This window comes from Salmo salar, chromosome ssa12, assembly GCF_905237065.1.
Source record: "Salmo salar chromosome ssa12, Ssal_v3.1, whole genome shotgun sequence".
Classification (NCBI taxonomy): domain Eukaryota; kingdom Metazoa; phylum Chordata; class Actinopteri; order Salmoniformes; family Salmonidae; genus Salmo; species Salmo salar.
In genome coordinates, this window is record NC_059453.1 from 87,145,629 (window position 1) to 87,217,717 (window position 72,089).

Below are 72,089 nucleotides of genomic sequence, written 5' to 3' on the forward strand. Positions count from 1 at the left end.
GTGTATTTAGTTTCAACAATGCTGCTCGTCGGTGATAGTTGGCTAGGTTAGGAAAAATGGCGTCGCGGGGGACGGAAATAGCTGGCTAGCTAACCTCGATGGCTGGCTAGCTAACAATTATCAATTAACAATTATCAAGCTATGACAAAGACAACTAGGTAGCTCGCTAGGTAACACTGCACTAGTCAAATCGTTCCGTTGTGAAGTATTAGTAACTACAGCGCTGCTAGTCGGTAACGGATGGCTATCTGGCAGTGGGTTAATGATGACTAGGTGTGTTGAGTAAGTCTGGCGCCGCGTCGCGGCTGGCTAGCACACCTCGATAATACTCAAACTCAAACTACACAATTATCTTAGATACAGAGACAGCACAGACAACTATGTAGCTGGCTAACTAACACTAACACCACACTAATCAAGTCGTTGCGTTGTAATGTAATAGTTTCTGCGGTGCTGTTAGTCGGTAGAAGTTGGCTAGCTAACAGTGATGACTAGCTAGCTAGCAGCTAGCAGTGTTGACTACGTTAGGAGGACGAAGATAGCTAGCCTCGATAATTACTCAGTTACTCTAAACTACACAATTATCTTTGATACAAAGACGGCTATGTAGCTAGCTAAGGGATCATATTTAAGTTGTTAGTTTTCCCACTAGGTTTTGTGGGATATTATTTTGAGTAAATGTATGTTGCACCTCTTCATCACGGTTTGTTGTTTTGTTCATTAGTTTATTTGTATGTCTTGCATAGTTTCACAGTTATAATAAAATGTGGAACGATACACACGCTGCGCTTTGGTCCCATTCTTCAGACAGACGTGACAATAAGTGTGTATTTGCCTTGTCTAGCTCATTGCCTTGTTTATGAAAACTTGACAATATAAAGATATTCCCAAAAGAACAATCGCAGATAAATCAAGCAAGCAAACAGGTATGCATTTCAGCACAATCTTTATATCCACAAAATTAATATTACATACTGTAAAATGTCTCATATCAGCCTAAAGTGCTGTAAACACAAAATAAATATGATTACATATGAACTGCATATGCTTATTTGTACTGACAATTAAGTTAGATTCACATTATTATATATTGTTTTATCTTAACACATGGTTGAAAAGTCCTACCTTACAACAAGTGCTGTATACATTAAAATATTGCTTTACATTGCAGTACCCTTCCATGGCCTAGGTCAGGGATGCTCAACTACTATTTGGGAAGGTCTGGCCACAAACATTTCCTAGGTGGCTGGATGGATATTGTAATTTATTGGGATAGTAACAAACCACCTCACAACACATGGGATCCTAAACTGTTCACACCCCTCTTGTTGGTTTAGAGAACATTTAACAGTTTTAAAGCTCATTTCCTGCAATTCTACACATTTTGCCATGTCTTATGTGTGTTCATATGATACTTTAATGACTCCACAAAATCAATGGAGCCCCCTGGGTGTCGAGGCACTTCGGCAAGTAATCTTGCTATGATAACTATAAGATTTAGATAGCTGGTTAGCCTAACATACATGAGCTAACTAGTTGATCAACTGGATCAACCTGCATTATTACACACTTGGGGTTCCTTCTCTTAGTAATGAATTTCGTTACGATAAAACTAGAATGGAAAGGTGAGAGGAAAAATCATTCTCTTGGAGCACTCCAGTTGACAGAGTGCATTTAGCATGGTGGCAGCATCACATTTTAGTGACCTTCTCCACATCCTTCTCCACAATGTTAAACTGAGGGTCTTGGAATCCAGCGTTGTTTGATCCCTTCTTCAGCTTTGACCCAGCCTTTTCATTTATCTCTGGTTCTGATGCCTGCAGAAGACACACAAAGACCACACAGGGAGCCAGTTAACACAGACACATAACATTTAATACAGCTGTAGGCCTACGGTATGAGAGAGAGAGAGAGAGAGAGAGAGAGAGAGTCATGCTCAACATGAGCTCCTGATATATTCATATTTTTTTGTTTTTAGAATGAGATAAACACTCTAATCGAAAAATAATTCCAGACAAGAAGTGATGAACAACAAGTCTATTCATTCAGAATAGAAAAAAAGTAACTTTGCGTCTCAAGTTAAGAAGTTTTGACTCTAGCTAGCTAGCTACACAACAAAGACCTAGCCAGCAGGCTAGCAAGCTAGCCAGAAGAAACGAGCTAGAACAAACCTAGCAAGGGGTGTTAATACAACTACATCAAACAACCAAACTGAGTGAGTAAACCAAAAAGGAGCACGGACTAACTTTAAACATATCTTCTGTTTTTTGGTGTTAAGATTTGTCACTCTTTTTGCTGGTTTTTGAACTAAATTAGCGCTAGCTAGCAACAGCAGCAGACAAACACACCGGTTGCTATGGCAACGGGGCAGCAGAACAGAGCAGCAGCTGTAGTAGCAGAGCCCACAGGCATCATGTCCCCACTCCCCTTCAGCGCTGAATCCATTCCCTACCCTCCAGAGGCCAAAAATGACACAATGAGGAAAACTTTTAAACAGACACTACGAAAGGGGAGGCCAGAACCCCTTTTTGCAGACCTCTACAAAAACGGTGATGTGACATTTTTACATTTTAGTCATTTAGCAGACACTCTTATCCAGAGCGACTTACAGTAGTGAATCCATACATTTCATACATTATTATTATTATTTTTTGTACTGGCCCCCCGTGGAAATCAAACCCACAACCCTGGCGTTGCACACACCATGCTGGCGTTGCAAACACCATGCTCAACCAACTGAGCCACAGGGAAGACTAATTAACAAAATTTGCGTTACATTCAGGTAGTCCCTTCATCCCTGTTTCCAATTTTTCTTTTTTACCCCTTTTCCTCCCCAATTGGTAGGTAAAATCTTGTCCCATGTGAGTAATCTCATCTTCCTCACTGACCAGCCAAATGCATGGCGCTCAACAGTGTGCTGTCACTGCCCATCCATAAAGAAAGAGGGAATCTGTAATGGGTGGAAGCTGAAAATCAAAGAGACAGACGACCCTGACAGCACCATGATAACAATCAACCTCTACAAGACTGGGACTGTCATGGTGCAAGGTAAGATTAGGCTGTTTGAAACAGACTTTCAGACCATTAAGGAGAGAGCGGAGAGAGAGAAGGACAACATCAGTGACATGCCCTTCCACAAGACAAACTCCACCAGCACCACCCTCATCCCTACTATCCCCATCCAAAAAGGCACATCCAGCACCTCTCTTCCCACCATAGTGGAGGACACGCCCCAGGAGGAGAGCAACCCCCTCAGTGCAGAGCAGGCTCAGGCCCTCCTCACCACCATGGCTGCCATGAGGGATGAGTTCACCAAACTGGAGGGGGAGGTGGTCCTGCTCAGGGAGAGCGTGAGCAAACAGCAACCAGACATCCTCACCTTAGAGGAGCTCCTAACCAAGGTGCGGACAGAGCAGGACAGCAGCCTTGCAACACAGCTGAAAGAGGTTCAGCAAGAGAGAGACGGACTCAAGAGAGAGCTGGCTGATCTAACAAAGGAGGTGAGAGAGCACCAAAAAGACAGGCAGAGCAGTAATAGCGATCTGACCTCACTAAGAGAGGAGCTGCAGGAGAAAAAGAGAACAGAGGACAGGCTGCAGGAGAGAAAGAGAACAGAGGACAGGCTGCAGGAGAGAAAGAGAACAGAGGACAGGCTGCAGGAGAGAAAGAGAACAGAGGACAGGCTGCAGGAGAAAAAGAGAACAGAGGACAGGCTGCAGGAGAAAAAGAGAACAGAGGACAGGCTGCAGGAGAAAAAGAGAACAGAGGACAGGCTGCAGGAGAAAAAGAGAACAGAGGACAGGCTGCAGGAGAGAAAGAGAACAGAGGACAGGCTGCAGGAGAGAAAGAGAACAGAGGACAGGCTGCAGGAGAGAAAGAGAACAGAGGACAGGCTGCAGGAGAGAAAGAGAACAGAGGACAGGCTGCAGGAGAGAAAGAGAACAGAGGACAGGCTGCAGGAGAGAAAGAGAACAGAGGACAGGCTGCAGGAGCAGCTAGATCACCACTCTATGACCTGCCTTCACACAGCAGAGGAGCCCAGCTCAACCAGCCAGGCTTCCCCAGCCCTGCCTGCTGCACCCCTCCTCCCCAGCCCACAGAACAGCCTTCCACTGACAGCGGCACCGGCACAGACCAGCCACACCCCAGCTCCAACACCCACCAACCACTTTTTAGCCTTAAAACCTCTTACATCTAGACGTTCCGCTAGCGGAACACCTGCTCCAATATCCAATGATAGGCGTGGCGCGAATTACAAATTCCTCAAAAATACAAAAACTTCAATTTTTCAAACATATGACTATTTTACAGCATTTTAAAGACAAGACTCTCCTTTATCTAACCACACTGTCCGATTTCAAAAAGGCTTTACAGCGAAAGCAAAACATTAGATTATGTCAGCAGAGTACCCAGCCAGAAATAATCAGACACCCATTTTTCAAGCTAGCATATAATGTCACAAAAACCAAAACCACAGCTAAATGCAGCACTAACCTTTGATGATCTTCATCAGATGACACACCTAGGACATTATGTTATACAATACATGCATGTTTTGTTCAATCAAGTTCATATTTATATCAAAAAACAGCTTTTTACTTAGCATGTGACAGAGGACTAGCATTCGACCGAACACTGCCGGTGAATTTACTAAATTACTCACGATAAACGTTCACAAAAAGCATAACAATTATTTTAAGAATTATAGATACAGAACTCCTCTATGCACTCGATATGTCCGATTTTAAAATAGCTTTTCGGTGAAAGCACATTTTGCAATATTCTCAGTAGATAGCCCGGCATCACAGGGCTAGCTATTTAGACACCCAGCAAATTTAGCACTCACCAAAGTCAGATTTATTATAAGAAAAATGTTATTACCTTTGCTGTCTTCGTCAGAATGCACTCCCAGGACTTCTACTTCAATAACAAATGTTGGTTTGGTTCAAAATAATCCATAGTTATATCCAAATTAGCATGTGACGTTCAGAACTAGCATACCCACCGAACACTTCCTGTGAATTTACTAAATTACTCACGATAAACGTTCACAAAAAACATAACAATTATTTTAAGAATTATAGATACAGAACTCCTTTGTGCAATCGAGGTGTCCGATTTTAAAATAGTTTTTCGGTGAAAGCACATTTTGCAATATTCTGAGTAGATAGCCCAGCCATCACGGCTAGCTATTTAGGCACCCACCAAGTTTAGCCCTGACCAAACTCCGATTTACTATTAGAAAAGTTTGATTACCTTTGGTGTTCTTCGTCAGAATGCACTCCCAGGACTGCTACTTCAATAACAAATGTTGGTTTGGTTCAAAATAATCCATTGTTATATCCAAATAGCGGCGTTTTGTTCGTGCGTTCAAGACACTATCCGAAGTGTAAATAAGGGTCACGAGCATGGCGCATTTCGTGACAAAAGATTTCTAAATATTCCATTACCGTACTTCGAAGCATGTCAACCGCTGTTTAAAATCAATTTTTATGCCATTTTTCTCATAAAAAAAGCGATAATATTCCGACCAGGAATCTGTGTTTAGGTAAAAAGACGAAAGAAAATAAAGCATGGGGTCGACTCGGGCACGAGCCTGAGTCTCACAGTACTGTGACCAGCCACTATCCAAACGCGCTACTTCTTTTCAGCCAGAGCCTGCAAAGCCACGATTCAGCTTTTTGCCGCCTTCTGAGAGCCCATGGGAGCCGTAGGAAGTGTCACGTAACAGCAGAGATCCCCTGTATTGGATAGAGATAATCGAGAAGGGCAAGAAATTGTCAGACAGGGCACTTCCTGCATGGAATCTTCTCAGGTTTTGGCCTGCCAAATTAGTTCTGTTATACTCACAGACACCATTCAAGCAGTTTTAGAAACTTTGGAGTGTTTTCTATCCAAAGCTAATAATTATATGCATATTCTAGTTTCTGGGCAGGAGTAATAATCAGATTAAATCGGGTACGCTTTTTATCCGGCCGTGAAAATACTGCCCCCTAGCCATAACAGGTTAACATTCTCCATCAGCAACGAAGGTGTAAATTTGGCCATTTGAAACATAAACTTTATATTAGACAAATTAGCCTCCTTAGCTTATCTAAAGAAGCATAAGAGCAAACCAGAAGTAACAGAAAATGAAAAATGGTTTGATAATGATTGCAAAAATCTAAGAAAGTAATTGAGAAATATATCTAATCAAAAACACAGAGAACCAGACAACAAAAATATACACCTTCAATATGGGGAAACACTGAAGCAATACAAACACACCCTAAGAACAAAAAAGGAAAAGCACATTAGAAAACAGCTGGATCTAATTGAGGAATCCATAGAATAATAATTGGAATAAATTAAACAAACCTCATCAGGAGGAATTGGCTATGCAAAATGGGGATATGTGGAGAAATCACTTTGCAAATCTCTACAGCAATATAACAAAGAGCCCAGAACAAAAAGATATACAGGAAAAATTACAAATCCATGAATCAGCAGTCAATGACTATCAGAATCCTGTGGATACCCCAATTACAGAAGAAGAATTATTGGAAAAATGACGCATTCTCCAACCCAAAAAGGCCTGTGGTGCTGATGGTATTTTAAATGAAATGATCAAATATACAGACCACAAATTCAAATTGGCTATACTCAAACTCTTCAGCATTATCCTCACTGCAGGTATTTTCCCCAATATTTGGAACCAGGGATTGATCACACCAATCTATAAAAATGGAGACAAATTTGACCCAAATAATTACAGAGGAATTTGCGTTAACAGCAACTTGGGGAAAATTCTCTGCAGTATTATAAATAGCAGACTACACCATTTCCTTGACGAACACAACGTACTGAGCAGAAGCCAGATTGGATTTCAAAAAAAATTATCGTACAACAGACCACATTTACACCCTCCACACTCTAATTGACAAACAAGTAAACCAAAACAAAGGCAAAATCTACTCGTGTTTTGTAGATTTCAAGAAAGCATCTGATACAATTTGCCACGAAGGTCTTTTTTATAAACTAATAGAAAGTGGTATTGGAGGGAAAACATATGATGTTATTAAATCAATGTACGGTTAAAATGCGGTTAAAATTGGCAACAAGCAAACATACTTCTTCTCTCAGGGACGGGGAGTGAAACAGGGCTGCCCAATAAGTCCAACACTATTTAACATCTACATTAATGAATTGGCATAAACATTAGAAGAATCGGAAGCACCTGGTATCAGCCTACACAACACTGAAATCAAGTGTCTGCTGTACGCAGATGACCTGGTGCTGCTGTCTCCCACTAAAGAGGGATTACAGCAGCACCTAGATCGTCTTCACAGGTTCTGTCAGACCTGGGCTCTGACCGTTAACCTAAAAAAAACAAATATAATGATATTCCAAAAAATGTCCTGAAATCAGGATGACAAATATAAATTCTATTTGGACACAGTTCTATTAGAACACACCAAAAATGACACATATCTAGGACTAAATATCAGCAACACAGGTAGCTTTCACATGGCTGTGAATGAGCTGAGAGACAAAGCAAGAGCCTTCTATGCCATTAAAAGGAACATTAAAATCGAAATTCCAATTAGAATCTGGCTCAAAATTTTCCAATCGGTTATAGAACCAATTGCTTTATATGGCAGTGAAATATGGGGTCCACTCTCTAATAATGAATTCACCAAATGGGACCAACATCCAATTGAAATACTGCATGCAGAGTTTTGCAAGACTGTATTGCAAGTGCAAATAAAAACTCAAAATAACGCATGTAGAGCAGAATTGGGCCAATACCCCCTCCTCATTCGAATAGAAAAAATAGGCATAAAATTTTACAACCAACTAAAAACAAGTGACCCCAAAACATTCCATCACACAGCTCTACAATGTCAAGAGATGAAACCAGAGAAGAGTCCCCTCAGCCAGCTGGTTCTGAGGCTCAGTTCACAAACCCAAACCAACCCCATAGAGCCTCAGGACAGCACTCGGAAAATCTGGCCCAACCAAATCATCACAAAACAAAGATAAAAATATATCACCTATTGGAAAGACACCACAAAAAAATCTAAGTAAACAATGCTATTTGGCTCTAAACAGACAGTACTTGGTGGCAGACTATCTGACCACTGTGACTGATAGAAAACTGAGGAAAACACTGACTAGGTACAGACTCAGTGAGCACAGTCTGGCTATAGAGACTGGACGTCACAGACAAACCTGGCTGCCCAGAGAGGACAGGCTGTGCTCACTCTGCTCCAGGGGAGAGGTAAAGACAGAGCTGCATTTCCTATTACACTGTGACAAATACTCTTACCTAAGACAATATTTCTTTCCCAAAATTAAAATTCAATACAAAGAATTGGAAACTATAAAAGATGAAGAAAAAATCTAATATTTATTGGGTGAAAAGCCAAAATGTGCACTTTTGGCAGCCAAATATGTGTCCTCCTGCCACAACCTGAGGGACTGTCGATAATGTCGATAATATTTCCCATCTTGTTTTGTTTTGTCTTTCATACCATGTCATGCGTCTTCTCAGTCATGTTGACACTGGTCTACTACCATCGCTTTAATGTATTGTTGTTCTGATTAATATTGTTGTTGTAGTTGTTGTTAATGGTAATCCCATGTCCACTACTTCTATTATTATTGCTGTTGGTCCCACCATTTATTTATATATAAATATATATATTTTATATAATATATATTTTTTTCTATATGTATACTTTGACAATGTAAGTAATAATGAACTTACCATGTCAATAAAGTCAATTGAATTGAATTGAATTGAGAGAGAGAGAGAGAGAGAGGTGGGGTGAGGTGAGGTGGGTGGAGAAGCTTTACCTCTGAGTCTTTGCCACAGCCAGCGCAGAATAGATCACTTCTCCTTACAAAGAGATCTGAGCTTAGCTTCTCCTGCTTGCAGCCACCTGGACAGACAACACAGGGAGACGCCACGCTTAACTAACTGCATAAAATATCAATTTGAACCAGCCAAAGTCATTATGCCTAGTGCCAGGAATTTTTCCTTTAACAGACCTGACCAGGAACAACTAGCCCCAGAGTTAAGAGCTTAGTGGTTAAGAGCTTTGGGCCAGTAACCAAAAGGTTGCTGGTTTGAATCCCGAGCTGACTAGGTGAAAAATCTGCCTGTGCCCTTGAGCAAGGCACTTAACCCTTATAGCTCCTGTAAGTGGCTCTGGATAAGAGTGTTTGCTAAATGGCGTAAATGTCAAATGTAAAGTTTGTCCTGGTCAGGTCATGCAGTCAAAAATAATTTATATCATGCACTATGCTGTTAGGGTTGGAGGTAGCCTCACCTGTGATAGCGCTTACCACCAAGCCCACGATCACAGTCACCAAAGTGCCCAGAAGACAGAAGTACAAGTAGGACAGGGAGTACCATGAGTCTGCCAGAGCCGGACGGTCACTGTAACAAGATGAAGAGTCATACCTGAGCCTCCACTAACACAGTAGCCTTGTCAAATCAAATCAAATCTTATTTGTCACATACACGCTTAGCAGATGTTATTGTGGGTGTAGCAAAATGTTTGTGTTTCTAGCTCCAACAGTGCAGTAATATCTAACAATACACACAACCTAAAAGTATAAGAATGGCAGGACGATATTAGGACGAGCAATGTCAGAATGGCATAGACTAAAATACAGCAGAATAGAATACAGTATGAGATGAGATGAGATGAGTAAAGCAAAAATATGTAAACATTATTAGAGTGACTAGTGTTCCATTATTAAAGTGGCCAGTGATTTCAAGTCTATGTATATTGGACAGCAGCGTCTAAGGTGCAGGGTTACGTAACCGGGTGGAAGACACCTAGTGATGGCTATTTAACAGTCTGATGGCTTTGAGTTAGAAGCTGTTTTTCAGTCTCCCGGTCCCAGCTTTGATGCACCTGTACTGACCTCGCCTTCTGGATGAGAGCGGGGTTAACAGGCAGTGGCTTGGGTGGTTGTTGTCCTTGATTATCTTTTTGGCCTTCCTGTGACATCGGGTGCTGTAGGTGTACTGGAGGACAGGTAGTTTGCCCACGGTGATGCGTTGGGAAGTTGCCATACCAGGCGGTGATACAGCCGAACAGGATGCTCTCAATTGTGAATCTATAAAAGTTTGTGAGTATTTTAGGTGTCAAGCCAAATGTCTTCAGCCTCCTGAGGATGAAGAGGCACTGTTGCGCCTTCTTCACCACACTGTCTGTGTGGGTGGACCATTTCAGTTCGTCAGTGGTGTACGCCGAGGGACTTGAAGCTTTTCACCTGCTCCACTGCTTCCCGTTGATTTGGATAGGGGCGTGGCTCCCTCTGCTTTTTCCTGAAGTCCACGATCAGCTCCTTTGTTTTGTCGACATTGAGTGAGAGGTTATTTTCCTGGTGATCAGGCCTACTACTGTTGTGTCGTCTGCAAACTTGATGATTGAGTTGGAGGGGTGCGTGGCCACGCAGTCATGGGTGAACAGGGAATACAGGAGGAGGCTGAGCATGCACCCGTGTGGGGCCCCTGTGTTGAGCATCAGTGAAGAGGTGTTGTTTCCTACCTTCACCACCTGGGGGCGGCCCATCAGGAAGTCCAGGACCCAGTTGCAGAGTGTGGGGTTCAGACCCAGGGCCCCAAGCTTAATGATGAGCTTGGAGGGTATTATGGTGTTGAATGCTGAGATATAGTCAATGAACAGCATTCTTTCATAGGTATTTCTCTTGTCCAGATGGAATAGGGCAGTGTGCAGTGCGATGGCGATTGCATCATCTGTGGATCTATTGGGGTGATAAGTAAATTGAAGTGGGTCTACGGTGTCAGGTAAGGTAGAGGTGATATGATCCTTAACTTGCCCCTCAAAGAACTTCATGATGAGAAAAGTGAGTGCTACGGGGAGATAGTCATTTAGTTCAGTTACCTTTGCTTTTTTGGGAACAGGAACAATGGTGGACATCTTGAAGCAAGTGGGGACAGCAGACTGGGATAGGGAGAGATTGAATATGTCCTCAAACACTCAAGCCAGCTGGTCTAGGCCGGCAGCCTTGTGAGGGCTAACACGCATAAATCTCTTACTCACTTCGGCCACAGAGAAGGAGAGCCCACAGTCCTTGATAGCGGTCCACGTCGGTGGCACTGTGTTATCCTCAAAGCGGGCGAAGAAGGTGTTTAGCTTGTTCGGAAGCAAGACATCGGTGTCCGTGATGTGGCTGGTTTTCCCTTTGTAGTCTGTGGTTGTCTGTAGACCCTGCCACATCCGTCTCGTGTCTGAGCCATTGAATTGCGACTCCACTTTGACTCTATACTGATGTTTTGACTGTTTAATTGCCTTACAAAGGGAATAACTACACAGTTTGTATTCTGCCATATTCCCAATCACCTTGCCATGGTTAAATGCGGTGGTTCGCGCTTTCAGTTTTGCTGCCATCTATGCACGGTTTCTGGTCAATGTAGGTTGTAATAGTCACAGTGGGTACAACATCTCCTATACACTTCCTGATAAACTCAGTCACCATATCAGTATATTCGTCAATGTTATTCTCTGAGGCTACCCGGAACATATCCCAGTCCGGATGATCAAAGCAATCTTCAAACGTGGATTCCGATATGTCAGACCAGCATTGAATAATCCTTAGCACCGTTACTTCCTATTTGAGTTTCTGCTAATAGGAAGGGAGGAGAAAATGGAGTCATTATCAGATTTGCAGAAGGGAGGGCAGGGGAGGGCCTTGTAGGCATCCCGGAAGCTGGAGTAGCAGTGGTCGAGTGTTTTAGCAGCACGAGTACTACAGTCAATGTGTTGATAGAACTTCGGTAGTGTTTTCCTCAAATTTGCTTTGTTAAAATCCCAAGCTACAATAAATGCGGCCTCAGGTTATGTGGTTTCCGGTTTGCGTAAAGTCCAGTGAAGTTCTTTGAGGGCCGTCGTGGTGTCAGCTTGAGGGGGAATATACACGGCTGTGACTATAACCGAAGAGAATTCTCTTGGGAGGTAATACGGTCGGCATTTGATTGTGAGGTATTCCAGCCTTCCCTGTAGCTCAGTTGGTAGAGCATGGTGTTTGCAACACCAGGGTTGTGGGTTCGATTCCCACGGGGGGCCAGCAAAGAAAAAAAAAAAAAAAAAAAAAAAATGTATGAGTTGTATGAAATGTATGCATTCACTACTGTAAGTCGCTCTGGATAAGAGCGTCTGCTAAATGACTAAAATGTAAATGTAGGTTGGGTGAACAAAAGGACTTGAGTTGCTGTATGTTATCACAATCACACCATTAGTGGTTACTCATGAAACATACACCCTTGCCTTTCTTCTTCCCGGAGAGTTCTTTAATCCTGTTGATGCGATATACTGAGAACACAGCTAGCTGAGAACCCTGAGCTCGTCTAATTTATTGTCCAGAGACTGAACATTAGAGAGTAATATACACGGATGCGGTGGATGGTGTGCGGCCCTCCTGAGTTGGCCTAGAAGTCCACTCCGAATACCTCTTCTCGTCGGCTGTGTTTTGGATCAGCCTCTGGAATCAATTAATTTGCCCTGGGGGGTACGAACAAAGAATCCAATTTGGGAAAGTCGTATTCCCGGTCGTAATGCTGGTGAGTTACCGCCACTCTGATATTCAAAAGTTCTTTCAGGTGTATGTAATAATACAAAACATTTCCTTGGATAATAATGTAAGAAATAACACAAAAAAATAAATACTACAAAGTTGCTTAGTAGCTAGAAGCAGAACTGCCCTATCTGTCGGCGCCATCTTGTGAAACCAGACTGAGCGCTGCATTGACGTTTTCATTCAGTGAAACAGAATGTGAGCTCGCAAGATCAGGCTGGTTCAACAAGGCTGCTAACCCATAGTTAGCTATAAGCACCATAAGACTCTGGAATAAAATTGTGCACTATATGTGGAATAGGGTGGCTTTGAAGACAGTGATTATAAAGTGACCTCGAGTAACTCACTCAGGCAGAGGAGTCAGTGTTACTGCACTAGTCCATGGGGCAAGGGTGGTGTAGTTCAGGTCCTGTGTGCGGTTACAGCCTGCCACACTGATTGGCAGGGGGTTGGTTTTATCAGCTAAGGGTGGGTATATCTGAGCTCCAATCCCCACCCACAGGGTAATAACAAGGCCCACAATCAGCCCTGTGAGTCCCCCCTGCAATGCACAAGGAAGCCGTCTCAGTGTCACCCATAAAGATACATTACATTTCTATGTCCTATTGTCTAACGTTGTTTTGTATTCAACAACCAAAATCTTTGTATGTCAGAACATTTATAGGGTTACTGGTTAGTAATATATCTTTGAGTAAATTAGTAAATCATTCTTTAAGTATGAATAATGAAAGTGATATGAATAAGATGTGGGATACCTACTGTTGAGTTTGCTGTGCACCAGAACATGCCTAAGAGGTAAAGCCCAAGTAGAGGGCCACTGATCATTCCAAATATGGACAGGGCTGCCTGAAAAGAGACAACGTTAGAGACAAAGTAGAGGTGACAACTACCAGACAGCAGGTGGCGTTACGGAGTCACTTCTGATTATAGTTTTCCTACCTGCAGAATGCTCCCCATCAGTGAAGCTATTGCAGCCATCCCAATGCACAAAAATCCGAAGAAAACACCTGGAATAGGTGCAAAGGTAATTAAATATTCCATACACATTTCATGATTATAAATATATTTCAATGCAAAGTATTTTTCCATGCAAATAATTTTTCCATGCAAAGTATTGACATATAATGTACATACCTCAGCAAATGTCAAACTGACCTTTATTTGTGAGACATTACTATTTGAATGAACCCAGATATAATTGTGTCTTATACACAGTGTTTTGTGTGAAACTCACTGAGGCCCATGTTCATCCAGGTCACCTGTTTATCTGTCAGGTTTTTGTACACTGGCCTGATGAAGTCCTCCACAGTGACAGCCACCAGTGCATTGATGCTGGAGGACACAGTACTGAAACAGACGCAATGATGAGGCAAAGAGAAAGAGGAGGAATTGTCCTTTGTCTGCAGGGAACTCATGGTTAAACACATTCATTGGTAGTGTCATGACGTTGCCCTCTTTGAGTATAGCGAGCACAGTTGACCCCCTCCCCCTCTACCATCCCCCTACTTCTGCACCATCTCCCTCTGTCTCCTACACCCAGGCTGCTGTGGTCAGAAGGCGGTCGTAAATTCCAAAGGGAATGTCCTGCCTCACAGGCCACAATTTTGAGACAGGGTGGTTTCATGGAGAGACAAAGGAATTCTTCCAACTCACAGGACGGGAGAACCGAACGACATTTATGTTCTGAAGAAGGTATAAAAGATCGGTGAAGAATCCAGCTACGAACTGGTCCGCTTGGTACAATTTTATGGAACTCATGAGAGACAAGATTGCCATATTACCATAATAATGTTTATATAATAGCCTCAGCTACGAGACTTACATCTAAATGGCTGTATACAATTAATGAATAAGGATAAACCTATTTGGAATATGTTGAGATGCTATGTACTGATGTTAATGTGAGAGAATTGTATTTCTGTTCAAAGCTTAACTAAGTCACCGGCACGCTGCCAGGGACACAGACAGGACAAGGCGTCATGTGACAGCCTTTTCTACGTTCAGTATATGAACCCCCACCCAGAATTTCTTTCTTCAGACCAGCTTACCTCGAGAAGAGAGAGCCAAGGTTTGACCATGCATTCCTCTACTGAACTTTAACCATACCACGTGGTTAAACTTTTAGACTATTGATCCCGACAGAATAATTACAAGTCTTTGATATTAATTACTAGTCTGCAGCTAGAAATTCGGTATCATTGAACGCGAAGACCGACGAAACATCCATTCTACAACGACATTAATGAATGTCGCTTTGAAAGAACCATTCTAACCGAGAGAGAGAGAGAGAGAGAGAGGACGAAACTCTCCAACAAAGATCACAATGACGCACTGAGCGTAAATATATATATTGATTGCAATTGTTTCCGAATGAGTGAGCGTTCATGTGCAAAGGATTAGCATATAAATTGTTAATATTTATCAACTCTGTTGTGCCTCCTCAGCTGCCCTTTATCACCCTTTGTTTAACCTGTTTAGGATAGGGGGCAGTATTTTCACGGCCGGATAAAAAACGTACCCGATTTAATCTGGTTATTACTCCTGCCCAGAAACTAGAATATGCATATAATTGTTTGATATGGATAGAAAACACCCTAAAGTTTCTAAAACTGTTTGAATGGTGTCTGTGAGTATAACAGAACTCATATGGCAGGCCAAAACCTGAGAAGATTCTAAACAGGAAGTGCCCTCTCTGACCATTTCTTGGCCTTCTATACCCTCTTTATCGAAAACAGAGGATCTCTGCTGTAACGTGACATTTTATAAGACTCCCATAGGCTCTCAGAAGGCGCCAGAACGTTGAATGATGACTCTGCAGTCCCTGGCTGAAAAACAGTAGCGCATTTGGATAGTGGTCGATCTGAGAACAATGAAACGGGTGCGCGCGTGCACGTGAAGAGTCCATTTTATATTTTCAGTCTTTGAACGAAAACAACGTCGCCCGGTCGGAATATTATCGCTATTTTACGAGAAAAATCGCATAAAAATGTATTTTAAACAGCGTTTGACATGCTTCGAAGTACGGTAATGGAATATTTAGAATTTTTTTGTTACGATATGCGCCGGCGTGTCACCCTTCGGATAGTGTCTTGAATGCAAGAACAAACGCAGCTATTTGGATATAACTATGGATTATTTGGAACCAAACCAACATTTGTTGTTGAAGTAGAAGTCCTGGGAGTGCATTCTGACGAAGAACAGCAAAGGTAATCCAATTTTTCTTATAGTAAATCTGAGTTTGGTGAGTGCCAAACTTGGTGGGTATCAAAATAGCTAGCCATGATGGCCGGGCTATCTACTCAGAATATTGCAAAATGTGCTTTCACCGAAAAGCTATTGTGGTTAGATAAAGGAGAGTCTTGTCTTTAAAATGGTGTAAAATAGTCATATGTTTGAAAAATTGAAGTTTTGGGATTTTGGAGGAATTTGTAATTCGCGCCACGCCCTATCATTGGATATTGGAGCGGTGTTCCGCTAGCGGAACATCTAGATGTAAGAGGTTTTAACCTGTTAGGGCTAGGGGGCAGTATTGACACGGCCGGATAAAAAACGTACCCGATTTAATCTGGTTACTACTCCTGCCCAGTAACTAGAATATGCATATAATTATTGGCTTTGGATAGAAAACACCCTAAAGTTTCTAAAACTGTTTGAATGGTGTCTGTGAGTATAACAGAACTCAAATGGCAGGCCAAAACCTGAGAAGATTCCATGCAGGAAGTGGCCTGTCTGACAAGTTGTGTTTCATCTTGGCTCTTTTTATTGAAGACTGAGGATCTTTGCTCTAACGTGACACTTCCTACGGCTCCCATAGGCTCTCAGAGCCCGGGAAAAAGCTGAACGATATCGAGGCAGCCTCTGGCTGAAACACATTATCGCTTTTGGCAAGTGGCCGATCAGAGTACTATGGGCTTAGGCGCGTGCCCGAGTCGACCGAATGCTTTATTTTCTTTCGTCTGTTTACCTAAACGCAGATTCCCGGTCGGAATATTATCGCTTTTTTATGAGAAAAATTGCATAAAAATTGATTTTAAACAGCAGTTGACATGCTTCGAAGTACGGTAATGGAATATTTAGATTTTTTTTGTCACGAATTGCTCCATGCTCGTCACCCTTATTTACCCTTTCGGATAGTGTCTTGAACGCGCAAACAAAACGCCGCTGTTTGGATATAACTATGGATTATTTTGAACCAAACCAACATTTGTTATTGAAGTAGAAGTCCTGGGAGTGCATTCTGACGAAGACAGCAAAGGTAATAACATTTTTCTTATAGTAAATCTGACTTTGGTGAGTGCTAAATTTGCTGGGTGTCTAAATAGCTAGCCCTGTGATGCCGGGCTATCTACTGAGAATATTGCAAAATGTGCTTTCACCGAAAAGCTATTTTAAAATCGGACATATCGAGTGCATAGAGGAGTTCTGTATCTATAATTCTTAAAATAATTGTTATGCTTTTTGTGAACGTTTATCGTGAGTAATTTAGTAAATTCACCGGCAGTGTTCGGTCGGAATGCTAGTCACATGCTAGTCACATGCTAATGTAAAAAGCTGTTTTTTGATATAAATATGAACTTGATTGAACAAAACATGCATGTATTGTATAACATAATGTCCTAGGGTTGTCATCTGATGAAGATCATCAAAGGTTAGTGCTGCATTTAGCTGTGGTTTGGGTTTATGTGACATTATATGCTAGCTTGAAAAATGGGTGTCTGATTATTTCTGGCTGGGTACTCTGCTGACATAATCTAATGTTTTGCTTTTGTTGTAAAGCCTTTTTGAAATCGGACAGTGTGGTTAGATTAATGAGAGTCTTGTCTTTAAAATGGTGTAAAATAGTCATATGTTTGAAAAATTGAAGTTTTTGCATTTTTTAGGTTTTTGAATAACGCGCCACGGGATTACACTGGCTGTTACGTAGGTGGGACGATTTGGTGCCACCTACCCTAGAGAGGTTAACAAGCCGCCATGCCAGCTTAGCCCACTAGGGCACATTCCTCTACCATTGCTTTGTAACGATACCTACTGTTTTGTATGCTTTCTGTGAATTACTTAGTTTAGTAAATAAATGATTTTAAGACAATTGATGTATTGATGACTTAGTGAAGACTGGGTTCGTGCAGATAACAACAATTCACGACGTTTGGAATGAGACTGGACGCGAGGTAATAACACATCATTAAAACAAGAAGATAATAGATCAGATCTTATAATATAAAATATAATGTTATAATATCTGACAGTTATATTAGGAAAATTATAACTGTGTAATCTGAATATTTTCCTTGGTGCCATGACCTCCTAGTTAATTACAGTTACACGATTAATCAGTTAATCGCGTAATAATAATTACAGAGAGTTATTTGATAAACATGTCTTCAAGTTAATGATGCCCAAAGACACGACTGTAGGTTAGTTGTAAAAGTAGTGGAAGATTGCATGCATTTGTTAGTGTATACCAGCCATACGCAATAAGCGGACCGCGGTCTGGTTCCGGATCCAGAACGGGGAGGGGTTGCGAGGTAGGGGTTTGTTACTATGCTGATAAGTGACTATATCTATCCCGATCTTTTCCACCTGGAAGATTTGTGTCAGCGGACCTTCTCTATTTGAGTTCCGCTGGAGAATACTCACCTCAGTGTACCACTGTATGCTGCCGCAACAAACAACCCAGGGACTCCAGGATAGGCTGCCAGGATGTCCATTACCAGGTATGGAAGCAGCTTGTTTACACACACACACACACACACACAACACACACTATTAATCCCACACACAGTCCTGTCCAATTCACACATACATATTAATACACACTTGTACATGTGTGAAATAGGACAAATATAAGCACCCACCCACTAACATTCAATAACACTGCCATCGTGCAGCACTGTCCATGCCTGTGTAAGAGCCATAGCTGTCTTACATTTACTGACCTGATCAAGTGCCCCTACATCACCATTAGTGAGTGGATCACAGTTCTTGTAAATGGAGTACATGGTGAGGCCGGAGAACACTGCTAAGCTCACAGTCACCCAGAGACCAATCATATTCACATACAGTGACCTGAGGATTTTAAAGAAAGCCGACATGGAACAAACACTCATATTGCTATTCTTCAATCACAGCTTTTCCTGTATGTTATGACTGTGGAAGGTAGGAGTGCCACTCACAGTTTGGCTTGAGTTAGGGTTTTGCAGGAGATGTAACGCTGCACCTGGGACTGGTTGATGGAGTAGATGGACGCCCACATCACACTGCCACCAACCACGATTGTCCAGAACGTGTGACGCTTCAAAGGGTCTGGATCAAAACTGCATTAGAAGGTATTAAAGTGAAAATGCTCAGCTAACTATGAGGAGTCATACTGTGGTGGTAATTAATCCCTGCATGACGTGTGGACATTTTACTTACTCAAAAAGGTTGAGCCTGCCTCCTTGGTAGCAGTCATCCCAGATCTTCCCCAGACCTCCCTGGATGACAGCCCCCCTGGCGATGACGGCCACGAAGCCTGCTAACATGATCACCATCTGGAACACGTCTGTCCATATGACCGCCTTCAGACCTCCCTGAGAACCACAATGCAACATGGAGTCAGGGGAAGGAAGGTATGCTGCAACCTCATGTGCACCAAAGAGGTTTGTTCATGTGTAGGTTAAAGTGTGTTCCCTGACCCTGTGACCTGACCAGGAAAAAACTGGACCCTTTTCCCATAACTGGGGCTGAGAATTTTCCCTGCATGAACATGTCATGGGGTCAGGAAAAACTCCTGGCCCTGGGCAAAGATTTCTTTCTGTAATGAGTCCGAAGAGAAGGATATACTGCTTTTTCGAGACAAGGCCCAAGTCCCTGTCATCCGCGTGAAGAAAATACAGAGAAAATGGGGGGAGGAGGGCGGGGTGCCTTGTAAGAATTAGCCGACGAGTAGGTAAACCACCACTACCACCACTACCCTATTATTGGCCAATGTGTAATCATTGGAAAACAAACTGTACGATCTACGATTAAGACTGTCTTACCAACGGGACAATAAACACTGTAATATCTTTTGTTTCACAGAGACATGGTTAAACGATGAAACGGATAATATAGAGCTGGCTGGCTTCTCCCTTTGTCACATCTGCTCCTGCTCCTCCCCTCCGGCTTATGACGTCACCAGAGTACTAACCACCGGTCCTGGGATTCATCATTACGCACAGCTGGCATTCATTATTACGCGCACCTATGAATCATTACACCCTGCATCAGCAGGACAGAGCATATGTCTGGTAAGACGAGGGGCGGGGGTGTGTGTCTATTTGTCAATAACTGCTGTTGTGCAATTTCTAATATTAAAGAATTCTCGAGGTATTGCTCGACTGAGGTAGAGTACCTCATGATAAGCTGTAAACCACACGATCTACCAAGAGAGTTCTCATCTATATTATTCGTAGCCATCTATTTACTACCACAAACCGATGCTGGCACTAAGACCACGAGCCGTATAAGGCCATAAGCAAACAAGAAAATGCTCATCCAGAAGTGGCGCTCCTAGTGGCCGGGGACTTTAATGCATGCAAACTAAAATCCGTTTTACCTCATTTCTACCAGCATGTCACATGTGATAGCATAGACTGGAATATGTTCCAGGATTCATCCAATGACATTGAGGAGTATACCACCTCAGCTTCATCAATAAGTGCATCGACAACGTCGACCCCACAGTGACCGTACGTACATATCCCAACCAGAAGCCATGGATTACAGACAACATTCGCACAGAGCTAAAGGCTAGAGCTGCCACTTTCAAGCTAGAGCTGCCACTTGCCACTAATCCGGACGCTTATAAGAAATCCTGCTATGCCCTCACATGAAACATGAAACAGGCAAAGTGTCAATACAGGACTAAGATTGAATCCTACTACACCGGCTCTGATGCTCGTCGGATGTGGCAAGGCTTGCAAACTATTACGGACTACAAAGGGAAACCCAGATGTGAGCTGCCCAGTGATACGAGCCTACCAGACGAGATAAATGCTGTATGCTCGCTTCGAGGCATGCAACACTGAAGCATGTAAGAGAGCACCAGCTGTTCCGGACGACTGTGTGATAACGCTCTCCGTAGCCAATGTGAGAAAGATCTTTAAACAGGTCAACATTCACAAAGCCATGGGGCCAGACGGATTACCAGGACGTGTACTCAAAGCATGCACGGACCAACTGGCAAGTGTATTCACTGACACTTTCAACCTCTCCCTGACCGAGTCTGTAACATCTACATGTTTCAAACAGACCATCATACTCCCTGTTCCCAAGATAGCAAAGGTAACCTGCCTAAATGATTACCGCCCCGTAGCACTCACGTTGGTAGCCATGAAGTGCTTTGAAAGGCTGGTCATGGCTCACATCAACACCCTAGACCCACTCCAAACAGATCCACAGATGACGCAATCTCAATCGCACTCCACACTGCCCTTCCCCACCTGGACAAAATGACCACCTATGTGAGAATACTGTTCCTTGACTACAGCTCAGCGTTCAACACCATCGTACCCTCAAAGCTCATCACTAAGCTAAGGACCCTGTTACTAAACACCTCCCTCTGCAACTGGATCCTGGGCTTCCTAACGGGCCACCCCCAGGTGGTAAGGGTAGACAACAGCACATCTGCCACACTGATCCTCAACACTGGGGCCCCTCGGGGGTGCATGGATAGTCCCCCCCTGTACTCCCTGATCACCTACAACTGTGTGGCCAAGCGCGACTCCAACACCATCATTAAGTTTGTTGACGACACAACAGTGGTAGGCCTGATCAACGACAATGATGAGACAGCCTATTGGGAGGAGGTCAAAGACCTGGCATTGTGGTGCCAGGAAAACAACCTCTCCCTCAATGTGAGCAAGACAAAGGAGCTGGTCGTGGACTTTAGGAAAAGGAGGGCCGAACAGGCCCGGATTAACATCAACGGGGCTGTAGTGGAATGGGTCGAGAGTTTCAAGTTCCTTGGTGTCCACATCAACAACAAACTTTCATGGTCCAAAGACAGGCACGGCGACACCTTTTCCCCCTCAGCAGACTGAAACGATTTGGCATGGTTCCCCATATCCTCAAAAAGTTCTACAGCTGCACCATCGAGAGCATCCTGACCGGTTGCATCACTGCCTAGTATGGCCAAGTTTCCTGACGTCCGGGACCTATATACTAGGCGGTGTCAGAGGAAGGCCCAAAACATTGTCAAGACTCCAGTCACCCAAGTCATAGACTGTTTTCTCTGCTACTGCATGGCAAGCGGTACCAGAGCGCCACGTCTAGGACCAAAGGCTCCTTAATAACAGCTTCTACCCCCAAGCCATAAGACTGCTGAACAATTAATCAAATAGCCACCTGGACTATTTACATTGACCCCTCCCTTTGTTTTTACACTGCTGCTATTCGCTGTTTATTATCTAGGCATAGTCACTTTACAAATTACCTCGACTAACCTGTACCCCCGCGCATTGACTCGGTACCCCCTGTATATAGCCTCGTTATTATTATGTTATTTTATTTTGTTACTTTTGGATTTTATTAAATTTTTTTACATTAGTTTATTTAGTAAATATTTTCTTAACTCTATTTCTTGAACTGCCTTATTGGCTAAGGGCTTGTAAGTAAGCATTTCAGGGCTTCTAAGTAAGCATAAGGTTGTATTCGGCGCATGTGACAATACAATTTGATTTGATTTAATGTCTACTTGTTAAATGTTGGTAATTTCTTATTGTAAATGTGATTGTTTGTAATATATTTTAAGCTCTGTGTTGGACCCGAGAAAGATTAGCTGACGTTATGGTGTCAGCTAATTGGGATCCTAATAAATATTCAATTTTAAAATGTGTATTGTCATAGCGTGAAGGAGTTGATTGCTGATTGGTGAGTGAGATCAGATGAGCCACTGACCAGAGTGCAGTAGATGATGCACACCACCCCAGTGGCCACCAGCACTCCCCAGAGGTTCAGCCCTGTGACTGAAACACACACAAGTATAGACCCATTTACACAGCTTTTCCAAATAATACTCTACAACTGTTTCCATGAGCTGAAACAAATAGATAAACGCAACATGTCAAGTGTTGGTCACATCTTTCATGAGCTGAAATAAAAGCTCCCAAAAATGTTCAATATGCACGAAAAGCTCTCCACAAATTTGTTTACATCCCTGTTAGTGAGCATTTCTTCTTTGCCAAGATAATACATCCACCTGACAGGTGTAGCATATCAAGAAGCTGATTAAACAGCGTGATCATTACATAGGTGTACCTTGTGCTGGGGACAATAAAAGGCCACTCTAAGTGCAGTTTTGTCACACAACACAATGCCACAGATGAGGGAGTGTGCAATTGGTATGGTGGCTGCAGGAATGTCCACCAGAGCTGTTGCCAGATAATTTAATGTTAATTTCTCTACCATAAGCCGCCTTCAACATCATTTTAGAGAATTTGGCTCTACATCTAACCGGCCTCACAACCACAGACCACGTGTGTTGCGTTGTATGGGCGAGCGGTTCACTATTGTCAACATCGTGAACAGTGTGCCCCATGGTGGTGATGGGGTTATGGTATGGGCAGTCATAAGCTACGGACAGTGAACACAATTGCATTTTATCGATGGGAGGCCCATTCTTTTTAAGGTATCTGTGACCAACAGATGCATATCAGTATTCTCAGTCATGTCAAATCCATAGATTAAGGCCTAATGAATTTATTTCAATTGACTGTTTTCCTTATGAACTGTAACTCAGTAAAATCTTTGAAATTGTTGCATGTTCCGTTTATATTTTTGTTCAGTATAGATACATATGAATTCTCTGTGATATTATCACTTAGCGTAACGACATCTGCATATCCTCTTTCGTGCTGCATCAATTGATAAGCAATTAGACAATACCTTTACTGGCAGATCACAGACCAATTTAATTAGCTAAAGATTTATCATCAGTTTGGTCCAGAGATTGACCTTCTGTCATCACTCAGATAATAATATTATTTTGATTCATTTAAGGGACATTACAGAGATACTTTGCATATGACTTACTTTGATTGAGAGCAAGAGCTGGGGCGTAGATGACCATACCAGTGTACAGGGCCTGAAACCAAATCAAAAATTAGTTGGTGATGTAAACATATGCTTGATGCACATTCATAAAGAGGAATGTTTACCTTAGATGCCCAGATGGCTTCCTGAAATCAGGCAGTGGAAAAAAGGACAAGGACAGATTTTGCAATTTTTTGTAGTTATTGCATTATTGAGATTGTTGTTTCCACCATATCCTTTGGAAAACATTAGCTTCCTTAAGATCTACCCTTTTGCCCCATTTTCATGATGTTAACTGAATATTTACCGTTTGTATGATGTACATGGTGGTCCCGATCACCCGAATCAACTTGTTGAAACGCATCTCCAGATACTAGAGAGAAAATAAACATTTCAGTCAAACCTGGCCTGATTTCATTGGCTTTTTACACTTGTAAATCTTTTTTCCTAGTCAGGAAGTGATGATGAAGAAAGATTCATAGACTTTTCAGTAGTCTGTCTATCTGCAGGTCTATTCGCTTTTTTTAATCTTAATTTAAGGTTAGCATTAGGCATAAGGTTAGCAGAGTGGTTGAGGTAATTGTTAGATTTAAATCAGATTTTATGTCTTTGTGTCAATGCCAGCCAGTGAATACCCTGCAGAGCTGCCTCCAGTACATGACTCATAACAATACATCCCAACCTGCTAAATGGTTGCTTGGTGCACAAAACTAATTAAATACCTGTAATTACTTTTATGGCAACTAGTCACATATTTTTAGGAGGTAAAGTCCTCAGATGCTGAATGTAACAGATGTAACATCTTGGCACCCCTCCTGGATTAGATTGTTTTCATGGATCACTGATTAATTATTAGTTAAATTACAACTGCTGGGGGCCTCTTGAGTGGCGCAGCGGTCTAAGGCACTGCATTACTACAGATCCTGGTTCGATACCGGGCTGTGTCGCAGCCGGCCGTGACCGGGAGACCCATGAGGCGACACACAATTGGCCCAGCGTCGTCCGGGTTAAGGGAGGGTTTGGCTGGCCGGGATGTCCTTGTCCCATCACGCTCTAGCGACTCCTGTGGCGGGCCGGACGCATGGACGCTGACACAGTCGCCAGGTGTACGGTGTTTCCTCCGACACATTGGTGCGGCTGGCTTCCGGGTTAAGCATGCATTGTGTCAAGAAACAGTGCGGCTTGGCGGGGTGTTTCGGAGGACGCACGGCTCTCGACCTTCGCCTCTCCCGAGTCCGTATGGGAGTTGCAGCGATGGGACAAGACCGTAACTACCAATTGGGGAGAAAAAGGGGTAAAAAAAATACAAATAACAAAAAATACACCTGCTGGACATTTTAGAGCAAACCCTCTCATCTTCACCCCCCTAGCTGATTCATCTTAATTCATTCCTCTATACCTTTATCTCAATCCACCTTGCTTGCTGTTTGACTGATACAATGGACCCAAAGGAATCATCAAGCTATTTGCACCTCAAATGTTTTAATGTATTTGACATACTGTATATGTATTTGACCCAGGTGGGTCTGACCCAGCCTGGTATATCTTACAGTACCTCGTAAGTGCTGGTAATGCCCAGGCGGTAGAAGAGAGGGACGAAGATTTCAGCGGTGATGATGGACATGATGGCATAGGAGATGCCAAATATCCAGAAGGCCGCCCCAAACCGATAGGCCTCTGCTGGAGTGCCGATCACGGTGATGCCAGACATGAAGCTGGCAGTGAGGGACATGGCGACGGGCACCGCTGTCATCTGACGGCCCCCCAGCAGGAACTCATCGCTGCTAGTGTTCTTGCGGCCCCGGATGGCTTGGAACAGGCCGATGCCGGCCGCCCCCAGGACTGTGCCCACAAACACCACATAGTCCCACACAGAGAACGAGGCCACTGGGCCCCCTGTACCTGTCGTCATGGTTAATGACTACAGAAGAAATCCCTCCGGCAGAGACCAACACTTATCTAATCTTCACTATCTAACCACTTTCACCCACTGGTCGCCACTTAGATCTTACAGGTTGAATGTTAGGCAATGTTGCTAATGTTTAATTTCATTTCTTTCCAATGCACACTATTTTTCCTATTTACAATTTAATCAGATAAATGGTATGTGAATTACAGAACAGGTGTAGCATTGATATTTAACTTTCACTAAGTAGAAAAAGGAATGTTTGATTTGATCAAGAATGTCAAAATAAATCAATTTTGTTCAAATTGAGGCCAACCTTTTTTCAGTATTCCAAGAAAAGAAAACAATAGCAAATAAATTCTCAGTCAACTAGATAAGCACCTCAGAAATGTATTAATCCAGATAAAATGTTGGGATTATTGCAGTTCTTTGACACTTACAATAGACATCCACAATTGAAAGAAACATCCTTATACAAACGTCCTAGAATTCCAAGAACAAATGTCCAATATTCCTATTTGTTAAGTCTTCCGTACTTGTTGAGGTTGAATAAAGTTGAGAATTACTAGAAATGCATCCTCCTGTTTAGCAAGACTTCCTTGTGTAGTCCCCTTATCCTAACAAAAGCATGGAAGAACACACTCTTGGTGTCGGCTAACCATAAACACACCTTTAGTTAATCATCACCCAAGGACAAAATATACAGAATTCACTGCACTGCCTACCAAGATTCTAAAACAGAATGATCCTTATATCTGACTTGGTGAAGTGTGTTTGGCCCGCCTTCCGATCTACCAATTAATAGAATGGTTGGTATAGTTCTAGTGGTATAACACCATGTATGGTCAGCCTGACCTGTTGTGACTTTCAAAGCATGAAAAGGGTTCTGCAACAAGAAATCCTCCAGTACTTATGGACTCCAAGACCAGATTGCTCAACATTTGACTGATTAGACTTTTCAGAGAAGCAAAGTCAATTTGAGAAAAATAATGCAGTCATAGATCAGCCATAAAACATAGTCATAGGTCAGCCATAAATAAGCCATTCCATCCCATTGCACGAGTCAGTACGTTGGGAAAACAATTCTAGTACATCTAGATATAAGCACTTGTAGAAAGAGAAGACAATGTCCAGTTTTTAGGAACATATGGATACTGAATCACTCAAGGACTCAAAATGTAATGCTCCTATCCAGAGATTGCATTCATTTCAGTAACATTTGTTTTAGTGTGAAATGTTGGATAGGGCACCATCAAAAAAAAAGTCCTCTCAGTTACAACCTTACACGAATATGAGAGACAGAGATAATCCTCTCTACAATCATTAACTTCAAATGAAAACACTTGGAGATAAGGGACCATCCAGGATTGGTGTAAAACTGTTGGATGGCTGGATATCTGTTCCCATCGTTGCAGTAGATTATTACATGTTCTGGAAGGCAGCATCGAGAGCTTACTACATGCCAATCAAGCACGTAGATTTTACAGTTGGGTTAAGTTTATTTAAGATTATGTAAAAAGAAAACAAGGAGAAAGCCAACATGGCATTTGGACATTGGGACAGACAAGAAGACTTGGTATAATATTAAAGATTTCAGATGAAAATAAGCCTGATAGAACAGGAAGACTTGACATCTGAAAACTACCCACTGGGCACACGTCAATTCAACTTCTACTCACTTAGAACCCTTTGGAACATTTTTTTCTTTGGCTGTCCCCATAGGAGAACTCTTTTTGGTTCCAGGTAGAACCATTCTGGGTTCCATGTAGAACCCTCTGTGAAAAGGGTTCTACCTTGAACCAAAAGAGTTCTACCTGGAAACAAAAAGGGTTCTCCAAAGGGTTCTCCTCTGGAGACAGACGAATAACCCTTTTAAGTTCTAGATAGTGTCGTTGTGATTTACATTTGGTTGAGTTGTCAACTAATGTGAATTCAATGTGAAATCAACCAAAAATGTCACCCTGTCATTGGATTTAGTTTAAAGGTTGGTTGAAAAAAAGACAAAATTCATAGTTTTCCACATTGATTTGGTCGAAATGAGGTGGAAACAACGTTGATTCAACCAGTTTTTGCCAAGTGGGTACTTCTGACTACAAGATTTACTTTAATCAGTCATGACTAGGTGTTCAGATTAAGTAAGGAACTGAACATTCATTGGCTTTGAGCCTATTGCTGAGGAACACTGAACAATTTGTTCCATTTATTGTTTAATTGCCACTAGTCTTATAGTGTTTCAATTTGTTGAATGTCATGTTGCCTTGGTGCTCCCAGTCAGGCTGTGATAGCTCTACATGGTCTACATACACCATTCAAGCATCATGTAGACAAAGTAGGCACAAGTCAATACAGGATTTACAACACTGTTTACCAAAAAAGGCTCTGACTTTTCAGTTTCTACGTGGGCTGGCACCTGTGTCTTACTGGGACATGGCTCCAGCGGCAGTGTGGTGAAGGTTAGGTTTCAAATCAGATTTTATGACTTTGTGGGTGTACCAGCTAGTGACCACTCTGCAGAGCTTCCTCCAGAACAAGATTCATTATGAAAACCTGCTAAATTTGAGTCTATACCAGACTTCATAACATATCACAGTTCGTAGAACTTTATAAACTGAACGCTATAATTTTATCTCAACTCAGTAGGCCTACTAATCTTAGGCCAAAACGTATTGCACACGCTCAATAAACAGCTGAAGAAGCTGTTCGCTCCTGCACACATGGGCACGTTTTTTCAAGCAAGCGCAAGCACAATTTTTTTAAATGGGTTTTATAGTAAGTAATTTCAACCAAAATAAATAAATGTGATTACACTGAATCAACATGGAAAACTGATTGGATTTGCAAAAACTCTTCAACGTAAGGGAATTTCACCCAACTTTGAACCTAAATCCAATGTCATGGTGAAATGTTTTGTTGATTTCATGACAACTCAACCAAATGTAAATCAAAAATAGATGTTGAACTAACGTCTGTGGCTAGTGGGACATTGTATGTAAAAATGTATGACCTTTTAATGTGGCTGTGGCATGAACACAACCAGTCATGATGTTTTCATCTGATTGTCAAACAAATCCCCTTCAAAAAGTAGGTTACCTTCGCACATTCATCCAAAATAATTCCAGCATCCGATGTACAGTAGTGCAGGCCAGGCCCCCTAAAGCCATAATGCCGGCCCCACATGACGTATAGGAACATGTAGATCTGAAAGAATTGGATGTGTAAGCTTATGGTTGCATCTCCACTTTGCCCTCTAAAAGGTTTGGTGGAATTTTCAACTTAATGAAGACCCTATACTTAAGATCCTATTCCTAGGTCAGAATAACATTTACGGGCCTCCTGAGTGGCGCAACGGTCTAAGGCACTGCATCACAGTGCTAGAGGCATCACTACAGACCTGGGTTCGATCCCAGCCTGTGATCACAGGCTGGGATCGGATGTCCCATAGGGCGGTGCACAATTGGCCCAGCATCGTCCGGGTTAGGGGAGTGTTTGGCTCATCGTGCTCTAGCGACTCCTTGTAAAGGGCCGGGCACCTGTAGGCTGACCTTGGTCATCAATTGAATGGTCCTATTGCAGAGCCTATTGCAGCGTTGAGACAAGATTGACATTCTGGAGAAAAAGGGGGTATATAAAAAAAGAACATTGACAATTGAGTCATTTAGCAGACACTCTTACCTAGGAGTTGGGTTTGGAGTTGTTTCTGGACCGGGTCAATCGGACTTCACCACTTCGTTTTCTATTGTGCTAACCAGTGAGATTGCTACATACTGCAGTACAGGATGTGACTGCTAAAAACAAAAAGCTTATTATGAGGTTATTACAGGTTAACCCCTCACCCCACACATTACTGTGTGGAAGTTTGTAGTTACGGCGGGTGCCTATTATATAAATATTTTTTAAGTAGCCTTTCCCCCTTACCATCTCTGACTTTGCTGATATCTACTTATTTGAGGAAAAATTTACTTACTATGACTGTGATATGTGGTTGTCCCACCTAGCTATCTTAAGATGAATGCACTAACTGTAAGTTGCTCTGGATAAGAACGTCTGCTAAATGACTAAAATGTAATTGCAAATGTATTTATGTATGTCAACCTGATAATGGGCCTGGAGACTCCTGCTTTCACTCGGTCAGAGATGGGAGATAATGGTCCAGTAGGATCAAGGTGGATTAGAATGCCTGTATAAAGACCATCAGGCAGCATTATCAGGCCTGCAGGTGCCCAGCTCTACCAGGTGAGTGAGCAGAGCTGATCTGACAGGAACACTGGTTCAGCTTCTTTTGTCCAGCTATTGGTGCAGCCTTGCTGAAGGACCGACTTTTGTTTTATTTACATGGCTTATCATATGTACAAACATCCATTTTTTGGATAGATTTACTAACTACTATATATATATATATAGTTTCTGCTACTCAAGGGTAAGCAGGCTACAAGCTGAACCTGACATTCTAAGTTTTCAACAAGAAAAAATCTGTAAATTCACTCAGTTTAAAACGTTTATCCTCCCACAAAAACATGTTTTGTTTTCCCTTTATTTGATCAGCATAGTCTCATTGAGATTAAGCATATTCTTTTACAAGACAGACCTGGCCATAATTGCAGGACACTAGTAGTTACAGACAAGGTCAATTATACAACATACCATGTGTGAATTATATCCTGTCACATGTTGTGCATTGGAGAAGAGATTGTAAAATATATGTATTGAAACTTGAACTATGTAAAATTCCACTTGGCAGGCTGACCGTGAGGCATATTTGACCTACATCGCATGCATTTAATGTATATATGTTTAGCATGTGTCTGTGTGTGATAATCAGGACAGTAATATGAAGGAGCTGGCTGGACCACGATTCCTGGTCCAGAGAGGCTGTACCTATGACCAGGTGGAGTACCATACAGTGATACTGCCTGGTTCCCGCTCCATGCCAACCCTCTCTTCACCTACCCCGTAGCCCTCAGCTGCCACTGTGGCAGTTGCAACACAGACAGTGATGAGTGTGCCCACAAGGCCAGCAGTGGTGACAGCCCCAGGTCTACCAAACTACTCAGACACATCTACCCATAGCCTGGCCTGAACAACTACATCCACCCCAACTAAATTATCTCCCTTCCGTGGACTGATGTAGGATCTTAATTTGAGCCAGTTTTCTACAACAGGAAAATAATCCTTTAGCAACAGGAAATGCTCATTATTATATGGATTATAGTTCATGGTCATTTTTTGGAGGGTTGATACATTTTTCGTTAGGGTAAATCATGCCTGACATTTTAAAGTGGAAATTACAAACTTTAGAAGCCTTTTTGCTGAGCAGGAAAATTCTCAGCAACAAAGACTGATCAAATTAAGACCCTGCATCTGTAGGATGGCTTTAATGACCATACTACCAACAGGGGAGGTAATGAGAATGATCAGTTCAAATAAAGTTTATGGTCAATAGCAAACTCATTATCAAAATAGAACATTGTGCTTAGCAATTGATACTCATTATCAAAATAGAACATCATTGTGCTTAGCGTTGTGTTTATGTGTTTGTGGTGGATACATACCTGTAGCTACAGGGTGGTGGACCCCATGTATTGTGACATGTATAGTGTCTGTTTTGTTTGGTATCTGGATATGCTTTTTAGTTTACTGCTATACTTACAATGGAGGCTGACCCTGGTATTTTTGTCTGCTTCCTGGGTTTGTCCTTCTCTGTCTGTCCTGCCCATTGACTCACTGAGCTATTTTGTTTACGTTGAACCAATACCATGAATGCAACTAGATTAAAGCTGAAGTCTGTAAATAGTTGTCAGTAATCTTAATTAATCACATCCTGTGTAGGAGCACAGCTTGCTGTCACACTCAAAACACAACACAAACACACTGACAGCAACAACATAGTGATTAACAAGACCTTGGCAATGACTCCCTGACTTTCCCTCCGTTGGCTTGATAATCTGATTGTAAATTATTTCTGTGTGAAATAATCACAGAGATATTAGCCTGTGCACTATTAAATAAAAAAACATTCTAAATTCTAAAAAGATTTAGTAGTAGTTTTGTCAAAAAATGAATACAAAATAGTATAATGAATTACTGTTTAATTTCACCAAGTGCACTCGATGAACAGACATTACTAATACACATCATTGAATGGGATTTCATACATTATCCTATCCTATCCATTCCTATCCAAAGTGCATCTGGTTATAACTTTAGTCTCATGGGAGTGTATCACAAGGGGCATGTGTGGTCAGAAATAAACAAAGGACGTTTGGGGAGACAGCTGGTGGTCTATATATACAAGTCACCAGCTCAGAGGGGGACATGTTATGCGCCTGTCATTTGGACTCCCTTCTACCCCAATCAATGCTTAATCTGATATTATGAATTTTCCATACATTATGTTGTAATCCAGTCTGTGTCAATGTGACAAGGGTCACGACATGATGATGACTCAAAGAGTGAAACCACAGGGCAGGGAGAGGTAAGGAGGCTTAGATGGAAATGCTGAGCGATTCGTGCTTTTGAGGTTGGTTCGGATTGATTATCAAAAAATGTATTGAGGTCTTCGATTTCTGTTTCGATAAAACATTTTTTACATTAAATGCATTGTGCATTATGTGGGTTGAATGCTAACACAGAATAAAACAATTACCGTAATTTCCAGACTATAAGCCGCAACTTTTTTCCCACGCTTTGAACCTCGCGGCTTAAACAATGACGCGGCTAATATATATTCAGGTATGTTTATCCTATGTTTTATTCCGTTTGCTTCCGTTTAAAAAAAAATGTTCAACAGAATATTATTTTTGTTACAAGCCGTGTTTCGTTAGCCTGTGTAAAGTTCATTTGTTTCAATGTACCGGTAGGCACCTGCGGCTTATAGACATGTGCGGCTTATTTATGTTAAAAATAATAAATTCAGTGGGTGCGGCTTATATTCAGGTGCGCTCAATAGTCCGGAAATTACGATAATATAAATCCCATGATTTATTCACATTAGTACTTTAGTTGTGCATATTACATTTGTTTTATTTGATTACTTTACTATTTCATTCAGAGTCATCATCTCATCTCTATAGAGCTGCTGCCTATGCTGTCTGACAAAATCCCTATTTTGTAGTTCTTCAAAGTAAATAAGGAATACTTTTATGACTAGAGGTCGACCGGTTAATCGGAATGGCCGATTAATTAGGGCAGATTTCAAGTTTTCATAACAATCGTAATCGGCATCCACGAGGAGACTGCGTTCTGACCTGTAAAGGTGTTATTTGTTAGTGTTTAGTTTGGTCAGGACGTGGCAAGGGGTATTTGTTTTGTGGTTCAGGGTGGTTGTGTGTATGTGTCCATGTAGAGAGGGGTATTTGATTTATTAGTCCAGGGTTTTGGTTATTGTTCTATGTTAGTTTATTTCTATGTTCTGTCCCGTCATTTGTATTTCTGTTTAGTTAATTGGTGTTGGGGCCTTCAGTTGGAGGCAGCTGTCTATCGTTGCCTCTGATTGAAGGTCCTATAATTAGGGGTGTGTTTGTATTGTGGGTATTCTGTTGTGTGTTGTTCACCTGACAGAACTGTTAGTGTTGTTTTCGTAATTGTATACGTGGTTCATTTTGTTTCACCTTCTTCAATATTAAAAAGATGAGTATACACTTCCCTGTTGCGTCTTGGTCCTCCACACACAACACGCGTTACACAGGCTGACCACCTGTTACGTGAGTGCAGGCAGCAAGGAGCCATGGTAAGTTGCTAGCTAGCATTAAACTTATATTATAAAAAACTATTAATCTTAACATAATTACTAGTTAACTACACATGGTTGATATTACTAGTTTAACTAGCTTGTCCTGTGTTGCATATAATCAATGCGGTGCCTGAAATTGTCATTTCTCTTGCGTTTCAGTGTAAGCAGAGTCAGGGTATATGCAGCAGTTTGGGTCGCCTGGCTCGTTGAGAACTGTGTGAAGAACATTTCTTCCTAACAAAGACCGTAATTAATTTGCCAGAATTGTACATAATTATGACATAACATTGAAGGTTGTGCAATGTAACAGCAATATTTAGACTTAGGGTTGCCACTGGTTTGATAAAATAGGGAACGGTTCCGTATTTCACTGAAAGAATAAATGTTTTGTTCTTGAAATGATAGTTTCCGGATTTGACCATATTAATGAGCTAAGGCTCATATTTATGTGTGTTTATTATAATATAATAAAGTCTATGATTTGATAGCGCAGTCTGACTGAGCGGTGGTAGGCAGCAGCATGCTCGTAAGCATTCATTCAAACCTCACTTTCCTCCATTTGCCAGCAGCTTTTCACAATGCTTGAAGCACAGCGCTGTTTATGACTTCCAGCCTATCAACTCCCGAGATTAGGCTGGCAATACTATAGTGCCTATAAGAACATCCAATAGTCAAAGGTCTAATACAAATGGTATAGAGAGAAATAGTCCTGTAATAACTACAACTTAAAACTTAACTGGGAATATTGAAGACTCATGTTAAAAGGAACCACCAGCTTTCATATGTTCTCATGTTCTGAGCAAGGAATTTAAAACGTTAGCTTTTTTACATGGCACATATTGCACTTTTACTTTCTTCTCCAACACTGTGTTTTTGCATTATTTAAACCAAATTGAACCTGTTTCATTATTTATTTGAGACTAAATTGATTTTATTGATGTATTATATTAAGTTAAAATCATTGTTCATTCAGTATTGTTGTAACTGTCGTTATTATAAATATATTTTTAAAAAGGCTGATTAATTGGTATCGCTTTTTTTGGTCCTCCAATAATCAGTATCGGTGTTGAAAAACCATAATCGGTCGACCTCTTAAGACTGCTGAATACCCAATATCAATAACTTAGATCATGTAATTTCAGGTAGAGAGATACATTGCAAAGCAACAGCTGGTCTCCATTTCAGGGCTTCTTACATTTTTTTAGCCTGGGACCCAAATTAGAAATGTTGTGTTTTAATGGGAACCCAAGCTTATAAAAACATGCAACTATATGTAAATATGGTAAATATATGTACATTACATTGTCCTAATGCCTAAAACAAAGGCAATATAGACAAAAACAAATAATTAAATGAAATAACCATAAATAGCTATCCATGTGTATTGTTCCCCATTAAAAACACTATTACATATCTGTCTAGGTTGGAACTGTTGCTGTTAAAATACAATACATCACTTTCATTCTGAACTGGAATAAACAACAATAATTTATACAGTAAGATGTACAGTAGACTTGATTATTTTTCATCTGTACTGTTACTTAGGGTTGCAGTAGCTAGCTAGCTTGCTTTTCCTAACGTTTACGTTAGCTAGCTAGCTATTAGCTGTGTACGTTTGCTTTTTTTAAGAGAAACTCACATCGACTACTATGAGAGATAGTAATCCCTTATTTCTGCTTACAGTGTCATCATCAACTGTTATAAAATGACAATAATGCCTTGCAAGCAGATTTACTCTTCCACTGTCGAAGCACTGTTTCCTGAAGCATTCTGCCCTGTTCTGAAAAAAGTCCCTGGGTTTACCGTCATGCTGTGGATGTTTGGTCAGGACGTGTCGTTCTTTTGTTCGTTTTGAGACTCATTACTGAGCACTTCCTATCGCAAAACACATTGTGGGCGCTCCTCGTTATTTCTCAAAGTTTGCATGAAACCAAGAGAGAACTCATTGCTGTATTTGCATTTCATGACGATTGAGTTCAGTCAGAATTTGTGGCTAGCTTGAGTCAATTCGATAACAGCGGTGAGTGACGGCGAGTTGGAATAACAAGTCAGTGACTGACAGCGCTTCATCTGCTGCTAAAGGACAGTGCCGCAGCGTGTGTGTCGCGGAGTGACCTTCAAGAAAACTACCGGAAAAGATCAGGTATACCACGAGGCACACGCACGTCTTCCTCCCACTCGCGCATCTGCCAAGCTGAGCAGAGGCAACGCTGCTAAGCAGAGAGCGTACTGAACAGCGAGCGCAGTTGCACTTGGCCAAATCAATTCTAGTAATTCATGAAATAATGATATGATACATTTACTCTGACACGTCGCGACCCCACCATTAACTGGTCTGCGAAATGGAAAAAACGAAATGAAATTCAAATAATTGAACCGACGTCGACCAATTAGTTGTTTAAAAACCAAAAATAACCGAAATGATGGTTAATCGCCCAGTACTAATAGATGGAAAATGACCATAGATATTCAATGTCAGATAGCATTCATCAGAAATGATTTCAACATCACAAAATTGCGTATCGAGCACTCGGCACCCTAATATACATTATTGTTATATTGTCCCCCCACCTTGAAACTTCCTTGTCAACACTACATAACTAGAATTGACCTCATGAAAGAGTCATTGATTTAATCAGATTGGACAGTGATTATAAGTGTGTTTCTTTTCCATTTGTATTAAATGCAATTGGTTTAAAATTAATAAAATACTGTTGGCCTGAATTTACTCTGAAACAATCAGACTAATCACATGACAATGGTGTGAATTGTCCAGCTGACATACCACATCAAGCTGTGTTTTGAAGAGAAAAGCCCTGATACTCTGATGAATAAAGCAATCATCCAAACAGAATTTGACTCCTCAGCATTCTTTTAGACAGAATTGAATTAGCTACTGTATGTAGGGCACATGCCATTCACAGTTCCATTCAAACAAATCTGTGTAGTTTTGTTTTTGTTGTGTTCCCCTTTTTCGAGTGGTAGGAAACCAATCACAACAGAGGATTACTTGTCTGAACATGAGGGGCCATATCACCAACATTAAGTTCAATGAATGTGGTGGAAATTATTTTTCCAACTAACCATTTGTGCAACGAACCATGGCAGAGTTAGTGCCTACAAAAGGACACCATTACTATTTCTCTCTATTGGGCTCCTTGATAAAAATGGAGCAATGTTTGAATGCTCCAGGATATCTGAACATCATTGCCAATCAGGTGCATCCCTTCATGGCAACAAATCAAATCACATTTTATTGGTCACATACACATGGTTAGAAGATGTTATTGCGAGTGTAGCGAAATGCTTGTGCTTCTAGTTCAGACAGTGCAGTAATATCTAATAAGTATTCTAACAATTCCACAACAACTACCTGATGATACACACTCATCTAAGTAAGGGGATGGAATAAGAATATATACATATAAATATATGGATGAGCAATGACAGAGCGGCATAGGCAAGATGCAACAGATGGTATAAAATACAGTTTATACATATGAGATGAGTAATGCAAGATATGTAAACATTATTAAAGTGGCATTATTAAAGTGACTAGTGATCCATTTATTAACTTGGCCAATGATGTCAAGTCTGTAAGTAGGCAGCAGCCTCTGTGTTAGTGATGGCTGTTTAAGAGTCTGATGGCCTTGAGATAGAAGCTATTTTTCAGTCTCTCGGTCCCAGCTTTCCTGAGGTTGAAGCGGTGCTATTGCGCCTTCTTCACCACACTGTCTGTGTGGGTGGACCATTTCAGTTTGTCCGTGATGTGTATGCCGAGGAACTTTAAACTTTCCACCTTCTTCACTGCTGTCCCGTCGATGTGGATAGGGGGATGCTCCCTCTGCTGTTTCCTGAAGTCCACGATCATCTCCTTTGTTTTGTCGACGTTCAGTGAGAGGTTGTTTTCCTGACACCACACTCCGAGTATCCTCACCTCCTCCCTATAGGCTGTCTTGTTGTTGTTGGAAATCAAGCCTACTACTGTTGTGTCGTCTGCAAACTTGATGATTGAGTTGGAGGCGTGTGTGGCTACGCAGTCATGGGTGAACAGGGAGTACAGGAGGGGGTTGAGCACGCACCCTTGTGGGACACCCAGTGTTGAGGATCAGCAAAGTTGGAGATGTTGTTTCCTATCTTCACTACCTGGGGGCGGCCCATCAGGAAGTCCAGGACCCAATTGCACAGGGCAGGGTTGAGACCCAGTACCTCAAGCTTTATGATGAGCTTGGAGGGTACTATGGTGTTGAATGCTGAGCTGTAGTCAATGAACAGCATTCTTACATAGGTATTGCTTTTGTCTAGGTGGCAGTGTGATGGCGATCACATCATCTGTGCGCCTATTGGGGCGGTACGCAAATTGAAGTGCGTCTAGGATGACAGGTAAAGCACTTCAGGATGGCAGAAGTGAGTGCTGCGATAGTCATTTAGTTCAGTTACCTTTGCCTTCTTGGGTACAGGAACAATGGTGGCCATCTTGAAGCATGTGGGGATAGCAGACTGGGACAGGGAGAGATTTAATATGTCCGTAAACACAACAGCCAGCTGGTCTGCGCATGCTCTGAGGATGCGGCTAGGGATGTCGTTTGGGCTGGCAGCCTTGCGAGGATTAACACGTTTAAATGTCTGACTCACGTCGGCCACGGAGAAGGAGAGCCCACAGTCCTTGGTAGCGGGCCACGTCGGTGGCACTGTATTATCCTCAAAGCAGGCAAAGAATGTGTTTAGTTTGTCTGGAAGCAAGACATTGCTGTCCGTGACGTGGCTGGTTTTCTTTTTGTAGTCCGTGATTGTCTGGAGAACCTGACACACATGTCTCATGTCTGAGCCGTTGAATTGTGACTCCAATATCTCTCTATACTGACATTTTGCTTGTTTGATTGCCTTGCAGAGGGAATAACTACACTGTTTGTATTCGGCCATATTGCCAGTCAACTGTCCATGGTTAAATGCAGTGGTTCACGCTTTCAGTTTTGCGCAAATGCTGCCATCTATCCACGGTTTCTGTTAGGGTAGGTTTTAATAGTCACAGTGGGTACAACATCTCCTTCACACTTCCTTATAAACTCACTCATCGAATCAGCGTATAAATCAATATTATTCTCTGAGGCTACCCGGAACATATCCCAGTCCGCGTGTTCAAAACAATCTTGAAGTGTGGATTCCGATTGGTCAGACCAGAGTTGAATAGTCCTTGTCACGGGTACGTCCTGATTGAGTTCATGCCTATAGGAAGGGAGGAGCAAAATGGAGTCGTGGTCAGATTTTCCGAAGGGAGGGTGGGGGAGGGCCTTGTAAGCATCCCGGAAGTTAGAGTAGCAGTGTTCCAGTTTTGCCAGCATGAGTGCTACAATTAATATGCTGATAGAATTTAGGTAGCCTTCTTCTCAAATTTGCTTTGTTAAAATCTCCAGCTACAATAAATGCAGCCTCAGGATATACAGTGGGGAGAACAAGTATTTGATACACTGCCGATTTTGCAGGTTTTCCTACTTACAAAGCATGTAGAGGTCTGTAATTTTTAGCATTGGTACACTTCAACTGTGAGAGACGGAATCTAAAACAAAAATCCAGAAAATCACATTGTATGATCTTTAAGTAATTAATTTGCATTTTATTGCATGACATAAGTATTTGATCACCTACCAACCAGTAAGAATTCCGGCTCTCACAGACCTGTTAGTTTTTCTTTAAGGAGCCCTCCTGTTCTCCACTCATTACCTGTATTAACTGCACCTGTTTGAACTCGTTACCTGTATAAAAGACACCTGTCCACACACTCAATCAAACAGACTCCAACCTCTCCACAATGGCCAAGACCAGAGAGCTGTGTAAGGACATCAGGGATAAAAATTGTAGACCTGCATAAGGCTGGGATGGGCTACAGGACAGTAGGCAAGCAGCTTGGTGAGAAGGCAACAACTGTTGGCGCAATTATTAGAAAATGGAAGAAGTTCAAGATGACGGTCAATCACCCTCAGTCTGGGGCTCCATGCAAGATCTCACCTTGTGGGGCATTTAAATTATTATTATTTTTTTTACATTTTAGTCATTTTTAGCAGACACTCTTATCCAGAGCAACTGCATACATTTCATACATTTTTTTTTTTTCATAATGGTCCCCCGTGGGAATCAAACCCACAACCCTGGCATTGCAAACACCATGCTCTGCCAACTGAGCCACACATCAATGATCATGAGGAAGGCGAGGGATCAGCCCAGAACTACACGGCAGGACCTGGTCAATGACCTGAAGAGAGCTGGGACCACAGTCTCAAAGAAAACCATTAGTAACACACTATGCCGTCATGGATTAAAATCCTGCAGCGCACGCAAGGTCCCCCTGCTCAAGCCAGCGCATGTCAAGGCCCGTCTGAAGTTTGCCAATGCCCATCTGGATGATCCAGAGAAGGAATGGGAGAAGGTCATGTGGTCTGATGAAACAAAAATAGAGCTTTTTGGTCTAAACTCCACTCGCCGTGTTTGGAGGAAGAAGAAGGATGAGTACAACCCCAAGAACACCATCCCAACCGTGAAGCATGGAGGTGGAAACATCATTCTTTGGGGATGCTTTTCTGCAAAGGGGACAGGACGACTGCACCGTATTGAGGGGAGGATGGATGGGGCCATGTATCGCGAAATCTTGGCCAACAACCTCCTTCCCTCAGTAAGAGCATTGAAGATGGGTCATGGCTGGGTCTTCCAGCATGACAACGACCCGAAACACACAGCCAGGGCAACTAAGGAGTGGCTCCGTAAGAAGAATCTCAAGGTCCTGGAGTGGCCTAGCCAGTCTCCAGACCTGAACCCAATAGAAAATCTTTGGAGGGAGCTGAAAGTCCGTATTGCCCAGTGACAGCCCACGAAACCTGAAGGATCTGGAGGTCTGTATGGAGGAGTGGGCCAAAATCCCTGCTGCAGTGTGTGCAAACCTGGTTAAGAACTACAGGAAACGTATGATCTCTGTAATTGCAAACAAAGGTTTCTGTACCAAATTTTAAGTTCTGCTTTTCTGATGTATCAAATACTTATGTCATGCAATAAAATGCAAATTAATTACTTAAAGAATCATACAAAGTGATTTTCTGGATTTTTGTTTTAGATTCCGTCTCTCACAGATGAAGTGTACCTATGATAAAAATTACAGACCTCTACATGCTTTGTAAGTAGGAAAACCTACAAAATCGGCAGTGTATCAAATACTTGTTCTCCCCACTGTATGGTTTCCAGTTTACATAAAGTCCAGTGAAGTTCCTTGAGGGCCGTCGTGGTATCGGCTTGACGGGGGATATACACGGCTGTGACAATAACCAACGAGAATTCTCTTGGGAGATAATACGGTTGGCATTTGATTGTGAGGAATTCTACGTAAGGTGAACAAAAGGACTTGAGTTACTGTATGTTATTACAATTACACCATGAGTCGTTAATCATGAAACATACACCCCAGCCCTTCTTCTTCCCAGAGAGATGTTTATTTCTGTCGGCGCCATGCACAAAGAATCCTCTGTATCCATCTGCAAATTGATTTTTTTTCAGCAGGATAATGCTCCATGCTACAAGGCTAGGATTGTCCAGGAATGGTTTCACAAACATGACAGTGATTTCAGCTTACTGCAGTGGCCTGCCCAGTCATCAGATCTTAATCCAATTGAGCATCTTTGGGATGAGATGGAACGAGTTATTTGGAGTAGAGATCCACCACCAGCCAACTTGACAACTGTGGGAAGCACTGGAGTGAACATGGGCCAGCAGCCCTGTGGAGCGCTTTCGACACCATGTAGAGTCCATGCCCAGACGAAGTGAGGCTGTTCTGAGGGCAAAAATAGGTACAACTCAATATTAGGAAGGTGTTCTTAATGTTTTGTACACTCAGTGTATACGCCATTTAGCAGCCATGTTTGTCCAAAGCGAGTCATGACTTACAGTAGTGTGTGAATTCATATGACATAACATAATGTTTTTATTGTGGCGAAAGAAACAATAAATCATTTTCAAACTTGTTTGACATCTCTTTGGTTTAAAGCAACATATTTTATTTACCTTTATTTAACTAGGCATGTCAGTTAAGAACAAATTGTTATTTACAATGACGGCCTACCCCGGCCAAACCCTAACCAGGACGACACTGTGTCAATTGTGCGCCGCCCTATGGGACTCCCAATCACAGCCGGTTGTGATACCGCCCAGGATTGAACCAGGGTCTGTAATGACAGCTCTGGCACTGAGATGCAGTGCCTTAGACTGCTGCGCCACTCTGAGCCTCCAAATATGGCTGAAACTCATGACTGATTGTTTAGATATGATAATAATGTAGACACCTGTAACCTTGATGGGATGTTCTTGTGACTTGCCTGAGATTCATTCCATATATGGATTTCAGAGAACATGCAATGAATCTCACTTACAGCAGTGATGCTAAATAAAAGATTTGATTCCATATTTATGTTTTAAAGATTGTGATGTTGTTTTATGACTTAAGGACTGTGCTATGACTTGTTTTAAAAAGATCATTAGTAATTGAACAACACCTATCTATTATAACAGCCCTTACGTACCCAGCTCATCTTTGACCCTTGACCCTTGACCCTGTGTGTTGGCTCCTGTATTGTGGTGGATAATGATTGGAATATAAATTAATGAACAGTTAAGCATGATTGTCTGTGTTTGCTTTCCCATGTTAAGGATTATACATTGACATTATGTTTGGGATTATAGCACTGCAAACATCCAACTCTTTGTAATTGTTTTATTTGACACAAGGACTTTTGGATAATTCAAGTCTCATTCACTCTCATTCACTCAGTTATGGTTAGCATTATTTTGGATAGCTTGATTACCATTTTATGTAATCCCCCTTTCATGCTTTTGTAAAAAAAAAAAAATCCCCACATGCAGTGCAGTTCAATTTCAATGATCCTGTCCTAGTTTGTGTGTAGGCCTATTGAAAAGCAGTTGAAGAGTCTACCCATAGTAATGAATAAGATAAGGATCTCTGTGATCCTACCCATCTGATATATTTGACTCCTCATGCCATGTAGGATTTGGTCAGATGGCCTTTGTCTATACTAATAACACTACTATACCAATAACACACTAAGTTTAAAGTTGTATTAGTCCTATCTTATGTGGAGAAAGTTTGTGCTATGTCCAATCATAGGCCTATACCCAGTGGTGTAAAGTACTTAAGTAAAAATACTCAGTATTTTGAGGGGTATCTGTACTTTACTATTTATATTTTCGACAACTTTTACTTTTACTCCTCTACATTCCTCAAGAAAATAATGTCGTTTTTACTCCATACATTTTCCCTGACACCAATAAGTATTAGTTACATTTTGAATGCTTAGCATGACAGGAAAATGGCCCAATTCATACATTTACAAGAGAATATCCCTGGTCATCCCTACTGCCTCACAGACTCACGAAACATACACGCTTCATTTGTAAATTATGTCTGAGTGTTGGAGTGTGCCTCTGGTTATCGCTGAATAAAAAATAAAAAATAAAAAAAAGGTATCTTTTGGTTTGCTTAATTTGAAATAATTAATACTTTTACTTTTGATACTTAAGTATATTTTAGCAATTACATTTACTTTTGATACATAATTTATATATGAAACCAAATACCTTTAGACTTTTACTCAAGTAGTTTTCTTTCTGGGTGACTTTCACTTTTACTTGAGTCCTTTTCTATTAAGGTATCTTTACATTTACTCAAGTATGACAATTGGGTAGTTTTTTCACCACTATACCAAAGATACTTTTAGCTAACCCTCTGTGTATATTCTCACTGGCTCTGGGAAGATGTAAGTAGGAACTGATCTTGGATGAAGAATCTTGTTGATGTTACCATCCGCAAATTCTTCACGAAAATTCCAAACTGACCTTAGATCAGCACCCAGGGGCCACTTCAGCCTTTAATCCCCGCCAATACAATTTCAATTTAAGGGGATTTATTGGAATGGTAAACATATGTTTACATTGCCAAAGCAAGTGCAATAGATAATAAACAAAAGTGAAATAAACAATAACAAATGTACAGTAAACATTACACTCACAAAAGTTCCAGAAGAATAAAGACATTTCAAAAGTCATATTAGGTCGATATAAAGTGTTGTAACGATGTTCAAATAGTTAAAGTACAAAATGGAAGATAAATAAACATAGGTTGTATTTATAGCTAACGAAATAAAAGGACAAATGAACCGTCAATATGTACATTTGAAAACCACGATTGGATAAATTTGAACTCTCGTTTCGAATAGTTGGCCCCGCCTTCATATTTAATGAAGTAGTGGAATTTTCCACTATGTCATTCAGTAGGTTTCACAACTAATGACAAGACAGACGATACTTTTACGTACTAGAACGACATTTCTCATCTGACATTTATTTCAGGTGAGTGTCTTTCGCGTTATCAAATATAACTATTAGCTAATGTATCACTGGATTGACACTTTCTATGTCATCGTTGCTCAATTTCTTATAATGCATTATTGAAAGAGGAACTGCCGCAGCTAGCTAGTTAAAGTTAGGTAGCAAGTTAACACTAGCTTACTCTGAGTGCAATTCAACTACATATTCGAATTTTAAGTATAATTTTTTTTATATATAGAGGAACTTGATTAATAATCTTACAGCAACGTTATATATCTACGGAAGATACTGAATTAACGTTAGCTAGCTAACGCCATTTCCGGATAAATAACAGCTAACTAGCTAGCGTTGGTAACTTATTTAGCTGAGTAAATAAGGCGCAATCGTAATGAAACATATTGTTGCTATTATTGAATAAGATTACTTAGGGAAAAATTATAATATAATAGTAGCTAGTTAGTTAAGTTAATGGATGGGGCTGGCAAAAATGTAGCTAACTAACGTTAATCACTAATTTTACATTTTATGCATTTAGCAGACACTCTTATCCAGAGCTATTTACAGTAGTGAGCTATTTCACTTTAATTTAAAGCTAGTATCCTTATTTGCTACATACATTTTTGGATACATACATGCATATATATACTATATATGTGTGTGTCAAAAAATTTAATGCAGCAAATAAGGATTCTAGCTTTAAATTAAAGTGAAATAGCTAACTAACGTTAATTATTAAACTGGTTTGGGGTGTAGTAAAGTTACAAGTTAGACTCAAGTTGAATCTTGTTCACGTCCTGACCTGGAATGTCTTTTACCCTAGCAACTGCCAAAGATACTGGAGTTGATGCCTCAGGGCCATGCAAACTGATGCCCAAATATAGACTTCCTGTTACTGAGCGTGTATTGAGATTCACTTTTCACTTCCAGTAGGAGGCAGGTTGTAAACCCTCGTGATCCTTTGAGGTGTGAGTGGGTGGAGATTATCCAAGGGGCATGTTGCTGTATGTGTGTGGGATAGGCTTTGTGTGTATTAGGTTTAATTTTGCATGTGTGTACTCACGCTCAGGACTCTGACAGGCTTGTCTATATATAAATAATCTCCCTGGCTCTTCCTCTCCAGAACTCTAGCAGCAGCTCATCAGCACTTGATCTACTGACCGCTTAGATCGACTTACGACTGACTAGCTAAGATATCACAGCTCCGTTCTACATCCGCTACCTATCTGAAAGTTACCATGTCTCACCAGCAGCAGATCAGGTACTGTAACTGTGGCTTTCTCTCATCTGTATTGAGCGTCTTTCACTTTTTTTTACTCAATATGTGCAATATCTAGAGAGTTGCTTTGTTTTTTCCCGTGTTAGTAACCCAGGAAAATGTTTTCATAAAGGTATCCTTCCTTTATGTTTTATCTATTTCAAGTGCCTTGAAGGTGTGTGTAATGCCAATCTGAACCTAATCTCAAATGGTTTTATTTTATCCAGCCTTCCTGCTAAACTGATCAATGGTGGTATTGCTGGCATTGTTGGGGTCACCTGTGTGTTTCCCATCGACCTTGTAAAGACCAGGTTACAGAACCAGAGGCAAGGTCAGCAGATCTACAAGAACATGTGAGTCCGTCCTCCCTTTTCATGTCATGCTGTGTGGCTGCATAGCTAAATCTTGATAGGTCAATTTATTTGACCGTTTTTAAAAACACCACAAAGGACATGGAATAACACTAATATAGGATGGGATATCTTGAGGTGTACTTCAGATAATGCGGCTGCTGTTGTGAGAGCATAGACTTGTTCCCGGCTTTGAGTCCCATGTCTGTGACGACCGACTGCCGTCATTGGCTCATTCTTCCTGTTGAGTAATCCTGAGGAATGTGTGAGGGGAGTGGAAATTTCCCTTTGCTCTGTGCACCCATTCAGTTTGCATCTCCACCCTAAACCCCTTGATGTTACTTAGTTCTGACTGTCTGTTTTACCTATAGGTAGGCCTGGTGCAGTAATAGTATAATTGTGTAACTGCCGATTATGGATTGTCCATCATGAAAAATAGTTGACAATTTACCTGATAGCAGCAAATGGAAGTAAGCCTGGTTTACATCAAACAGCTTATATAAGCAGAGACGAGGGGAGGCAAAACTAGCCAGTTCTAGAATTTTGTGGAACAGACATCTGACTGAAGATGGGACAGCTAGGCATTAAAAAAGATTGACACTTGCGGTCGAGTCCGCTTCCGCCATAACATGGACTCTTTACAACGTGATGAGACTTGTTGCTATTGTAACGGTTCTAAACGGTTTACTGCAGTCATTTGGCTGACAAATAACCTTACCAAAAATTCCACTACCGTCACAGCCCGACCAACACGAGTAGGTAGGGCTGCTCCTTCGGGAGCCCAAAGGAAGAAGTTGTGGTAAATTTCCCTCATCCTGACATGTTGTGTTTTCTCTTAGGCTGGACTGCCTCATTAAGACTGTTCGATCAGAAGGATACTTTGGCATGTATAGAGGTAAGAGTCATTACATTTTTTGTCCTAGTTTTATAGTACTGGTTCTATATCTAGTCAACAAGGGGGTTATTAGTGAAATTGTGACCAATTGCAAGAAAATTATTTTAAGCTATAACTGATCTGTATTTAATTATTTGCTTAAAGTGAAAGCAGTCAAGTTGCTGTTCAATCACAATCAATGCAGTAGTTTCTCATTATTGATAGAAGTAATTATGTTCGGATGTGATCTCAAAAGTTGATTGATTGTCACTGCATTGTACTTATGTAGTGATGTTTAAATGCATCATTAGAAATTGGCTTGTTTCTTTGTACTTATTTATTTAGATTTGAATGAATGACAAATGGTAGAATATTCTCCAATCCTTTTAAAAGCGAATGGCCTAATTTTCAATTGATGACATGATTGATGCAATGTTCACAGTGAAATGCATTACTTTAGCTGTACTGAAACTAAATACTGTATGAAACACATTGACACGTTTGTGATGGGCAACATCATGTACATAGCCTAGTGTCTTTTATGGAGATAAGGTTGGAGTTAATTTTATGGGACTGAGGAATACTTGCTTTTTTTTTGCATCTGTTTTTTTTCCCATGTTACAGACCTGGGTCCCCCTGGGATATTGAACGGCTAGCCGATATGGCACAGCCACACTGAAGGCAAATCATTTAATGGTTCTTACAATAATGCTTTATTTCAACTAGGCAACCATTTCCCATTTGTTCAATATTTTTCTCCTTACTGTCTTCATATCAGTGAACCTGTTCTTTCTGCTTTTGACTCCTTTCGCTTACTGACTTTTCACCAACACTTGTGACCATTGCCAAACAATGCTCTTGTGAAAATGTATGTGGTAGTAGTGGCTAAGGTGACTTTCATTCTCGTCTATCCATTTCCCACTGGCATGTAGGCTAGCCTATGTCTTAATGTAAAGTCTTCTTCCCACATTTGTTTTCTAAAGAAAAGTTGGTCTTCCAGTAGATTAGCCTAAGCATTTTTCATTTTCTCCTGGAATTTACTGTCTTTTCTGCATCCCCTTCTCTAGTGTTGTCTGATCTCTGTTCGCATTCCTGTTCCGCTTGCTTCTCATCATGTTTCTCATGTTTAAATGTAACTCATTAGGTTGACTTATGCTTGAAATAATCTCCCTCTGTGATCATGCCAGAGCAGCCATCCTCTGCGCTTCTTGTCTATTTCATTTAGAAACGTGTGTATTAGATTGATAGCTAGTACCGTACAGTCAGTGGCATTGCATACTTAAATGGACCGATGGTGGTGGGGAATGTTTTTGTTTGTAACATTTCCTTGTAAACACATTTTGATGTATGATTTTTAAGGTTTGACTAATGTTCAATTGTTTTGTCTTCAGGTGCTGCTGTGAATCTGACCTTGGTCACTCCTGAGAAGGCCATCAAACTAGCCGCAAATGACTTCTTCCGCCAGCATCTTAGCAAAAATGGGTAAATTACTGTTTACATTTCGGCCAGTGAAGACGGTAGATTAAGAGTACAGATGGGTGTTGATAATAGATATATAATGGGGTGTCCAACTAGTCATTGAAGAGACCAATCCTATCCCATGCATGCTTTCTGACCTCTCTGACTCCTTGTTGCAGGAAAGGCTTGACTGTGTTTAAGGAGATGTTGGCAGGTTGTGGTGCAGGCATATGCCAGGTTGTCATTACTACTCCTATGGAAATGCTTAAGATTCAACTTCAGGACGCAGGGAGGCTAGGTAAGCAAGTACACCGTATTGATTGATGGAAGTTATATTACATGTGATTCCTACAGCGGCAAATACATCTTGTGCAAGTATATTAATGTATTTTTGTTCCTCCCAGCGGCTCAGCAGAGAATGCCAGCCATGATGTCTCCCACTAAGCTGGCTGCCACTAACACAGTGCTGAGCAGGTCCTACAACGTGGGGCCCAGTCCTGCAGCCAGGGCAGTGTCTGCTACCCAGATCGCCCGGGATCTTCTGCACACACAAGGCATCCAGGGCCTCTACAAAGGCCTCGGGGCCACCCTCATGAGGTAAGGGCTTCTTATACATTCATGTAAAGTCAAAGGCCGGAAGTAATTGTTATTGGGGCTGCTAGGCTAGAAAAACTGGAATAGCTTTAGAAAACAGATTTACAAACCAGTAAAATACTTGTCTTCTATTTCAGAGATGTTCCCTTCTCCATGGTCTACTTCCCACTGTTCGCCCACCTTAACCGGCTGGGCCAGCCCTCTCGAGATGAATCAGCACCCTTCTACTGGGCATTTTTGTCTGGCTGTCTGGCTGGCTCCACTGCAGCTGTGGCAGTCAATCCTTGTGATGGTGAGTCTGGAATCTGTCTCCATTTGTGACCCACTTTTATTAAGCTAGCAGATTTTTTTGATTATTTTTTTTTTTGATTATTTTTTTTAAATTATTATATATATTTTTTTTACTTCTATACTTCCTGGTCTAACAAGTTCCCACTCTTTATTTCAGTTGTAAAAACGAGATTGCAGTCTCTGAGCAAAGGGGCCAACGAGGAGAGCTACAATGGTGTGGTTGACTGCGTCAGGTAGACAGTCACTCTTTAATCATGCAATTTCCTGACTTTGAACTCGTTGCAACTTTACAACCAGTGTGCTCTATAAAAATTGATTTACACACATTCCTGAAATACAAGCAGTGATTTATTTCCTCTCTCTCTCCCTGCAGTAAGATCATGCGTAAGGAGGGTCCCTTTGCCTTTCTGAAGGGAGCAGGATGCAGGGCGCTGGTCATCGCTCCTCTCTTCGGCATTGCACAGGTCATGTATTTTATTGGCATCGGAGAGTTCATCCTGGACCAGTCACCTTTCAACTACTTGTCTGCATGAGACAAGACCAACACTACCTGGCTGTGCATGGGACTTTCTCACACGTCGCATGAAGAAGTATCTCAGCAAAATACTGGCAGCTATATTCCATCAGTATTTGGTACAGAAAAAATAAACTACGTAAGACTGAGGTGTCTGTCAGAGCTTTGGAGCCTAGAAAAGAGAGAAAATAAAAAAACATTCTATAGTTCTTGACTTCCTGTATGGTCTAACAGCTGTACTGCACTTCCTCCAAATATTTTCCTGGCTAATTTAATGGGCTGTGAACAACGATTGCACTTGAAGGTGTCTGTTTGTTGAACTGCAGACCGTGAAGTGCAGCAGTGGCACTGGTTGGGGAGTCTCCCTGGTTCCTCTCCCTCTGTGAGGGGCCATTTCAACACAACCAACAACTGAAAGCTTTTTCATTGTTTTTTGTTTTCTTTATCCATTGTTTATCTAAAAAATATTTGATGATTTATGATTCTACTTTTGTGCTGTTGGTTGAATGCCATAGTGTGGTGTAAAGATTTGTATAGATCACAGGAGGTTGGTGGCACCTTAATTGGGGAGGACGGGCTCGTGGTAATGGCTGGAGTGGAATAGGTGTAATGGTATCAAATACACACATGGTTTCCATGTGTTTAATGCCATTCCATTTGTTCCATTCCAGACATTATGAGCCATCCTCCCCTCAGCCTCCATTTGTGAAGGTATTTCATAGCGTCTGTCATGTTTTGCAGTCATGTGATTTCAAGCTATAAATTAATCTGATTTACACATTTGAATTAATTTAACTGTGGTCGATTGAGAAGGCTAAAGAAACACGTTAGAATGACCTTTTTACATTTTTTTTTTCAACAGATACCTCTTCAACTCACATTTCACTGAGGTTTAGTTTGAGACAGAGGGACCAAGCACCTAGGGGTTATTCCAAAGCTACACCTCATGGTTCGCTGCCACAGACACTCACATCTTAGTTTATTTTTTACATTCTAAATACTTGATTAATTCATATTATGCATATTTATACATATATATACACAGTAAGGTTGTGAAGTGTTCTGTTATGGTCTATGTTACTTCAGGGCTATAGACTTTTAGTTTATGGCCATCATTTTGTTTATTTTATTCATGACATGCCCCTAAATGTAATGCATATGGTTTTGTATTTGCCTTCGCTGAGTGGATTGGCATTTTTCACTATAAGGAAGTTATACTGTATCGAGACTGAATGAGCCTGCCAAATAGCATCACCGACGCTATCTGCACCAGGTCATCTAACAAAGGAAATGACTGTTACATCACTTTATGTTGTATGTCTAATTTTGTTTTGTATGTATTTAAGTGATGCCCGGGTTGACTCATAACCTGCAGTCCTGACTGTTATATCCACGGGACGGGCAGGTTTAGGTTCATGCAATGTGTGGATGAAGGGCGGGTTGAATAAAGTATTTATTAAAAAAAAAATCCATACATGTATACTTCTTGTGCAGGTCATGTAGTTTACATTGAGGTTTATCGCACTTGACTTAGCACGCGGCGCCATAACGTTATGACACTATCATAACCATGTCATAATATACATATGCACAAATGTATGTGGACACCCCTTCAAATTAGTGGATTTGGCTATTTTGGCCACAGCTGTTGCTGACCGGTGTATAAAATCGAGCACACAGCCATGCAATCTCCATAGACAAACATTGGCAGTAGAATGGCCTCACTGAAGAGCTCAGTGACTTTCATCGTGGCACCGTCATAGGATGCCTCCTTTCCAACAAGTCAGTTGGTCAAATGTCTGCCCTGCTAGAGCTGCACCGGTCAACTGTAAGTGCTGTTAGTGTGAAGTGGAAATGCCTAGGAGCAACAACGGCTCAGCCGTGAAGTGGTAAGCCACACACGCGCACAGAACAGGACCGCAGAGGGCTGAAGCACAAAAATGTATCTGTCCTCAGTTGCGACACTCACTACCAAGTTCCAAACCGCCTCCGGAGCAACGTCAGCACAAGAACTGTTCGTTGGGAGCTTCATGAAATGGGTTTCCATGGCCGAGCAGCCACACACATGCCTAAGATCACCATGCGCTATGCCAAGCATCGGCTGGAGTGGTGTAAAGCTTGCCACCATTGGACTCTGGAGCAGTGGAAATCCGTTCTCTGGATTGATGAGTCACACTTCACCATCTGGCAGTCCGACGGACTAATCTGGGTTTGGCGGATGCCAGGAGAATGCTACCTGCCCCCATGCAGTGCCAACTGTAAAGTTTGGTGTAGGAGGAATAATGGTCTGGGGCTGTTTTTCATAGTTCGGGCTGGGCCCCTTATTTCCAGTGAAGGGAAACCTTAATGCTACTGCATACAATTACATTCTAGACGATTCTCTGCTTCCAACTTTGTGGCAACATTTTGGGGAAGGCCCTTTCCTGTTTCAGCATGACAAGGCCCCGTGCACAATGCAAGATCCATACAGAAATGGTTTGTCGAGATCGGTGTGGAAGAACTTGACTGGCCTGCACAGAGCCCTGACCTCAACCCCATCGAACACCATTGGGATGAATTGGAACGCCGACTGCAAGCCAGGCCTAATCTCCCAACATCAGTGCCCGACCACACTAATGCTCTTGTTACTGAATGGAAGCAAGTCCCTGCAGCAATGTTCCAACATCTAGTGGAAAGCCTTCCCAGAAGAGTGGAGGCTGTTATAGCAGCAAAGGGGGACCAACTCCATATTAATGCCCATGATTTTGGAATGAGATGTTCGACGAGCAGGTGTCCACATACTTTTGGTTTTGGTCATGTAGTTTATGTCATAACAGCTGACATAATATGGTCATAACACCTGTTGTGACATATATTGTATTATTTTATGGCTGTTTATGACACCTACATAAGTGTCAAAACCCATATTTATTCAAATGTGTTTTTTTCCCTGCCAAGAAGTTTCCTTTTGTTTGAAAGTTTGTTTCTTAAGTCCTTTGTGGTTGTAATTAATTATTTACAGTCATGTTTTTTTTCATCATATTTTAACTAACTTGTAAAAAAGATACTTAATGACAATGTCAAGAAGCATTATGACCATCATAATCAGATAAGCCAGATAGGCCTGTCATGTGCATGCCCTTATGTCAGTCATCAGTCAAAAAGAGGGTGTCTTGTCCTGCTCCTGAAATCTGTTCCTGCATTCATCCCAGTCATCAGAAAGAGGGCATTGGGGTAGGTGCAAGTCTGACAGCAATGTGTGCCCAATTACAACAATATTTTAATATGGTCAATTTCAGAAAATATGATATAACATAAACATGCTGTTGACGAGTAGGCTATGGTGTAATGGAATGTTTTGCATTGCGTGGTAGGTTTTGTGGGTTTTGTAGGTGTCATAACCAACCATAAAATAACTACCGTTGTAGGTTTTGACACTCTTATGTAGGTGTCATAACCAGCCATAAAATAACTACCGTGGTAGGTTTTGACACTCTTATGTAGGTGTCATAACCAGCCATAAAATAACTACCGTGGTAGGTTTTGACACTCTTATGTAGGTGTCATAACCAGCCATAAAATAAGTACCGTTGTAGGTTTTGACACTCTTATGTAGGTGTCATAACCAGCCATAAAATAACTACCGTGGTAGGTTTTGACACTCTTATGTAGGTGTCATAACCAACCATAAAATAACTACCGTGGTAGGTTTTGACACTCTTATGTAGGTGTCATAACCAACCATAAAATAACTACCGTTGTAGGTTGTGACACTCCTATGTAGGTGTCATAACCAGCCATTAAACTAACTACCGTGGTAGGTTTTGACACTTATGTAGGTGTCATAACCAACCATAAAATAACTACCGTGGTAGGTTTTGACACTCTTATGTAGGTGTCATAACCAGCCATAAAATAACTACCGTGGTAGGTTTTGACACTCTTATGTAGGTGTCATAACCAGCCATAAAATAACTACCGTTGTAGGTTTTGACACTCTTATGTAGGTGTCATAACCAGCCATAAAATAACTACTGTGGTAGGTTTTGACACTCTTATGTAGGTGTCATAACCAGCCATAAAATAACGTAATATATGTCACAACATGTTCAAATATATGTGTCATGACAAGTTATGTCAGCTGTTATGACATATTATGACATGGTTATTGTGACTGTTTCATAATGTGTTATGATGCTGGGTGTCAGGTAGTGTTACCGGTTTTTCATTATTTTTATCTGGCATTAATGCGTAAACCTAAGCTTTAGGGCTTACCTGTATGTTAAAACTTAATTTTTCAATAAATAAATGTTCAAGCGAAAAATGGGAACTGTACAGCGCATTGTCTATATTTGCTGGTTAGGGTCAGGCATCATATTTTACCATTATCACATATAGTCAGGTGGTTGCGGATAGGTTATTATCAATTGCGGGTGAACAAACAACTGACCCCAGATCCCTAATGTTTGTCAAATACAACTAAAAGCTTTCTGCCATTAACAAGGTTACATAGTCTAATTTCTTTTAGCTTTCTCACGGGAGATCCAAAAACATTTAAATAGGATAGAAACAGAACTCATTTTACCAAATGGACATGCTGATAAAATAAAAGCATTCAATGTCTTCTTTTTGTTTGACATTATTAGCATACATAACCTGGATCTACAACAGTGTGGGCCAACAATATTAACACCCACTAGAATTCATTCAAAATATACACCAACTCACTGGAACAGTTCACACGTGTTCTGAGACCTCACACAGGACAATGCAAAAAAGCTTGAACATCCAGACTTGAGGTTGGACATTAAAAGAATGACAGTACAGTGCTTCATAAAATGTAGCTGCCTCCTGACAGAATATTAATGACAAAAGTTCTTCAGAATGTTGGTCAAGTTGAAATCAGGTCTTTTCCAACAAAAGGTGCAGGGTATGCTTGTAGCAGAGCAACACTATGCTGATGGGCCAAGTAAAGGAACACAACATACAGTTTGCTAAAGTAGAATATCCAGCTGTGGTAGGAATAGGTTGCTTGGGCTTGTCTATACAAAGATACACATTTGAGACATTTAGTGAGTAATGAAATGTATGATGCATACAGTAGGTGCAAGTCCCAACAACAGTTATGTAAAACTCAATGACTGAAGTTACGATTACTGACCTAAATACAACTTTACAAGCAGATAACGTACGACTACAGTAGCTCTGTACACAAAATTAACCCTTAAACTGAGGTTACAAGACATTGAATAAATAATGTTAAAAACAGCACACATAGGAGTTTGCATACAGCAATGCTCCTCAGCCATCACATTCCTGCTTCAAAGAGGAAGATGTTACATGGACATGGAACGCTAGCAGTGTTAGAGGATGTGAAAAATGGGGAATGTCTCAAAGTAGTGCCAAATGCTGAGCCACGTTGTGCTTGGAGAGGAGGAGTGCAGTGAGAGGCCAGTTATTCAGGTCACAGAGATGCCAGAGGAGAGAGAGGGGGTCTGGTCTAACTGCCTCTGTCCAGGGGATGGGGAAATCCCTGTGAACATTTGAGTGTGTGATATCACACCCGCACCACTAAATTGACCCCTGGACTTGAATGTTTGTGTTATAAAAGGCTCCCCTGTCCTCCATCCCAGATGTGATGTACCCTCCTTGTTCAGGCATTGTGATTATGAAGAGCTGGTGAGTCGGTATAAAGCCTACAGGGTGGGAGGGGTAAGGCTGGAGCTACTGGGTCTCTCTAGATCACCTCCCTGTTGTTCCGAATTGCACAGCAGAGGACCATACTGAAGATCATACCAATGACCTGAGGAGAGAACAGAAAACTATATTAGTAGACTATAAGCTTGTAATACAGTTTTATGCAGATTTCCTGTAATATTTTGTAAATAATTATATAACGAGTTACCATATGTAACATAATGTAATTTGTGCCCGAGTGTCAGTAAGAGTCTTACCATTACTCCTGCAACACCAATCCCCACATATCCGATAATGTAGAGCTTTTCATTGAAAAAGTCCATTATTGCATTCAGACAGTTCTGGAAACACACATAGCATAATGTCACTTACAATACCTTTATTCACTTTTTCTTAATAAGAGAACATTAGGGTATATATATATATATATATATATATATATATATATATATATATAGAGCACACATTATCTCTGAAACCCATGATCTAAGCACAGCTATAGGTACTACTGTACTATAACTAGACTATACACCTAGATATTAATAATCTAATTTGAAATTAGGTAAAATAGATAACAGCGGCTTAAAGTAATGGCTATCAGACAGTACAGGAGACAAGAAGTGGAACTACGGTAAAACAATGTTGTTTTCAAAGATGTTATACTGCCACCTAGAGGAATGTATGATACTGCAGCAGGAGAGCAAAGAGTTGTTTTTACCTTTAGGTCTTCATCCCCATGAAGACACAGAGACGGGTTAGTCACGGAGTCACCACAGCAATTCAGCTACAAATGATAATAAAACAGAATATAACAAATAAATATAGCATATCAAAACGTAGAAATGGACAACATTGACAATGTGACATGATCAAGAAGTACTTAATGAGAGCATAAAGAAAACTGTAGTTTAACTCACAACAGTGTGGTAAATTGCTGCTATTGCCGTCCGGTTGGAATTTTCAGAACCTTCTGAAATAGATTCACTGTATAACTTTTGAACATCTTCAATGATCTAAAACATAGATTAAGGATGAATTAAAATTAGTCAGAGATTGCAGTATCAATAATTTGTCTTTCATTCAAGTTTAATATCAGAACATTGATTGGAGTGGATATACCTTGTCTTTGCTCATGAATCCAAACACACCTGCAGCAACCTCTGCACCGACGATTACAATAAGGCAGGCAAAGAACTGCAAAACAGAGAGGGCAGTGACATATTAAACCAATAAGGCCTGAGGGGGTGTGGTATATCACCAATATACCACGACTAAGGGCTGTTCTAACGCACAATGCAACGCGGAGTGCCTGGATACAGCCCTTAGCCGTGGTATATTGGCCATATACCACAAACCCCAGAGGTGCCTTATTGCCATTATAAACTGGTTACCAACATAACTAAAGCAGTAGAAAGAAATGTTGTCATACCATCTGATATTTTTATTTTACCTTTATTTAACTAGGCAAGTCAGTTAAGAACAAATTCAAATTTTCAATGACGGCCTAGGAACAGTGGGTTAACTGCCTTGTTCAGGGGCAGAACGACAGATTTGTACCTTGTCAGCTCGGGGATTTGAACTTGCAACCTTTCGGTTATGGGCCCAACGCTCTAATATATCACGGCTGTCAGCCAATCAGCATTCAGGGCTCGAACCACTCAGTTCATTTTTAAGTATAGCCTACCATACAGTATCCTGTACACATGGCCAGGAGTTTTCCCAGATCAGGACATACGGTTAGTAAAAACTCTGGGCCTGCTGACAGTATACTCATAAGAGAAGCCCACTGGGCACACACTGGTGGAATCAATGTTGTTTTCACGTCAGTTCAATGCAATTATGTTGAACCAACGTGGAATAGACATTGAATTGACGTCTGTGCCCAGTGGGAGGCTTGTGTTGACTCAAAATGCTTGGGTAGAGCTACGTTAAAATTGCATTCCACTAAACAGAGACAGGTGCCTAAGGTAAAACTCCCACCAATTACCCACCGACGCAAGGAGACACTGTGACTCCTTCACAGCTCCACAGCAACCAAAGAATCCCACCAGCGTCATGCCCCCACCTGCACCAATCAGTATGTACACGGCTGAGGAGAGATAGACACAGAGTGAGCTGGGGGTTCAGTGAATCAACAGATGGTGACAGCATTAAGAAAGATTGTTGCACATGGACCAAATCATGCAGCAACACAATCTAGATAACTGCAAACTGAAGTGTAGGAATATCCCATATATAATACAGCTAACATGTTAACATTCTGAAGTGTCAGATGTGGAAAATACAGGAGCTGAAAGGAGATGCAAAACCCTGACAGTTGTGAAAAGTGTCATTAAAACAAGGTACTTTTCTACTTCAAAGTGCCTCTCGGTTGATTTGAATATATTTTGCATACCCTGAATATCTTGGTGTACTAAGGTAATCCAACACACATCTTTGCTGAACTTGCAGCAGTACATTTCTCTACAATGTCTCTCATCAACACAACACTCATTTTCAGAGGCATGTGGATGTCGTTAGCTGCTCCACCCCTGCTTGAGCAACATTATCCCTCTCAACACAAGGAGTAGGAAAGATAATCATCTCCCCTCACTACCAGCCCTGTGATGCCCCCCTCCCTCACTACCAGCCCTGTGATGCCCCCCATACCCCTCACTATCAGCCCTGTGTTACCCTCCTACACCTCTCACTACCAGCCCTTTGATAGGGTAGTAATGGTAAACCAGGGCAGTCCCCATGCTTCGTGTTCAGGGCTTAATCAACGACACAGGCAGGACCTGCTATGGCTGCCTAATTAAATCACATTGGGGCCGTTGTGCACCAAGGTTGTTTTCGTTGCTTAAGAACAATAGACAGGAGGTGTGGCGAAGCGGTCCGCTGTGGCTGCGCTGTGGTTGGGGGAGGAAACTGGGAACAAGAGGGCTGACTGAGCTCAAAGCTGATCTCCTGCTTAGCAATGGAAAACACCATAAGACAAGACAGGTGCCTTGCTTTACACAAACAAAGCTAGCGACGTTGATAGGAGAGACCTTCCCAACACATGTACAGCACTCATCCTTATCAATATCTGCCATATCTAAGCATTTGCACTTTGTGTTGGCCCAGCATTGGTGGAGGTTAGCAATGGGCAATGCAAATCTTTGAGAGTTCAGTGTGCAAATCTACTGTGGCTGCTCCCCATAGGCTTGTCTCAGCTTAGACAGACACAGAAGTGACAGAATGGAAAGTGAATCATCCGTAGAGAATGCTGCCATCTTGCCACTCTATGGTATCTCTGTCTGTTCAGTCTGGTCCTGTCTCGTCGGGACAGCTGCAATAAGGCCTTTCGCTCTCCTATGGTTCTTATGCAGCCCAAGATAATATGCGTCTTGTGTTGCCAAGGCAATATGATAAAAGCATGATCAATCGTAGTGATTTTTTGTTGTTGTTGCAACGTCTCCACATTAAATGTGAAATTAAATGGATAAGAACACAAGGTTATGCATGTATTGTTGGCTACAACCAATACACTCTTAGAATAAAATAAAGTGCTATCCAGAACCTAAAAGGGTTCTTCGGCTGTCTCCCTAAGAAAACTGTTTTTTTTTGTTGGTTCCAGGTAGAAGCCAAAAGGGTTCTGTTCTACCTGGAACCAAAAAGGGTGTTCCTATGGGGATAGCTAAGAACCCTTTTGGAATCCTTTTTTCTAAGAGTGTATTACCAAACTCAGAAGTCACTATGTTGGGTAAGAAGGTCTCTTTGTGCCACATGGTTTGGATGCCCAGGCAAGCGCTGGTATGACATTTGCATTGAAAGCCAAAATGAACTTGATAGTGTTATCATAAGCAGATACACTGCATACATCATCCCAAAGCTTGGGCATCTATCCAGATCTTCTTTTACTGCATTTAACTGGGATTGAATCAAGAAGCTGACACCAGATGTCAATATCACAATGTGCAATGAATGACGCAATGTTTGATGATATCATGACTTTCTGGCTGATGGGAGTGGCGGTCGCTAGGAGACTGTAGCTTCAGAGCACCCTGAGGGCAGCAGCCAACTGGGCGAAGGCATGGTGAAGAGCTGATGAAGTGAAGTCACCATTTTAGGTCATGCTCTAAATGGGAGTAACAAGAATAGACTGCATTCTACTCATTTCCATGGTGGAGACCCATTGAGAGAGATGCTATTGTATGGAACACTGAACTGAAGTGTACTTAATACTGAATGTTGAGAGGCATGGTGTGAATGTTATTGTTATCGTTTTCATATAATTGGACGCTCAGGAAAATGCCCCTCCAAGCACTTTCTCTTCAAAGAGCTCATGTGGGAAATATGTTTGTTGTTGCAAGAATAAACCTGTGATTATGCCTTAAAAGGGGATGATGACCCACAGGCAATTGAGTGCTGACTCTCTAATAGAATAAGCCATCAAAAAGGTAAGGTTCCTGTCATAGCATATACGCTGAGTGACATAGACTGACCAGGTGAATCCAGTCACTTGTTAAATCCACTTCAATCAGTGTAGATGAAGGGGAGAAGACAGGTTAAAGAAGGATTTTTAAACATTGAGAAAATTGAAACATGGATTGTGTACACTAACGTTCAAAAGTTTGGAGTCACTTAGAAATGTCCTTGTTTTTTAAAGAAAAGCTAATTTTTTGTCCTTTAAAATAACATCACATTGATCAGAAATACAGTGTAGACATTGTTAATGTTGTAAATGACTATCGTAGCTGGAAGTGGGATGCTGGCCTTCTAGGCAGAGTTCCTCTGTCCAGTGTCTGTGTTCTTTTGCCCATCTTAATCTTTTATTTTTATTGGCCAGTCTGAGATATGACCTTTTCTTTGTAACTCTGCCTAGAAGGCAAGCATCCCGGAGTTGCCTCTTCACTGTTGACTTTGAGACTGGTGTTTTGAGCCTGTAATCGAACCCACAAATGTTGACGCTCCAGATACTCAACTAGTCTAAAGAAGGCCCGTTTTATTGCTTCTTTAATCAGCAAAACAGTTTTCAGCTGTGCTAATGTAATTGCAAAAGGGTTTTCTAATGATCAATTAGCCTTTTAAAATTATAAACTTAGATTAGCTAACACAACGTGCCATTGGAACACAGGAGTGATGGTTGCTGATTATGGGCCTCTGTACGCCTATGTAGATATTCCATACATAATCTGCCGTTTCCAACTACAATAGTCATTTACAACATGAACAATGTCTACACTGTATTTCTGATCAATTTTATGTTATTTTAATGGACAAAAATTTATTTTCTTTAAAAACAAGGACATTTCTAAGTGACCCCAAACTTTTGAACGGTAGTATGTGTGCCATTCAGAGGGTGAATGGGCAAGACAAACGATTTAAGTGCCTTTGAACAGGGTACGTTAGTAGCTGCCAGGCGTACTGATTTGAGTGTGTCAAGAATCACAACACTGCTGGATTTTTCACACAACAGTTTCCCATGTGTATCAAGAATGGTCCACCACCCAAAGGACATCCAGCCAACTTGACAACTGTGGGAAGCATTGGAGTCAACATGGGCCAGCATCCCTGTGAAACACTTTCGACACCTTGTAGAGTCCATGCCCGACGAACTGAGGCTGTTCTGAGGGCAAAAGGGGGTGCAACTTTATAACAGGAAGGTGTTCTTAATGTTTTGTACACTCTGTGCATGTTCCTATGAGAGGAACAGGTTGATGGGAAATGCTTCAACAAACACAAAGATAGCCACCCATTAAATACTGTACTTCAAACATATTCCTACCCTAGTGAACATTGTAGGTAGCTGGGCTGTGTTCCGTACAAGGAAACGTGAGGACATGTTCTGAAAACCTTTTTTGAAACAGAGGAGATGTTAGCATTTTGCTATGGTTATGTTGTGCCATACTAAACACGAGACTGGTAACTAATTCCAATAGAACAGTTTGGAGGGTGTTCAGCTGGTCTGGGCTCCTGGTCTCACTGGGAACTGGACTCACCTATGAAGAAGGTCTTAGGGGCTTCCTCTACAGTCAGGAGCTGGACTGTCTCTGGGTCAAATCTCAGCCATAACCCCACTGCCAACACAAATGAGCCACACAGCTGGGGTGCAGAAAAGGAGAGGTCAAGCATAAACATACCCCAATATTCACTGTATAACATTAATGGAAATAAATAAATACATGTATTCATTAATCATCAACATTGTTATACAGAGATTCACTGTCTAACAGTGCAACACATTGACAATCAATTAACCCATTCTGCACAATATTGTATACATTCTTTGTTTTTATCCTTAACCCTTATTAAAGCATGATGTTGCATACTATAGATGAGATACAGACTGGCTGGTGTCTATTAATAATAACATTGTCTAGAGTTGACCTTGAGAACAGATCAGGACACTGCACAGCACTGATCCCCATGACAGCCTTACCAGATACAAGGTGCTATTCCATCCATGTGCTGCCTGGCCTTACATAGAGGCTGAGCAGATACTCTTGAGCAGACTCTTCAATAAAACATTTTACTCAGAAAAAAAACGACTTTCAAAATGGCGAAAATGTACAAAAATAATTGACTTCACAACCAAACATAGCCCTTGTGTGTCCTCTGTGTCCTATTAAAAATCCATACACCATAAACAGTTGTTTTCAACCATTACTGCACATAGTAGAAATCTAATGGTATTATGTTGTAATAAAAAAAGTAACACATGCTAACTAGTCCGCTTTTAACCTCTGGGGCCTTTGGCCTTCCGAGCACCATGTAGAGGGGCAGCCAAAGTAGACACGGCCCCAAGACGCTGACCTAAGGTCAGTGTTACATTTTAAACCCCTAATGTGGATGGATAAGCAGAGAGATAGGCAGAGGGTAAACTAATCCTAAATCTGTGCCTACAGCTAAAACCTAGACAGGGCAGAGCAGCCAGTGGTGTCTCAGCCTCAAGCACTACCACCCTGCCCTCTTTGGCTTTCTCCTCACTACTACGACCCTGCCCTCATTGGCTCAGCTCACAACGCTGCTGCTTTTGTCTCATAACTGGGCACAAAGGGCTGCTGTCGGACGAAGTGACACCACTCTGGGGACGACCAATTGTCTTAGAGTGCAGAGAGCTCTAGATCGCAAAGTCGGGAACAGAGATACTCTAATATCCATTATATTACGTATACCATCAAGAACAATGTATTTGTATTTCAGTTTCAGAAATGTGACACATTGGTCAAAAAAGGTACTTTTAGAAAACAATATGAAAACAGGTTAAAAACTTCATATATGAAGATATCTCTTAGCAATGTGACAATTGTTAGATAATATCTGACAGCATTGTTCCCTTATTCTTCGGGTAAAAGGCCTAAAAGTCTATTAGCAAATTGGCCTGGAAACCCGACGTTTCGGGCAGAAATTAGCATTTGAATCAGGCAAGTTTCCTCTCATAACCTCTACAAGCCAGAATGTTGAATAAAATAATATTTTAACGTACTTTACAGGTTGTCGATACAGTTGGTCCTTTTGGCCAGTAAGAATGTGAGACAATATATCCTACGTTTTTTAAAGCGCTGGCAATGCGTTCAGATTTCTATCACCTGCAGCATGCACAGAACCATGTAAACGCGTGCATGAGCTCGTCAAGTATGCATGCGTCTTGTTCATGTATTTGTATCTTGTGTGCCCACTTCAGGTGGTATAAATCTGAACACACTATCAGCGCTTTGAAATGTCAATGTAATTATACTTTCCTGTGGATATACTCTCACATTCCCACCGCCAAAAGGACCAACCGCACGGACAACCAGTAAAGTATGTTAAAATATAATTGTATTCAACATTCTGTCTTGTAGAGGTTGTGAGAGAACATTTGCCTGATTCAAACCCTAATTTCTTCCCTAGAATTCAATGCAATTCAACGTCGGGTTTCCAGGCAATAAGCAAATGTAAACTTGATATTCCAAGAATGAGCAGAATCTGTTCTAAAATAACAACAACCTTCTTTAAGATGTGACCAAAACAGACAAGACCCCCCCCCCCAGACAAAACTCATCACAATGCCACATTTTTCATGGGAGGGGGATCGGAAATGTGGTGAGGCATCATAGCCATAGAATTAGGAATTAGAAAACTAGAATGGAGATTAACCTTCTTATGATGGCCTAAATGTCAGACATTTTAGTCAGGGAGTTGGTCAACCATGGTTTGCCAGTGTTGAGATAAAAGAATGTAAAATTTGATTTTAGATTTTTCTGTTATATTATTGACTGTATGTTTGTTTATGTGTAACAACTCTGTGTTGTTGTTTTTGTCACACTGCTTTACTTTATCTTGGCCAGGTTGCAGTTGTAAATGAGAACTTGTTCTCAACTACCCGTTTAAATAAAGATGAAATAAAAAATATACAAAATAATGCATTTTAAGAATTTATCTGCACTGTGTGTTTGATAGCTAGCTAGCCAGCTTTAAAGGAATGATTCCATAAATGTTTCAAATTCACTGCTAATAGTCTGATTCGATATTCACCCACGCACACAAATTGAGGAAAACAAACATTTTTTTGCCATTGACCCCCAGTGTAAAAGAGCCAACTTCGTAGCTAATTTTGTGTTATACAGAAATAGCAAAATGTGCCGAAAAGCTGCTGTTCAACCAGGTCCAAAATCCCAACCTGCGGTTCACAATACCCCTACATAGGGAAATAGGGCCTGCAAGAAGAACCCTGTGGCTTCAGGCTATTCAGAGTGGGATAGTGGGAAATGTGGTGACCTGGTGTCCAAGTAGGATACACGTAGCTATGAGTGTGGGAAACATTTCATCACAGGTAAGACATTTAACTTGTTTAGTATTGTCCATTTGTAAATCCACTCACTACTTGTAGCTGAATAGTCCATTTGCTTGTGTTGATGGTCTTGGCTAGCTTAATGATCTGGTCGGTAGCTGGCTAACACTCACTCACGTGGCTGCTAGCACCGTCATGAAAGGGGGCATGAGGGAAGCCCTATCATATTACGTTTAAGTAGTGAGAATACCTGAAAGCAGGCAATGTTGAAAAGTTATCTTTAGACATGTTGGACTTTTCTTGAATGTAGTTTTGTAATTTACTAAAACAAGCAGACAACAAGAAAATTGTGTATGAAAAAGGTCATGTTTTTGGTGTGAGCCAATGGGGTAACCTAGGTAAGCGCTGGTTGTTTCCCCACTGGCGGGTAGGGCCGCGACGTTCTATCTAATACCGACTGGGAGTACAGTGGTTGTTCCTTTAAAAGTTGCGTCGTACTGCAGCACAGCTTGCCGGCTGCCGCAGAATTCTATGGCACGTTATTTTAGTGTCGGCCATTGTTGCCATTAATGCTAGTTTGACCACCAGAGGGCATCTTTGAGAAGCATTAGACTTTTTTAATATTGCTGAACTAGAGAATTTAAAACCTTTTTTTTGTAAGAACATAGTATATGGGATTGATTAAGAAGTTTATGCCAACATTCCATTCAATCAATGCAGTCCATCCACAGCCAGACACTGGAGGAAATCAGTTGATGATAGGACTTAGACAAGTTGTAAATGCAACAAGTACTGATATTGTATTATATAATAGCACTCACAGCTTTCCAATGAAACAAAACATGGAGACATGTATGGTCTGTTTACATATTTTAGGCTATTTATCTGAAAATTGGTACAAAACCCGTGGAAACTATATTTTAATTAATATTTTAGGTTGACAATAATTTATTACACAATTTCTGATATCACATGCCTTACTTTATTTTCCTACATAAAAAAAAAAATCAAGATTATGCATCTTCTGCCATTCATTCCAATTAGACAGGTTTTGATGTCACCCTGACCAACATGGATGCCATTTCCACCCCATTCTGGAACGGTTAGGTTTTATGACATACCCCATCTAGTTATTTAATAGGATCTCTTATCATAGACAGCTATGTTGGAAATGTAGAAACAAACTGCAGTTCTGCAACAAATTCATAGGCCTATGCTATGTTTGACTCACATCAGGGAATAACAGTGTCTACAGCAACATAGTGAGACTGTATAAAGCCTCGTTATTGTTGTCATTTTCTTGTCACTTTTTGAGATAAAAAAAAAATATATATATATATATATATATAAATAAATAAATAAATAACTTTAGTTTATTTACTAAATATTTTCTCAACTTCATTTCTTGAACTTCATTGTTGGTTAATGGCTTGTTAAGTAAGCATTTCACGGTAAAGTCTACACCTGTTGTATTCGGCGCATGTGACAAATACGATTTGATTTGAACACTTAATTTGAACATACTTTTTGCAGACATATAATAGTTGTTAACATAGTTAATTCACGCATTTTGTTGACATTATACATGAAATTCAGATGGTACAATGTGCCACATCATGGTTAAAGAAGGATAAGACTCCTATTAGTAACAACATACGTGGAAAAAAAGAAACGAGTTATATTGATAACTCTGATAAAAATAAGATAACATTGCAGAGACAGACCTAAAACGAAATGAAGTTTCCCTCCAGACCTACATAAGAATAGAACTGAATCGTCTTCAACCAGCGCGAGCGATTTACTTGTTGCAAAATGCATCCGCAATTTATAAGGAGTCACTATACATCACGATCAATTATGCACACATGCAACTTAAGTTATGATTGAATAACTGTATATTACATTGACCGATAGTAGGACCAACACTTACCCATAATATGAAGTTGAAAACGAAAAGGAGATATTTCACGCATTTCATCCCACCTTGCACTTTACTCATGATTCCAGAGTTGGAAAAAAAATCCTAGATCCTAATAAAAGATCAAGAAAACAGTGAGACTTTGTTCAAAATGTGGGTTGGAAATAACTGGACATCAACCATACAACCCGCGCTGCAATCTCAAAATGATTGCAGGAGCCAAAGATTTTTAAGGAAACGAAGATAGGATATCGCTAGCGTGGTCTATTGGCGCGTTCTGGTTTACACCTGCATATTTCCGTTAGGGAACGCCTACTCGGGGAAGTGCGCGTGTGCATTAACTCAATTCGCCCTTGCACTCCTAAACAGCGCGATTTTTACAAAACTTTTGCAAAGGGTGAAGTCTACAAAACTTAGTCCGTTCCGTTCATAACAGATTCTAGTTTTGGGAACAGTAATTGTATTGAGATCAAATGTTTAATTGATGAGAAGATTTACAAAATGTCGTCCAAAATCCATGTCGTTCCATCTTCTCCCACAGCCCGCCAGTGGGCTTCCCCTCACTACCGTAGTGATGGAACTGCACACCGGATGCTTCACATTTATACATCCAGTGAAATATCTGTCTCATTGTTACAGCTGTAGAGGAATTTTACACTAGTTGTCGGACCGCCCATTTTCTGTCATTGGCTCGTGAGTGTAGAGATTAATCAAGTAGCTGGGTTAGCTGACAACGTCACGAAAACGATATGAACACTTTAATGGGGTAAAAATCTCTTGTGATTATAGATGACCAGATAGCTAGCTGTCAACAATGACACGAAACTGCCATGTGGGGAATCGTAAGTGACTCGTCTCAGCTAGTTTCATCTTGTTCTTTATACAATGTCTTGTTTTGAGGTGTTTTGACTGATTTTATGTCAATGCTAATATGGCAAAAATTCTGTAGCTAGCTAACAACTGCAAGCTGTATTTGAGCGACAACAAGTGCTTATTGTGTAAATGTATATATGTTTTCAATTAACATTGGAGAAAAAATATAGTTTATATTTTGTCAACAATCTAAACCGGTTTTGTTGCTAAACAACCAATCCCACTACTTCACCACAGTGGACGTGTCATAATACCCATAAAACCTAGCGGCAAACACAGAAATGGTTCCAATCGTTTTTTTTTTCACCATTCATTTTTTCAATTAGGGATTTTAGAACCACTTCAAACAAGGCATGTGTTTCATGTAGGCTTTCCCTGGCGTAACGTTTTGATAGCCAGGTAAATCTCTCTTGGACAAGGTGACTTTTATCAATATATTCGGCTCTATTTACTCTGATTCGAAAATGCTAATTAGCATAAATGTAGACATGCAAGGTCCCTGCATGCTTCTTTCTGCACGTCATAGCTAGCTGCCACCTTTGTTTTACCAGATCCTCTTCTCCTTCAGCCGGTGGAGGTCTATATTTAATCCCTTAGAATTTCTGCCAACTATATGAACAAGGTGAAATATATTTCAATTCATGGTGTCAGAATGCACTGCTTTATTAAAGAAATTCAGAACTAACTTGTTGACATGTTCTGTTGCAGATTCAAAGCCAGATTAACTCATTGCAGAATGTATCCATAATCATGCATTAATAAGCATACTTATCTGACAAGAATGCACCTAGTCACCCATCAATCACGTCAAACACTTGAACTCCAACAATTACATTGTTTTAAAGAAATCACAACAGTAAACAATGCATACATACTGTCTCTCTTTTATACATAAAATATAAACATCTAATTTGAAGTAAACAATAAATGATTTATTCATCAATGCCACAAACATGGGACATTGAAGAGCACCATATTAACTATTATTACTATCTGAGAGCGCAGAGATTTGTCTACTTTTCCTTTTTAGGAATTAGACAGGCAGAAATGACACAAAATGTAAATCAGCATATTGTGATTTTTGGTGGGTGAGATACAAATGGAGAAAATACTGGATGCGTAAAGTAGATTTAATATAAAATGCTAGGTCAACTCCTGCTGAATGAGAAACACACTTAACAGACTCAAAACAAGGAAGCCATGCCTAAACACAGCTATATCAACACCCTTCTGGTCAATGTAACAGGTCCATGTAGCCATGCCTAAACACAGCTATATCAACAGCCTTCTGGTCAATGTAACAGGTCCATGTAGCCATGCCTAAACACAGCTATATCAACAGCCTTCTGGTCAATGTAACAGGTCCATGTAGCCATGCCTAAACGTAGCTATATCAACAGCCTTCTGGTCAATGTAACAGGTCCATGTAGCCATGCCTAAACACAGCTATATCAACACCCTTCTGGTCAATGTAACAGGTCCATGTAGCCATGCCTAAACACAGCTATATCAACAGCCTTCTGGTCAATGTAACAGGTCCATGTAGCCATGCCTAAACACAGCTATATCAACAGCCTTCTGGTCAATGTAACAGGTCCATGTAGCCATGCCTAAACACAGCTATATCAACAGCCTTCTGGTCAATGTAACAGGTCCATGTAGCCATGCCTAAACACAGCTATATCAACAGCCTTCTGGTCAATGTAACAGGTCCATGTAGCCATGCCTAAACGTAGCTATATCAACAGCCTTCTGGTCAATGTAACAGGTCCATGTAGCCATGCCTAAACACAGCTATATCAACACCCTTCTGGTCAATGTAACAGGTCCATGTAGCCATGCCTAAACACAGCTATATCAACAGCCTTCTGGTCAATGTAACAGGTCCATGTAGCCATGCCTAAACACAGCTATATCAACAGCCTTCTGGTCAATGTAACAGGTCCATGTAGCCATGCCTAAACACAGCTATATCAACACCCTTCTGGTCAATGTAACAGGTCCATGTAGCCATGCCTAAACATAGCTATATCAACAGCCTTCTGGTCAATGTAACAGGTCCATGTAGCCATGCCTAAACACAGCTATATCAACACCCTTCTGGTCAATGTAACAGGTCCATGTAGCCATGCCTAAACATAGCTATATCAACAGCCTTCTGGTCAATGTAACAGGTCCATGTAGCTTTGCCTAAACATAGCTATATCAACAGCCTTCTGGTCAATGTAACAGGTCCATGTAGCCATGCCTAAACACAGCTATATCAACAGCCTTCTGGTCAATGTAACAGGTCCATGTAGCCATGTCTAAACACAGCTATATCAACAGCCTTCTGGTCAATGTAACAGGTCCATGTAGCCATGCCTAAACACAGCTATATCAACAGCCTTCTGGTCAATGTAACAGGTCCATGTAGCCATGCCTAAACATAGCTATATCAACAGCCTTCTGGTCAATGTAACAGGTCCATGTAGCCATGCCTAAACACAGCTATATCAACAGCCTTCTGGTCAATGTAACAGGTCCATGTTGCTGATGTCAATTGTGAGCAGTGCCTTTACCACTGCATTCAGTCTGAACCCCAGAATAAGAGGAGTACAGCATTACACAGGTGAAAAGAAGGTAGCAAAAACAGTACACCACAACACTTTTAAACGTGTTACTAGATGTTATCATATCAGGAGAAGAACAAGGAAGCTGGATTTGGAAAATGGGTGAAGGTAGGGTAGGTTTATAGCAAGAAGATGGAGTTCCAAAGTGTCAAGTTGAGGGTCCATGGAGCATAAAAGGCAAAGTGTGGAATAAGGGGTAACTAGAGGGATGGTTGGCCATGGAATGAACATTAAAAGGTGTGCTGGTGTGCTTCTGCATCCCTTTTTAGGTCATTACAAATACCCTAGCCCATGTCCAGTCATACTCAGGGTCTCAGCGTGTGTCCCTCGATGTCATTCCATCTCGGTTGCAGCGTTGAAATTGTGGTCATCATGTGTCTGTGAATCACAACATTAGAAGGAGGACAGCTCATTGTTAGTAATGGCGGTCGGAAGGCAGGGTGGTGCGGCAGGTGCCGCTTCTCATACGAATGCTGTTATTTTATCTAAAACATCAGGTGTACGCCGACCCCAGCTCAGTAACTCATGCAAAGAGTTAAAGCGCAATTATGTGTTTTATCTCCAGTACTTTGCCATGATTGTCAGTTATGTAGCTGCTCTACTGATAATCTCAGTGCGTCCTTGCTGGGATGACACAATCAATCTACTGCCGGAGAATATCAACACCAAACACATTGGTTCACCGTTCCACGGGAGCGGACAGTACACAGCATACCATAATGTTCTGAATAATGGTCAAGTCTACCTCGCTCCCTATTCCACTGAACCGCTTAGGCGTAACGAACACAAGTCCAACATTTATCGGAAACTGTTAACCTACCTGTTCACTACCCTCCTGCTCTCTGGGGATGTGCAACCCATCCTGGGCCTAACATCACGAGCCAGCAATACTCACCGGACTGGAAGCAGTGGATGGCCTCGTCCACTGATCGTCGCCGCTGTGGAAGTGGGTGAGTGCTATGGTCCCATGGTTTCTCTCGACTCACCTCGCTCCAGGATAGATGTTGACTCTTCAAACATACCCAAGCCGCTATATGCGATCCCTGACTTTGCTTCTGGTATGCAAGCTGTTTTAATTAGTTCTCCGTATCCAGTGCAAGCGGGAGGGATTGTTAATTGCGCTACCGAACTGCCCCTAAACAAAACAAAACGGCCTAAACCCAGCCATCAGAAAACACAGAAAATTTTACTTTTTTCAATGTGTCAATCACTCTCGAGTCATCTGGGACCCACAAGCTAAGCCCAAGGGACTACTAGGGGGGCACTTGAACATTCGTCGTGTCATTCCAAAAAGTGATCAAATTCAACATCTACTCACAGACTCCAACCTTGACTTCCTCTGCCTCTCAGAGACATGGCTCCATAAAAACTCTCCATGTGCTGCTTTGATTGTGCCTGGCTACAATGTTTTCAGGAGAGACAGGATTGAAGGAAGAGGAGGGGGTCTGATGATTTACATTAAAGAACATATCCTATGTAAACAAACTGAGTGGTCATGTGATAATGAACTAGAATGTATTGGCCTGAACGTTATACTTTCTCCCCAAATGTATTTTACCCTTATTGGAATGTATAGACCACCTTCCACCAAAAGTGTGTTTTTTGATCAGTTTAACATGCTTAGGGAATGTGATTTTGGGAAAGAGGTCATCTTAATGGGAGATTTTAATATTATTTATGAAGACAAGTCTTGTAGGAAAACCCTCAAACGGATCACTAATACCTCTGACCTTACACAGCTAGTTAAAGGGCCAACCATGGTGACTTGTTGCTCTAAAACACAGATTGATTTGGTGTTCAGTAATTAACCAGAGAGAGTGACTAAATCATTCAATATGGTTACTGAGCTATCTGATCATAATCTGACACGTATAGCCAGAAAGCGGTCTAAGAGCAGGTTTAACCTCTCTACTGTTAGAAAGCCGGATCAACTAAGAATACCTAAGAGTGAATTAAACTATTTTGAAAACGCAATTAATGGAATTAACTGGAATGATCTTTTGTCCTATACAGACGTGGAAGCTGATAGAAAAACCTGACTATCTACAATCTAGACTACAATAAATGGTTTCCTAAAGAAAATCTAATCCAAACCTAGCCAAAAGAGCACTCTTCCTTGGCTAAATGGAGAAATCTGGAAATTGATGAAAGAACGAGATTATGCTCTAAAAACAGCCCTAAAATCCAAATTAGAGCATGACAGACGTAGGTTTACCATGTTGAGAAATAAGGTGATGAAAGAAATCAGACAGGCCAAGGCAAACTTTTTAATTAACGTAATTGGTGAGGCAAAGGGAAATTCTAAATTGATCTGGGAGAATCTAAAACAGTTAACAGGGAAAGACCATAGTAACACTGCAAAAAGACTAGAAATCATGGTGAATAACAATCTAACACAGGATGCAGTCAAAATAGCAATAGCCTTCAATTCCTACTTTATTGACTCTGTCGGGGTACTGACACAGAACCCCTCCACTTGTTTCTTGGGCTCAGTGCTAGTGAATGACGCTCAACCTGTCTTCATCATAAGGGAGATTTCTGAGTCAAAGGTGAACAAGGTGATTAGTTCACTAAAGAACTCTAAATCCAAAGATGTGTTTGGGCTGGACTCTACCTTTCTTAAAAACTACCAAGAGTCACTCATTGGCCCCATTACTAAGGCCACCAACATATCTATTGGTCTGGGGGTGTTTCCAAGGGTATGGAAGTCAGCCATAATAACGGTCATCTTTAAATCGGGCGACCCTGCTGACGTGAGTAACTACAGGCCCATTAGTATACTACCTGTGGTGTTGAAGGTTGTTGAAAAGTGTGTAGCAGAACAACTAATTGCCCACCTCAACAACAGCCCCTTCACATTACACTCCATGCAGTTTGGCTTCAGAGCGAAATACTCCACAGTAACGGCCAACTGCTTTCTTCTGGAAAATGTGAAGTCCAAGATTGACAAAGGGGGCATTGTTGGGCTCCTCCTGTTCAGCCTGTACATTAATGATCTGCCCTCTGTCTGTTCTGGGTCTGAAGTTCAAATGTATGCAGATGTTACAGTGATATGTGTGCATGCAAAGAGCAAACAACAAGCTGCACAAGAACTCACTACTGTAATGGTCCAGGTTACAAAGTGGCTGAGTGACTCGTGTTTGCATCTCAATGTGAAAAAAACAGTTTGCATGTTCTTCACAAAGAGGGCAACAGATGCTACTGAGCCAGATGTCTATGTGTCAGGGGAGAAGCTCCAGGTGGTATCTGATTTTAAGTACCTTGGCATCATACTTG

General features: G+C 41.2%; 3 protein-coding genes across 4 annotated transcripts; 1 reads left to right on the forward strand and 2 right to left on the reverse strand.

Moving 5' to 3' along the window:
- Positions 1-929: 929 nt before the first annotated feature.
- Positions 930-26,418, reverse strand: LOC106566041 (sodium-coupled monocarboxylate transporter 1). Its single transcript, XM_014133849.2, has 15 exons — positions 25,202-26,418; positions 23,954-24,019; positions 23,647-23,698; positions 22,513-22,580; positions 19,009-19,163; positions 18,768-18,908; positions 18,531-18,660; positions 18,232-18,320; positions 13,829-13,941; positions 13,534-13,601; positions 13,354-13,440; positions 12,942-13,135; positions 9,315-9,424; positions 8,839-8,924; positions 930-1,817 (listed from the first exon to the last, which is right to left on the reverse strand). The coding sequence occupies exons 1-15, from the start codon at positions 25,556-25,558 to the stop codon at positions 1,692-1,694; spliced, it is 1,842 nt and encodes a 613-aa protein (XP_013989324.1). The 5' UTR covers positions 25,559-26,418; the 3' UTR covers positions 930-1,691.
- A 17,117-nt stretch (positions 26,419-43,535) lies between these two features.
- LOC106566040 (mitochondrial glutamate carrier 1) lies at positions 43,536-50,067 on the forward strand. Its single transcript, XM_014133848.2, has 10 exons — positions 43,536-43,682; positions 44,782-44,919; positions 45,144-45,269; positions 46,106-46,161; positions 47,532-47,622; positions 47,778-47,896; positions 48,003-48,195; positions 48,330-48,484; positions 48,641-48,716; positions 48,857-50,067. Exons 2-10 carry the CDS (start codon positions 44,897-44,899, stop codon positions 49,014-49,016), a joined length of 999 nt encoding a protein of 332 aa, XP_013989323.1. The 5' UTR covers positions 43,536-43,682; positions 44,782-44,896; the 3' UTR covers positions 49,017-50,067.
- A 3,237-nt stretch (positions 50,068-53,304) lies between these two features.
- LOC106566039 (CD9 antigen) lies at positions 53,305-65,933 on the reverse strand. Of its 2 annotated transcripts, XM_014133847.2 has the most exons (9): positions 65,827-65,933; positions 65,341-65,440; positions 60,637-60,739; positions 56,665-56,762; positions 55,793-55,867; positions 55,591-55,686; positions 55,392-55,457; positions 54,931-55,014; positions 53,305-54,779 (listed from the first exon to the last, which is right to left on the reverse strand). In XM_014133847.2, the coding sequence occupies exons 2-9, from the start codon at positions 65,407-65,409 to the stop codon at positions 54,714-54,716; spliced, it is 657 nt and encodes a 218-aa protein (XP_013989322.1). In that variant the 5' UTR covers positions 65,410-65,440; positions 65,827-65,933; the 3' UTR covers positions 53,305-54,713. The 2 variants fall into 2 exon arrangements, with proteins under 2 accessions (XP_013989322.1, XP_013989321.1); XM_014133846.2 differs by lacking the exon at positions 65,827-65,933 and having other exon boundaries at positions 65,341-65,809.
- Positions 65,934-72,089: the final 6,156 nt, after the last annotated feature.

Coding starts and splice junctions, on each gene's coding strand:
- LOC106566041 (XM_014133849.2), bottom strand. CDS start 25,558: ATGACGACAGGTACAGGGGGCCCAGTGGCCTCGTTCTCTGTGTGGGAC. Junction 22,581..23,646: donor AGCTCTTGCTCTCAATCAAA/GTAAGTCATATG, acceptor TGTGTGTTTCAG/TCACAGGGCTGAACCTCTGG. Junction 13,441..13,533: donor TGATGGGGAGCATTCTGCAG/GTAGGAAAACTA, acceptor GTCTCTTTTCAG/GCAGCCCTGTCCATATTTGG.
- LOC106566040 (XM_014133848.2), top strand. CDS start 44,897: ATGTCTCACCAGCAGCAGATCAG. Junction 48,196..48,329: donor CTCGGGGCCACCCTCATGAG/GTAAGGGCTTCT, acceptor CTTCTATTTCAG/AGATGTTCCCTTCTCCATGG. Junction 48,717..48,856: donor GGTGTGGTTGACTGCGTCAG/GTAGACAGTCAC, acceptor CTCTCCCTGCAG/TAAGATCATGCGTAAGGAGG.
- LOC106566039 (XM_014133847.2), bottom strand. CDS start 65,409: ATGAGTAAAGTGCAAGGTGGGATGAAATGCGTGAAATATCTCCTTTTC. Junction 55,868..56,664: donor CACAGTGTCTCCTTGCGTCG/GTGGGTAATTGG, acceptor TCTGTTTTGCAG/TTCTTTGCCTGCCTTATTGT. Junction 55,458..55,590: donor CAGCAATTTACCACACTGTT/GTGAGTTAAACT, acceptor TATCATTTGTAG/CTGAATTGCTGTGGTGACTC.